Genomic DNA, 72,089 nt, shown 5'->3' with positions numbered 1-72,089 from the left:
ATGTAGAGATGTCCTCTTGGAGCTTGATTTCAGCAGAGCTTCTGCAGCACTTGCACAACTCGAGGATTGGCGAGCTTGAACTTACATAGATCCTTACACTGTATACAACTAGAGAGCACTTGCACAACTCAGAAGTTGGCTCCTTTGATCTTCTTGATTTCTCTTCTTCTCTCCTACACAATATGTGTAGGGCTCTCTTCTTGATGCTTGATTTTAGCAGAGCTTCCGTAGCACCTTGTGAGACTCGAACCGCCTTCTCTCCTCCTCTTGCATGTATGCAAAGTGATGCTTCCTTCATCTCCTCCACACCCAAGGAGAGCCTCCCTTTTATAGGCTCCAAGAGCGCTTCTCTTCTTAGAGAGAGACTTGAGTGCCAAGATTGGAAAGGTTGATCTTCATGCCAGATATGTCTGTTCCAAGACCTACTCAGCAGCACCAATTTTGGAATATCTCTCAGTGCATTGCTCGGATGGAAAAACATCCAACACAGAAGTTGTAGATCTCACCGTTTTTGATACCACATGGGCCATTTTTAGAGATCGGCTTTCTATCGCGAGATATTTTAAAAATTGATTCACCATGTCTATTTTAAGAAAAGAAACTTTTTAAACTCTATTCTTAACTTACGGTCCATGCAACCACCTTAAGCCATAGATTAGATTGCCTTGCGCCTCAACCTTAAGATTGACTTCCACACAAAAGCTTGTGTCATCTTAGACCTTAGAAAGAGAAAATCACTTCTCTTCTCACTTCCAAAGGATCATGCCTCTTGTCTTTCTTAGTGAGAGAATTACTTCTCTCCTTAATCCATTAAGAGAGAAAAGACCTTAAACCTTGACTTATAAGGAAGAGGATGACCCCAAATGAATGCACTGCTCATTATACACAAGTAAATGTTCCCAGGCGTCCCTGGATACACACATAAATACATACACTCTTACACTTGGTAGACACTTCCTTCCCCCTTCATAACTTGTACTGCTTGTACCAGATATCCCTGTCACAGTGCTCTGATCACCCCATTAAGTGATGCACTAGGAATACTGGTCTCTAAATGGTCTCATGACCATGCTAGATCATCATCAACACTTAAAGAAAAGTGAGCCATTAAGTTATTGACATAAATTTACTAAATAGAGAATATGTAATAAGCAATCAATTCAGTAACAATGTGTCAAAGCCCTTTATCCCAAAGGTACTTATCAGTGCTGTGTTTTACATAATTATGTATAAATGAGAGGCGAGGCGGTGCCTACAGACCAAGAAGATCCACACACAAATGGGGAGATTGCACTTAGGTGGAGGATAGTGAGCACATAGAGGGCCATGGGGTTGTGAATGAGAATGGCATTGTATCAAGACTTCATTCAAAAAGTTAGTGATGGAATTGTGGTCTTGATATGTGGGTTCGATTAGTAAGAATGAAATGTTACGTTTTTACAATCTTGCACATGCAATTAAATTTCACAAAACCTATTTTGTTTGACCAACAGGAGGACTAATGAGGATCATCCTTATCTGAGCAAGTGGACTGGTTTTTTGTTTTTCCCTTAGCTTTGTTGCATTTTTTAGAGTGGCAATTTTTTATTGTCATTGTTGATTCTTGTACTATGCATATGTAGATAGGTGCATGGTACAAACATACTTGTGAATCACTAATCTTACTAAAATGCCACTGTCAATTCTTGTCTCAAGAGATTCACCTGTACCTAAATTGAAAAAAAAACCCAGTGATGGATCTGCCATTGGCATAGATCTTGGAACCTTATCGTCCAATGATCCATGCCCAATGCCTCAAGATCTACGGATCACTTATTGATTCCACAAGCCTGAAGACCTTCAACTCAAAACTGAAGACCCTCTACTCAAAGACAAGGATTTTCAGCCAAGGCCACGGCTTTTCAAGGCAAACAGCGTTCGGGGGATTTCTCCAGAATAAATCTCTCCAATACCATCCTCCTAAGGATTGCTTATTGCTTCAAGCATTTCGGATACTCAAAAGACAACCGGCTACATAAGGGGCGCCATAACAGTGTGAAGGATGTCGAGTATCTTCATGAAGCCCAAAGCACGCCGGAATCTCTCCTAGTCATCGTCATCAAACTCCATCACCTCTCATTCACAAGTATCAGTGTCATCTACCCACCAGTTCCACCTAGCAATAGCATCATCTATCCCACTACTTCCCACCACAGTGCCACCAACCCCTGTTCCGACAGATGATTCTAAAGTTATTAATTTTTGAAGCAATTCCCATAAAATGGAACGGTTTTTTCATGTGAACGCGTCTTCATTGCTTCAAAACCCTGATCTGATGTTCCAGCCCTATCCTAATCCTTCCCCCTAACATTTTTCCTTTTTACTCCCTATCATTTCGATGCACGGTTGGTCCGTTATTAATTTTTGCGGGTTTTCGGGCACTTTTTCGTGCCAATTTTTCACAGTTTTCCATGTGAACCTGCCCTATTTTCACCGGAATTCCAGTTTAATTTGACCATCGTGTCCTGCCAGCCTTTCCCCCACCTTTTCCTTTTTTCTTCCCCCTCTTTCGACTGCTGGATTTTTAGTTATTAATTTTTCCAAGTGTTTTCAGGTGTGTTTTTTGTGTTTTTCCCATATGAACCCCTGCTAATTCCTTTCCAGCTGAGTTCTGATGTGCCAACCCTGTGAATCCTTTTCTTCCAGACATTTTTCCTTTTTACTATCCTCTATTCCGAAGCAAGGTTCTTCTCGTATTAATTTTCGAGTCCATTTTCGGGTCTATTTTTGGGATTTTTCCCATGTGAACGTGCCCTATCTTGATTGGAACTGTGTTTTTCCATGATAAAGTTGTTGGACACATTGTTCTGCACAATTTTCATTCTTTCCTCTCTTCATTCCGATGCGCAGATTTTCCGATATTAATACACGTATGTGTTTTCGAGCTTTTTTTTTCATTTTTTCCATGTGAACACCCTGTTTTGCCTCGGACCCGGTGTTACATTTTTCTATCATCTTCCTCTCGTTTCTTGGCACATTTTTCCTTCATACGGGTTTTTCGATCCGATCAAGGGTTTGGATTTTATTCATTTTTGCTGTGTGACCACGTTTCTCGTGTCGCGCATAAACGTGCATGTTTCTAATTTTACGCGCCTCGGGATGCCCCCGTGGCATCTATGGTTCGCGCATCGCCGTCCCTGCCCCATTTGATCCTGCCATTGCAAATTTTTTTACTCCCGCCCCGCACATACGCGCTGGACGGGGTGCGTTCTTTTGCACACCCATATTCAATTTATTTTTATTTATAAAAATAACAAATAAAAAAATCAAACACACAGCAAATCAAATATACAAAATTAAAAAAAGAATAATATTATTTTAAAAAAACAACTAACAAACAAAACCACAAAAACAAAAAAAAAACAACTAACAAACAAAACCACAGAAACAAAAAAAAACAACAGAAACAAACAAAAAAAAGGGAAAGAGAAAAAAAACAACAATAATAATAATAATAACCCACACCACAAAACATTAAACGACATGAAAGAAAAAAAACAACTAAATTTAAAATTTTAAAATTTTAAAAAGAAATATATTTAAAAAAAACCAACCTCTTACCTACTCCTCATCGTCGTCGCCTGAATCTCCTCTCTCCTCCACACGCTGTCCTCTGCGCCCCCTGCCGTCGCTATCCTCTGCGCTCTCCTCTGCCGACAGCCCTGCGCGCCTGCCCGTCGCCGCCCCGTCATCCTCCCACTCTTCCTCTTCCTCCTCCTCCTCGCTCCATTCTCCTGCTCCTCCTCCTCACTCCATCCTCCCCTCGCTCCTCCTTGCCCCGCCTCCACCAACCGCTGCCGATAACCGCCTTCTCCACCACGTTCCTCCCCTCGCTCCTCCTCGCCCCGGCTCCACCAACCGCCTCCTCCCACGCCCCCCTCCCCCCCCCCCCCTCCCTCCTCCTCCGGCCAACCTCCCTCTCTCCACCCTGGTTAGTTACCCTAAACTAACCATAGTTTACACTAACTAACCTTAGTTACCCTAAACTAACCTTAGTTTACACTTACTAACCTTAGCTTAATTCACTAATATTACTTACACTAACTAACATTACTTAACCTAATTAACATAACTTACATTACTTCAATAGACTAACCTGACTACAACTAATCTAACTTAACAAACTCCACTAACCTAACTAACTCAATTGCTTTAATACACTAACCTACCTTAATTGATTTTCCCAGACTAAGCTAACCAAATTAACTTAACCTACTCAGTCACCTAATTCACTTAGGTTACCCCCTTACAGCCCCCGTTTCTGCCCCTTCTCTTCCGTTGTTTTCCCGCTGTTGGCCGTTCTCGATGTACGGGTGTGCTAGCGGGCGTTCACGCACGCGGACACGCTTCCGATTTGTCCGTATGGTGGAGTGTTGCAGTCATCCATTCACACGCAGTCATCCTTCGCTATTCACATGCAGCTCGGGTAACGCCTTTTATTTTCAAACACGCAAAATACATAAAAATAAACATAAAACACATAAAAACTCTAAAAATTCATTAAAATTAATTTAAAATTTAAAAAAATTACCAAAAAATTCTTAAAAAATTTCAGTATTGCTGAAATCATTTGAAATATTTATTAAAGTGGAAATTTAAGAAAATAAATTATAGAAAATTCAAAATCTCAAAATTACTTCAAAAATATATGTAAAATGAGTAAAAATCATTAAAAATTGGTAAAAATTCAAAAATAAATCCAAAAAATTTCACAAATCCCCTTGCTCATTTTGCCAATAATTTCTCAAATGAAAATACTTCCATAAATGTCCAAAATATTATTTAAAGCTAAAACTTCTAAATTTAATACTTCACTTTATGAAAATTCATTTTAAATTCCAAAAATTAGTTGAAAAATCATGGATAAATTACAACACATTGTTGACACTTGTTGGATTGCTGAAATTCCACTCTTTCACTTCACAACATATTCATGTGTCCTATATCCCGTTTTAATCATTATTTTTTTAAAAAAAATATCACAAAGAAAAAAAATCAACACATTATACAAAATACAAACACACCTAAAATACAATTGAAAAAAACCAAATAAATAAATAAATAAATAATAGACACAAACACTAAGGTGCTTTATTTTTTCCAATCAGTGGTGTTTGTTTTTTTTTACTGGATTTCTTGCATTTATGGACTACTCCATGCACCTTCAGTCTATTGCATACACACCCTTACCAGGTATTTATTTTTCAAGCTTCATTCATTTTTATTATCTCTTAATCAGAATTAATTGCTAAAATGAACTATATTCACCTACTTTTCCACGCACATTCACGCTTAACACACAATTTTCTAATAATTAAAATCAACCAGTCGTTTACTTTGCACGCGCTACGTGTGCTTAAGAGCCACCTTAATTAATAATAAAAATGAATCAGGCGTCACAAGAAAAAGCACGCGTTGATAAAAAAATGCTCCACATCCCCATTAATTTCTAATTAATGAATTTGCATTTAGAGACTCCAATTTGGGAATTGCAATCCGGGTTTCGATAAAGCACCGTTTCACCCTAATAATTTGTAATTAACATTTTAAGAAGGAACCGCCGTTTTCTTAGTAAGGTTCATCACCTAATAAAATGTCACCTATTGTTAATAATTTCTTAAAATGAACCCTTCATTAAAACCATTTTCCCTCATTGCAATTTTTTTTCCCTTTTTTAATAAACACGCTTCGTGGGATGGATGCGTAAAGTCCTCTTAGTTGAAATTGTTGGTCAAGGTTATGGTCAGGTCCTGATTTAGATTTTTATGGTATTATGGTTTGCTTATGTGTTACGATTATGGGTACGGTTTGTAGTTTTTCTTTCTTTCTTGCTTGATGCAGGGTTTTGGGTGCCTACTTGTTGCATCGCACGAAGTTTTCGATCGCATATGTGTAGAGGTCAGAATTTTTTCTAGAATGTGGGTTGTTTGGGGTGGTAAATTGGTTAGTTATGTAAATGTGTGTGTATTTATTTTGATTGATTTCTTTTTGATAGCTCTTTGGTTGTTTTGCAAGCATTCTTTTTTATTGTCTATGTTGTGGTGTGTGTGTTTTCCATCTGAATGGCACCTCACGCTCCTCCTCCTATCCAGTATGCCCCGCTGATCAGTCGAGATTATTCTTCCCTACTTACTTTTGAGCCTATAGCGAAAGCAGGACTTGCGACTTTCGTGGCTGCTTCATTCCCATTGATTCTAGATGATCCATCCATGTGTGATGAGTTCCTTGCATCATACAGCAAGAAGTCGGGCCTAGTTCATGGTGCTTCCATGGTGTTGACACCCCGAGGGTTAGGGAAGGCTTTGTCTCTTCCCTACAAAGGAGAGCCCTTTGTTACAGCTAGACAATTATTCTCCAATGATGAGATTTTCAAGCTGTTATACAGAAGTAGACCAAGGAGACTCTGGATGTCAAGAAAATGATAAACACTTCAAGAGTATCTTTTTCCATGATCACTGATCCTCTTTGGAAGTTAATCTGCCAGTTTCTCCAAGACAGGTTTCTGCCTGCCAAAACACCATCCCATTATTTGTCCAAAGAACTCTTCATAGCTTCCAAGATGGTGTTAAAAGGGGTGGCCATTGATTGGAGTACTTACCTGCTTACAAAGATGAACCAACATTTTGTCAAAGTAACCAGAGGAACTGTCACAAATGTCACTTATGGTTTCTACCTATATGCTTTCTTGACATACTCAGGCCTTAAGAAGGGTATGCTACCGCCTCCTCCATCTGATCAAGTACCTCCCCCTCCACCTTCAGAAGAGTCCGAACCTATTGACATAGAGAATCTTGATTCCCCTCCTCCATTGGCCATTCAGCGGAAGCGCTTGAAGCATATGGTAGATAAAACTCCCTCAGTCCTTCCTTTAGTCACAATTCATGTTACATCTGGCAGTGACCTCCCTGCTTATCTCACATGTAACAATTTGTTCAAGGCGCATAGAGAGGGTTCTTTGGAAATATCAGTCCCTTCACTAAACAATTTAGTATCAAGAGATGCTATTCCATTCCTTTGTAATGACATCTAGAGTTCGATTGAGCTTTCAGTAACAGCTTGTGTTCAAAAGCTATATACTTCTTTCTATAAAGAACTGATGCAGTCCAAAGACCAGTTGCATAAGGCAACCTCAGAGTTAGCCTCTGCTAAAGATGCACTTGCAGATCTGTTTAAGCAGATGGAGCAGGAGACCCAAATGATTGAGACCCAGAGAGAAGAAATGTCTTCTTTGAAGATTCAGTTAACAGAAGCTCAGTCAGAGGTCACTAAAGTCTCAGAGGAGAAAGAGAGGATGTCTAAAGAAGCTCAAGAGTTTCAGACTCTTTTAGATGCAAAACTATTAGCCTTACAGATTGCTCATAACACAGTGGAATCACAAGCTTCCCAAATTAAGCAGTTGCAAGACCAATTGGCATAGTCACGGTCCGTTCCTCCAAGCTCCAATGTTCCTATTATTCCTTCTATCTCTTGGCAGGACTTGGCAGTTCTCCAAAGACAGGCCACATTGTGTCCATTGTTTCAAGATAAAGTGGAACGATTGCAGTCCAGGATGGATTTGTTATGGTCTACATTTGAGCACTTTCAGGAGTATGTTCCTTCAAACCATTCTTTCTTTGTCCACTATCAGTTGCAGAAGTTGGCCTTCTATATGAAGCTTTCAACAATGGATCTTCCTCTTCTAGAGGATGGTTGGAGTGGGGCTTGGTCTCCTGAGTCGCTGATGGACAGAAGTGGTCCGTATGGTGTTTGAAGATTCTGTGATGACGGATATCATGTTGTTATCTTACATGTATCTATGAGGTGATATGTTGATTTAAGATGATGTAGATATAGCTTGGTATGTGAGGGACGTGGTTTTGCAAGTTGTTTTGTATGTCAACTATTTGGAGTTGCAGATAGATGACATGTTCCAGTGTTATTCCTCAAAAGTGGCTACTTGTCCTGACAATTCATGGCATTCAATGATTGATTATGTGGTCCTGAATCAACGTCACAATACAATTTCTACTTATATGCAGAGCACTAACCAACTGAGGGTGGATCTCTTAGCTTATCTTTCCAAGAACCATCCATTTGATTCATCCTTTTTTTATGCCTACCAGAGAAGATCTGCTTTAGGTCCCTCTATTCCTAGCCTATTATACTATCAACAAATGGCTCATCGCTATGATACTTATCTTTCCCTTTATCAAACCAATTCAGCAGCTATCTTACATCTTCTTTTCCAACCTCAAGGTTTTCCTCAAATTCCTTTTACCTATTGTTCTTATATCAAAGATCAAGTTTTTTCCCCTTCTCCACCTTGCCCTTCACCATCTATCCATATATCTTCTACTTTTCCTGTTTATCAATTGACACCTTTTCTAAAACTGATTCACTTAAATTTTCAGCCACTCCTTCTTTATCTTATTCCTCCTTTTATGATTTTGCCTACCCATCTCTTCATCCTCTTTTACTTATTCCACTTCCATCTCCTGTCACTTCTATTTCTCAACACCCTCAATTGGTTAGTGAGTATGAAGGATTTGATCAACAGATTCCAAGAAAAAGAGGATGGAGCTCGACTGATTCTCTTACGGGACCACAGATAAATTGGCCAATAATTCCAAGGGACTGGACTACTGCTAGTCAAGCATACCAGAATTACCTCCATTTTGCTCACCAATATTCACAATCTCTAGATCCTTCAGTGAGATTAACAGCTCATCTTGCTTGGTATCTAGCATACATGCATAGGCATTCCCATAATGATCAAAAGGCCATTCCAAAGCTTTGTATGAATGTCAATGTGAACATTGATTCCCAACAATTGGATGTCCTCTATTTTCATGCCCTATGTCTACCTAGCAGATACCTTGTTTTGCTAGAAAGGATGTGCTGCTTGTAGTTCTTTCAAAATCCTCCAAAGACATTTGTAGATGAGTCCTTCTCCATGAATCGTTTTCGAAACCACCAAGCCTTCAAAAGGAATCACCTTCATTGATGCCTTTGCAATGTATTTTGGATGATTCTTAATGAAATATATATATATATATATATATATTTTTGGAGGTGTCATTCAGATGGTTGTGTTAGTGTTTTGTGTGTGTGTTGTAATAATTGTATGTGATGAGTTCGTGCTGATTGAGAATAATTTGTTCGAGAGCTCTTTTCAAACTATTGATGGTAATGGTGAATGGAAAGCTTATGGTGGAAAGATGAAGAAAAACCTCTTATATCCTTTACAAATTTGTTATGGCTTTTAAATGATTATCAGATGAGTTAATGAATAACGAAGTTTTCCATAAGTAATTTTTTCTAGAGATACAGGTAATAAGTTGGGGTCGTGGTTTGGCGAGATTATTGAAGATGCTACAGAAGATAAATTTGAGCTCTTTAGTGAACTTATATTCTTCTTTTCCTTAGGTCGCGAGGACGCTTTCTTTCTAAGTGTGGGGATATGTTGAGAGTGGAAAAAGACTGAAATTTTGACTGATTTTTGTTGTTTTTAAGGACTGAATGATTGATTTTTGATAGATTTAGAGTGATATATGATTGATAAAGGAAGTGTTTGAGAGTGTTTTGGATAATATTGACTATGTTTTGGAAGTTCATGATGATTCTTAGTAGAGATATGAAGCTCTGTGATAATCTGATAGGTTTTGTTGAGGTTCTAATTGGTTATGTGTACCTTCTGTATAGCTTCTGTTTTGTTCTGATTATCTTCTGTATGAAGCATGGATTGATGATTGATGAAGATTGAGATCTTTTGGAAGCTTATTGAATAGTTTTTGATAGTTTGGAATGGTTTTAGTATGAGTTATGAGGTTCTGATGACCTTCTGTAACCCTCTGGAAACCTTCTGTAGAGCCTCTGTCTCTACTCTGTCTTTGCTCTATCTTTGCTCTGTAACTGTTTTGTAGCTGCTCTGGTACTGTACTGTATTGTTCTGTAGACCTTCTGTAAGTGTTCTATAGAATGTATGTGTGACTTTGGGAAATTTTTCTAACTTTTGGAAAGGATGAATCTAAGTTCAAAAGAACTAAAACAAATGGAAGAAGCAGCTGCTGAATACTGAAGAGAAGATTGAGTGACAGTGACAGTAGTAAGCTGTGAAGAGACACTGTAGTGGCTCTGGTGCCTCTTCATATTAGACATACCTCTTGGGAGGTGCATCCATGACCTAAGAAGGATTATTGAGAGTTATTATGAGAGTATTGTAGTGAGGAGATGATGTACTATTGAGAGAGTGAGAGAGAGAGAGCCAGAGATAGTCAATTTTATCAAAACAATGTAACTGTATATGAGAGATTGAGAGAGAAAACTATGAAGATATTGAAGATGAATACTATGTGATTGATTTCCATTCAAAATTGGTGTATTGTTTTATTTTCATTGTTCTACTGATGGATTCTATGAAGATGTTGAAGATTATGGTTGATTCTATCAAATCCGTGGGAGATATCTACTATGTTGTTGTGTGAAGATTTGTTGTTTTCTTTGTTTTGGTCATCAAAAGAATAAAATAAAAGCTTATTGATGTTACAAGATAGATTTTCTTGCAATAGAATCCCTTTTTCCTTGGTTTCTCTCTTGGGGCTTCATGTTTTTAATAAGTACATTGTTACAAAATCACCAAAAAGAGATAGAGATATGAGGGGGCCACATCCACATCCACATCCATCATAAATAAATGGTATACACAAAAGTGTTACGTACATGCATTGGTAAAGGGTAGGAATACCCAAAATCAAAGGCCAAAGGTCTTATGATATCAAATGTATCAAAGTTTCAAAGAAGTAATAAAATACAAAGGGGTGTGCTTTTTGGGGAAGAGGTGGGGTGGAGTGCACGAATGGTTATGTGCCTCTTTCCCTTCCCTCTCTTGTCTGATCGCATATTCTCATTTTTGGTGGTGCAAAAAGTTGTTCTCTCTTCTCTCTCCTCTGTCTTTTGTGCAGAAATTCCTCTTTTCCCTTTTGTTCTTGCATAATGGTTGAAGCTATGGATGAAGATGATGAAGAGAACGAATTTGTTCATTATTAAGTGGAAGATTTATGGTTTCTTTTTAGTTTTTGAGATTAATGGTAGAGCCATACACATAGATTTTGTGTGCTTTGTCTCTGGTTTTGTGGTTGATTATGTTTGTGGGAGGGTTGCTATCACCTACCCCTCAATCCCCACTCTTTTACATTCCATCCTGACCCTGAAGGTTTTTGCCCTCAAAAACAAAAAGAGAACTTATTGGTGTGGCTCACAGGGGAAGGGGGGTTGCAGAGTACTACTTTGTTCAGCATTACAAAGGAGAATATATGTATGGGGAAGTACAATCTCATGTGGAATTGGGGCATGCAAATGTGTATATGATGCATACAACATGTGCAAGTTGATAGCGTATGAGTTTGGCCACCAAGTCTTGACAATTAGGGGCTGACAAACAGTGGACAACATGCTGTCCAGAATAGGCCCGTTGGAGAAAACTGGTCATAACTTCCTATGGGCAGCTCTGATTGAGGCGTGAGACATGTTAAAAAGAAGCTCATGAAGCATACTTTCAGTCCATATAGGCGACACTTAATTGTCATTAATGCAAGGTAAAAACTATTCTAAAATAGTGTGTTGTTTGCAAGTTGTCTGCAATGCAGACTATGGCAAGTTAGCTAATCCTCAGTCAAAATTGCACCCTTGAAGTAGAGGGAGAACTGCACTAGTGAAATGCTAATCAAGGTAGGGATTTTCAAAGACCATTCCATTCCCCAGGGTCAAATGGATAACCTACATAATAAGCATCAAGAGCATAAGGGTCATCCATACAAGCATGGGCTGTACTACCTCCGGGGTCAAAAGGATAATTTTGATCCAATGCATCTGCTATATCATAGAAGTAATTCATAGTGTGATCTTCAAGCACTTATGATGACACAAGATCCTCACCAACCCTAGGGTAGCATGCATTGACTTGTCCATAAACTCATTTGGGAACCACTGGGCCAAGTAGAAATGGAGTAGATGAGGTTGCAATCACTACATCAACCCTTTGGCATTTCATGTCCATGAGTCCCACATGCGTGGCTACTACTGGGCATTCAAAGTTAAGGGCCTTGGGCTGATGGGGCACCTGCTCATGAAGTTGCAGTGAGATGCTCTCATCATGGCATCATTCGTGAGAAGCATCATCTTACTCATAAGGATGTGCATGTTGCTCATAGTAATGATCAAATGGCTGATGATATCGAGCACTCCTTTGTTGATAGTGATGTTGCTTCCCATGTACATACTCGTATACATTTTCATGATGCTGCCCATGTACATAAGACTCTCTAGATGGTTGTCCATGTATATGACTAGAATGTAGGTCATAAGAACATGTATAGACATTAGATGCATACTGCTGCTCAAAATATTCAAAATCATCATATGCATGCTGACCATAAAAGTAGGTGCATGCAATTGCGTTTGCACATCGGACCCATGCCACCAGTGGTCATGGTACTCATAATGTCCATGAGAATGCCCATGCTGTTATTCATAATCATGATGAGTCGCTCTTTTAATTGCAGCCATTTGAGCAACTTCAGTCGTAAGGGCTATAAGTTTGCCATTGATGGCCTTGGTTTGCATGTTGGTAACTAAGATGGTTGAGATCACTCGGTCCATCTTGGACATGAATTGATTGTGTTGCTCAATTAGTTGGTTGTGGCTCGCAACTTGGAGAGCTTCTTATCGCTATAGAGTAGCATTCAATACATTCATTTGGGGATGCCAAGAGTGAGAAAAGGAACTGGAACTAGGAGCCATGACTGATTTGTTTTTACAAATAGTATTGTCTCTTTGTTGGTGCATTTTCTCCATCAAGTCCTTATGCCTTTCTACATCCCTTGCATGAATCCACCATGAAGTGTGGAGCAAAGCTCTACATTCTTGGTCACTAATCTTTCTTTTATCCTTGTCCCCTGCCATTAAAGGTGCAGTCCACACAGACCCCTAGTCACAAAATCTAAGATAACGTTGCCCAGGGAGATTTGATCAATGAACTTTTTGATTCAAAACGAAGGGGAGAGTATCCTCTACAAGGCTGTGTAAAAAATTTTATGACAGAAAATATTCAGAATTGGTTGTGAACAACTTTCTGTGGCCATACAGAAGGGGACTACAGTTGTCCCATAGGACCACTGCACACAAAAGTGGCTGTAACTCTTCAATGGGAGCTCCGATCGGGGAGCTTTCTAGCTCTACTCGAAGATATTGATCCCCTCTACAAAGGACTATAGGTATGTAATAACAAGACTTATATAGAAAATGTTGTAATAAGAAATGTGTGGCTGAAGTGTGCAGTCCAACACCCTATTTACAACAGTGAGAGGCCTGTTTTGAATAGTTGATACCCTATAGGGTCTAACCAACTTACCAAACTGAATGAGGACCTTTGGGAGACCTATGAGCACCCTGGGAGACTTGCAAATACTTTCCCAAACCACAAATACATTTGTAAACACCTGTAGAAGTCTACAATAGCATGCATAAGCCTATTATGAGCTAAAAGTTGTTCTATAAATCATTGTGGGTTGGAAGTTGCTTCCAATATGATCCAAACCATTACCACCATGGCCAAATGCATTTCTAACAAGAGCATAACCTTGTCAAACATGATCATCTCATGATCAACATAAGTATCACTACCAAACAGGGGCATATACTTGCCAACATAGACATGGGCATACCACTATGAGTACGATTGTCAAGTTCACTTATTGTTAACTCGAATTTGGTCATACCCTTTGGAGTCAACATTATAGAGGCTTCTTGGAATTATTTTGAATAACAACAGCTAAGATCCTTGTGTGCTCCTAGTATTGATGTCAGATCACAGTGACATAGCTTGACACAGATATTGAAAACAGGTTCAATCCCTTCCTTTCCATGACCAAAGCTACTGCAAGTTGCAAGCCAATGTAGCCATGTTTCCAATGATTGCTGACTTCACCCTAGGCATCTCCTCTCTTTGATCAATCTCCATGTTGTCATAGGAATAATCCCAATGTATGATATATATGTCTTGCATGTAATGCTAAGAATCCCCCGCATACATGGCTTTAGAACATAGATGCTAGGAATATCCTCAAGATGAAATCCAATCAAAGCTTGCCTTCTAGTTTAGGACCTACTTATTCCTCCACAAATTGGGATAAAAGGTCCCTAAAGACTTCAATGCACATACAAGCTCATAAGCTACGAGCATACTTTGTTCAACCAAGAAAGAAGCAAGCTATTGTGAGAGGTCGGATTCCTCTTGAAAAGCATATTTCTGTAGGTTATTCAAAGCTGAGATGCATTTTTCTAACAATGAATTTGCACAAAAAGAACTTCAATACATTTCTTCACTTTCTGCCCTCCTACAAGATCAGGCCCCATTGTCGTAAATGCAAGAACAACAAATGATGTTGGCCTCTCTCGCCCCCACCGATAGCAAGCTTGTGATTAACGTTTGGGAGGAATTTACTTCGAGAACTATAGGAGTGACCCAAATGCACCTGGATCTACACTAGTCCATGATTCTTACAGTCTTGGCTCACAGGAAAGGCATTCTCAACAAAATCTCAAGTTAGCACTTGGCCAAGTCAATGCTATAAAGGATTAAGAGGAATACATGTTTAGTGTTGTCACTTATGAAGGGTAGGTTGTACATCCACTTCTGTGTTGATTTCCTTGCGTGTGGATCACTTTTCCCAAACTAGTGCAAGAGTCTGGACCGTTATCTTGCCTAGCAACACAGTATTCAACACAGTGACCAACCAATCATACTAACTGAGTATTCTACTCTAAATAAGTTATTGGGACAAGAAGTCAGTAGCCCCTAGAGGCAGTATATTGTGGGTATATTGTTCATATAGCTTTTTATGGCCATTATAGCAGTAGATAGATTCGAATAGTTACTGATATCACTACTAGAGATGTAGAAGCATTTGGCAGGACTGGGGTGATCCAAACATCCGAAATCTGTGAAGACAAGTTCGGTACATCCGAGTCATTGTGTAGCAAGTCGTGGCAGCAAATGTTTTGGTCAACTGTGTTGCATCAATGCTTGAGGTACATCTGCCCCAAGGATAAGCCCATCCAATTTCAGGGCTTCACAGACCACTTTGACATCATTTACTTGTTGTGCAAATCTTATATGGTCCGTCCTAGTAAATCATAACCACCTTGGTTGTGATGGAGTTTAAGCACATCTTCTATAATTTTGGGCAAAAGGCTATTAGTACTACTAGACAAAAGGTTGTTAGTACCATCAACAAATCCCAATAAGACACTCTCAAGAGTCTTTGTGACTTCAATGCATCATACAAGCCTGCAATGATATTGTGGCCAACAAGAGATTGTCGCCCACAAAAAAAACCAACCCAACTCTGAGCTTTGGAGAGGATACTCTAGCTTTATAATCATGGGCACGTTGTCTCGGCTGTACATTAGGGGAAAAGATCTATTGATAGCCTGGGCATCGGAGGGGTCTGCACTTGTGGTTGGATATCTATGCACTAAAATGATGCATACTTCTCAAAGGCAATAGGTACCCATTCAGAATTGAAATCCATCTGTGATCACTACTAAGACCAAACCTATATCTTCTACTTTTGAGCCTTTATACCAGATGTTGTGTTGCATAGCAAAACCAAAATGCCCACAGAAGCTGCTCATTAAACTAGCTCCTTCGGATGGGATTCATCTCTCATGTTTGAGATTGCTTGTAGGAGGTTAGGGTCATTGTAGTAGTGAAAACTTTGCACGATCATCATAGCAAGCTACATAAAGCCATGTCCTCTTAATGCGTAGGCCAAAAATTGTCATGTCGAAAGCCCATGGGATTGACCATCCATCCAGGGTGGTTTAGGGCATGCCTCAAGGTGTAGAAAGACTTGGCACAGGATCTCTCACCGTTATTGTGTAGGAACCAAGTTCTTCGATAGTGGCCGCACCGAATCCTATGCAGGCTGACCTACCAGCAGCCACAGTGAGCAATCTTGAATGGCATGTAGTGAGTACAACACAAAGTGACTCACTTGGCCTGAACCTGAGGAAGCCACCTATGAAAGACCACATCATGAGTATCTTGTAGCTACCATATATGTTGGAGCTAACCTTGCAAGTCGGAGTCAAGAAAGCTAGCATGAATCTCTCTGAAGATGTCTCCCACGTGGTTGAACTGATCCACCTGAAGAGGTGCTTGAATGATAGAACAAGGCACAAGGAAGCTTTCCCCCAAGATGTTGCAGATGGTTTGGAGTAAGGAATGAGAGGTATAATCAAAGAGAGACCATGCCAGCCTAAAGCAAGCTTGAGGAAAGAAGAGAAAGAAGAGAAGGTCTTTCTTGAAAAGTAGCAGTAGTTTTACTCTTCTCTAACTCCTTTAAGCCAACTTCAATCATGAATCCCTAAATTTTTACCTCAAAAATTTTCATGAGCTATTAAATTTGACCTGAATGCTTCCAACTCAGCCATAGCTTTTTGAGATATTCAAGAAAGGCTGCCAGTCCCATGTGGTACTCCATCATTGCTTCTTATAGCTCCTATCCCTGTTGTACCTGTGTGACTAGTTTTTTTTTGGTAAAATATAGCTGCATATGAGGAAAGAGAAAGAAAAAGGGCATACCTAAGCTTTGATACCAACTGTAATGAAGGAGACCTAGGAGAGAGAAGGAGAGAAGGGAGAGACTGTAGAGAGGAGAGAAAGAGGAAGTAGATGAGAGAAGAAGAGAGAGCAAGACAAAAAAAGAGAGTAGAAAGAGAAGGGAAGCCATGAAAGCTAGAAGGAAGGGCAAAAGAGAGACTTGATTATTGATAATCGATGCCATAATTGGATCTCCCAACAACTTAAATACCCCGTCAATATAACTAGGTCTTCCCGTGCTAACCCATTTCCTACCCGTCAATCCCCACTCTTTTACATCCTCCACATTATGGAGTTCAATAATGGGAGGAGATTGCTACCCCACTTAGTTTTGATTCTCTAAGTGCTCCAGTGTTATGGGGGTAAGAGACTAGCATCACTTTTGAGAATCACCAAAATCTCCCCCAAAATTAACTATATTAAAAAATGGATGAACTTCCCTTTATCATCATGTTAAGGTACTTCCTATGAAGAATTCAAAATAATGTCTTTGTTACACTACGAGTTTTTAAAAAAATTCATACAAGTAGTATTATATTGCTTCAAAAGTAAGTATTTACATCACTATATAGGGTAGATCCTACCAAAATTCTCATGGCTATTTTGTAGGTCTGGCTAAATGCTTTAAGTACTCTAAACAAAGCCTTAACCTCCACTAAACATTTTGTAAATGCATCTCCTATGTCATCCATACAAAAGCATGGGGGACCATGCACTCTTTTATTTCTAAGAGTCCATATCTGGTTTATGAGTACTGCTCTAATCAACCACATTCTCCATGTGGTTTCAAGTGAATTCCCTCAGTCACCTACTAGCATCGTTTGTTTGCATCAAATAGAAGAATGGAAACCTACTTGATATATTACGTTCTCAAATTTCCTCCATAGAGCCCTTACTCGTGGAAACTCCAAAACAAATGGCACAACATCTTCATTCTTTTTCCCACAAGGGGTTGTAGCTCTTGAACTTCACTAGTTTCTCCTCAGTTGGTAATTTGTTAAAAGCACCCTCCATAAAAGCAATATCAACTTGCTTGAGGGAGTGGCTTTCCATACCTTCACACTCCCATGATTCCAAGTCTTAAGTGAGTCATGAGAGAAAAACCTTCTCCCATGTGTTTTGCAACATGAGTAATAACTTGTTTTCTAAGGCTTTGAAATAACTTCTCCTCTTCATTTGATTGAGATTGGGCTTCCCAAAATAGCATAGTTCATTTAAATGATTGTCATCTCTAAGATAATAGAAGTTGGCCAGTCTTTCTTTTTATTCTTGAACATAGAATGCAACCATTTGAGCTGCACCGTGGAGAGGTTCCACTCACCACATCCCATGATTTCCCTTGCAAATTGCAATGGTCCCAAATACTCCCACCTAATAAGCCCTTTGGCAAAAATTCTAGCCACTAGTTTAGGAGCCCCTGTCTTGCTGTTGTATAATCCCCATTGTAGGTGTGATGCTTAAGTTAGATAGATTGGCTCAATGATGAATCACCCCTACAATAGCCTTCCTAACTAGCCTTGTCTATAACATGCCTCCAAGAGGTAACAAGAGTTTGCACAACCTTTGAGTGGTAATAATTTTATTTTTGTGCACATAAGTAGGTTTGCCTAGTTTGCTTCCAATCTAAGTTTTAACCAAATTGCACACTTTCTATGAAGTACTTGACCAGTATAGTCCAATGTTGGGGTTCCATTACTCTCCTAAGCAGTTGGAAGAAGCTTTTAGCTTTCTCCATGGGTTTATCTAAACCAAATCCACCTTCAATTTTTGATGTTATTACGTGCTCCCAACTAACTACTACCCATTGTCTATTGCCTTCATAACTCCAAAGGCAATTTTTGAACAACATTTCTACCTTATTCTAGGAAGCCTTAGAGAAGGGGAAGATGGAGCTAACAAAAACACTATAGGATGTTAGCACACTTTGTAAAATGATGATGCACCATTGTGCCACACTCTTATCCTTTGTTTTAACTTGGAGAAGAGCCAATTAAACCTGTGAGGTGTTGTGATATCCAATTTGATTGGGCAACCAAGATGTCTCACTACTTTCCTCAAATTGATGACCTTGAAGCCTTTATTAGGCAGTCGATTAGGCATACCATCCCAAGCTAAGTGGAAAACTTCCTTTTAACGGCACTCATCAAAAAGCCTAAAGTAGTCTTCATAAACTTGAAGGAGAGCATTGACAGATCTATAACTAGCTTCAATTAAATTACTATTATCATTGACAAACATTTGAGTGACAAAATGTTGGCTAGTTGGGAGACAAAGTCTAGTTATTATCCCCTATTCAAACTTACCATACAGTGCCCTTAGCAAAGGCTCAATTGCTTTTGCAAACAATGGTGGTGCAAGTGGGCACCCTTGTCGCATAAACCACTTGAGTAGGAAGCCTAGAGAGAGGTCACCATTTAATTGACACCTTCATTATAGCATTACTAAACAAAGTGTGAACCAAATTGTAGAATCCAATCCCAAATCTTAGGACATCCAAGACTTCGATAAAAGGTAAGGAGAATATCAAAGTGCAGGAAAGTAGTGCATGGTAAGACAAACTCTCATAAGAAACTCATTAACATGATGGTAATACAAACTTTGTTAATAAACTCATTAACACGTTACATGATGTCTACACGCCAAGTGATCAACTCATACTTGAAAAAGAAAGGTCTTCTAGATGACAATTTCAAAGAGATCCTACTTTTCATTCGTTGCTTTATTTTAAATTTGATTTGTGCTATCATGTTACCTTAGTGTACATTTCTATGGTATTCACATATAATGACATTACACGTCTAGTGATAACAAAAATGGCATAAATGCGGACGATTGAAAGCTAAATACCGTTTTGAGATTCAGAGGATGACTAGTGCCATCAGCACGACAGCTGCGTCGCAGTCCACTTCACTGCAGCGACTCTGCCATGTGGAGAAGGTGCGAATTCTGGCTTGGACGCCTAAAATAAGATCATGAATTCAATGAATGAGCAAGAGAGAGGACGCTGGGTGATTAAGTCATTCTGCTCTTCCCGTGCTGCAGAAGATCGTGCATGCAGTGGAGCTGGCAGGCGGCGTGATGGAAGAGCTTGCAAGCACATCGTGGCCACGGACTGATGTTGTCGCAGCCCAATGCCTTGAGTTCATGCAATCTGTCAAGGTGAGTTTTATTTTAAAGAAAAGAGAAATCTCATTAATAAACCTCAGCCAAAAGAGATCACGGTAAAAATACAGTACACGTGCTGTATAGGACAATAATGATCCATCATAAGGTGACAAGAGATAATCCAATACAATAAGTACCTCGGTCAAAAGATATCAAGGTAGGAATACAGTTTCAGGCCCTGTATACAATGATCCATTGTAAGGTAACAAGAAAAGCTAATCTAATATAAGGGCTGTGTGAAGAGCCAGTTAGGAGGTCTATAATACTTGGCTATTATGCAAGATAGAAAAGAGCTTGTATACATTGAAGGAAGCTCCAAAAGCTTGGTATGGTAGAATAGATGACCATCTCAAAAGTGAAGGACTTCAAAAGAGTGATGTTGCCTATACTCTCTATTACAAGATTAAAGGAAATAGTAGATACAGGTCTAGATCGCAGGGAAGGTGATTAGCTCACAGACATGGCGATAACTCTTCTCTTAGAGTTATTGCTCTGATTTAGTGCATTTTATTCTGCCTTGATTGCTTCAGGGAGGGCTGATGCCCTTTAGTGGGAGGAGTTGGTTTTCAGCCAGCTGGTTGCTTTGAAGTTCAACATTGATAAAGAGTTTAAGGTAATATTTTTGCTATGCACTTTACCCGAAAGTTGAGACACTTTTAGGATAGCAATAAGTAACTCCAATACTATATTGTTATATTTAGATGTGGATAGCTTTTTACTCATGGAAGAGCTAAATAGGCAAAATAATTCAGCAAGCAAGTCTTCCAATGCATTGCATACTAGAGGCAGATCCTAGTAGAAGGGCAAGTTTGAAAACAAAGCACGCAACAAGTCTTGTGGAAAAAGAGTGCCATCATTGTGGCAAGAAAGGGCAGTTTAAGCGGGATTGCTTTAAGTGGAAAAAAGAGAAGGGCAAGGGCAAAAGCACTAATGATAGCAAAGATGAGAAAAAGGGCAACCAACATGCAAAGAAGAGCAATGTAAAGATAGAGGAAGTCGATGCAGTTAGTCATGAGAGTGATAGTGGCAGTGATGTACTCTTTGCTTCTTCTTTTAGTGCACAACCATTGATTGCAAATTCTAATGATGACATGCGCACTTGGATTTTTTATTCAAGTGCTTCATTCTATGTGACACCACACCGTAAGTGGCTTTCTGACTACATTGGTGGTAGACATGGTGTTGTTCACTTGGGGGATAACTATGCATGTGACATTGTAGAGATTGACAGTGTGCAGTTGGCATTTCAATATGGTTGAGTATTCACCTTGCATAATGTGAGGCATGTACCCTAGCTCAAGAAGAGCTTGATAAGTATAAGGCAGCTAGATTATGAAGGCTATCACACCACTTTTGGGGATGACAAATGGAAGATAAGGGATCTAGGATTGTTGCTAAAGACTCTAAGAATGACACTTCGTATCCATTACATGTATCCATACAATCTTGTCTCATATTGCATTACCCCATGGATTTTGGGTAGAGGTTGTTATGACAATCATACACTTGATAAATCGGTCACCGAATAGGTCTTTGGAAGGGAGAGTCCCTCAAGTAGTGTGGTTGGATAAGCCATCTTCGTATGTAGACTTGAGAGTTTTTGGCTGCGGAGCATTTGTGCATATACGCAAGGAACAATGTAACGAATTGAAGTCAAAGTCCTGTAAACGCATTTTCCTAGGATATGGTGACGAGGGTGAAATGGGGTATTGCTCACATAGGAGTATCGATGATTCATAGTAGGCATAGAAACATGAAACGGGGAACGGGGATGGGGACAGGGACGGGAACGCCAAACCTAGGGAACGGGGACGTGGGAACGGGAACGGCATTTAAAAAATCAAAATTCATGAAAAAAATTTAATATTTCACTTATAATCCATGTGGACTCTGGAGTGTTAAAACTTAAAACCAAGGTATATAATCCACAAGGACAAATCATTTTAAGTTTTAACTTTAAGATATCATGCATTATTCTAAAACTACTCATTAGAAATTGAATTACAACTTACAAGGCTCAAGAGGTAAGCTATTCAATTATAAATAATAAAATCCATAATACATATGCCAAAAAATCATAAATGATAAAACAATGGACAATGAACTAAACTTTAAAGTCTAAGCTAAAAGAACATGCCTATGGTACCATTGCCAAAAAACTTAAAAGATTACAAATATGAAATTGAAGTCTAATCTTTGAAAGAACATGCTCATTGCCCCAAAAAAGACTACAAATATAAAGTCTAATCTCTAGACTGAAGCAAAATGCGGCATGCCAAAATAGCCCAAAGGGCAACTGCAAGACTGCAAGACTCAAGTACAAATATAATATCGGCATGGCACAACTGTCAACAGCCCAAGTGTCACAGTGTCATCAATGATCATAATATCATATATAATGTAAATGTGTCATGACTCATGTATCATGAGACTCGTGATAAGTAAGCTAAATCAAAGATCATGATCATGATCTGAGGCTACTCTAGCCACTCCTGAAGTGCCAGCCTCATCATCATGTGTACCATGAATTGCTGCATCTCCCTCAACATCAGCATGTGTCTCCTCTTCTTGCTGCATCTCCCACTCTGTGAATGGATCAGGCTTTGTTGTCATACTGTTACATAACATCCTTAAATTAGCACTAATGAATACTAGATCGTTTGCCCTCTCCACACCAAGACAGTTCCTCTTCTTTGAAGCAATGTGAGCGTAGGTACTCCACAATTGCTCCAAATAAGAGGAGCTAACTGACTGACTCAAAATATGGATGGCTAGTTGCTGCAACTCAGGACCATCCGAACCATAGTCCTCCCACCATAAAGCTGCCCCAATCTTACAGCGATTCTCCTGTGCATCCCCACAACCAAAAGAACCCCGAAAGGTCCTATAACATGAAAGCTGATCTCTGATCTTTCGTCTAGTGCCATGATCAGGCACTAGACGAGACAATATAAGTCTCCATGCATCCATAACCTCAGTGTCATTCTCCTGACCCTTGCCCTGGAACTCAGGATCCACAACAAATGCAGCTGCATGCATGGGTGAGCTATAGGAGTTCCACCTCGTCACAACTAAATGGTGTATTTCCTCATACGCCTCATCATTTGGTGCCAACTCCTGCAACTTTTCATTCAGCCTATCCATAGCCTCATATACCTTGCCAATGCAAGGTTGCATAGCATCCATAACCCTCAATAAATGTACAATGGGTGATACCATAGCATCTATCCGGTTTACATCATCCCAAAAAGTGGAGTTATTTGCTTTCTCCAAGCATAAGATACCTGTAGGAGTATCTGCCAATGTTGATGAGGTAAACTCATCACTAAGAAATAACTGCCTCAAGGCACCACTGCATTTTCTTAACCTGCCTAGCATCAAAAAGTTAAAGGCAAATCTGGTATCAGAGTATTTTAAAAGTGTCTTCTTCGACCGCAAAGAGAAGTGATGACAAAGAAACTGGTGATTCAAAACAAAGCTAACCATTTGAGCTTGAAACTGTGATATGCGGATAATATCCCTGAATAATAGCACCTGCTGCCCTATTTGCAGGCTCTTCATTTGCAACAAATCCCACAACATGCTCTGGGCCAATAAGCTCAACACCTGTAACCCACTCTGCTGCAAGTACATCTGCTGACTTTCCTGTCCCCGATGCATCATGTGAAGATATGAAATACATTTCTCCACGAGAATAAGCAACCATACCATGAATGGATCGCTTGCGTGTATCACTCCAACCATCAGCAATCAAGGAAACTCCATTTTTAGCCCACATGCTCTTTCTAGTCATTGCTGCTTGCTCAACAAGGCGCTTTTCCTTGTCGAGCAAAGTGGTGCGTAAGGTCTCTGATGATGGAGGTACATACGAAGGGCCATACTCACCAATCTTCTTGCACATCAATTTAAAATACTCTGACCTGGCTGCACGAAATTGAATGTGGTCATGATAAAAAAAGCGTGCCACTGATGTATCCACCTCTTCCTTCTTTTTGGGATCCCAACTAGCATCAAGTGTGCTTTGTCTACGTGCAACATGTGGCGTTGTTGATGCCATGGCCGATGCAATGCCTGCAGTAGGTGTGGAGGTAGCACTTCCTGATACTGACCTTGCTCTAGATACATCTGATGGGGATGGTGTCACAAAAGTTGCAGGGTCAACTGCAACACGTCGTGGTCTAGATGCAAGATAAGCTTGTTGACCTACTACACGGTCACGAAGCTCCCTTTGCTTCTCCAAGGTCACATTTGGACAAAATTGCACCTCTGAATTTGGCTCATGTAGGAGATGAGCTCGGACCTGATTATGCATAAATATTAAAATGGAACAAGTGGCAATTGGTAGTCCATATTCTAATATTTAAGCAACTTGGAAAAAAATCAATAAAAATTTGAAATACAAATGCTCGGCTCAATGGATTACCTTGTTTGCTCCACTAGTTCGCTTGTATGGGCAAAGCTTGCAAGTCCATGGTCGAGATCCTCCACCACTCAAAGGGCGGTTAGCATTTACTTCTTCCCACCATGACCAATCATCAGACCTTCCTCGACTACCAACCCGACGAGCGGGGCGGGAAGATGAAGCCATTTATGATTTCAGGCTGAAAATTGAAGATTCAAGAGTCGAGAGAAGGAAAAATTGAAGGCTGGAAATTGAAGGCTCGAGAGAAGGGAGAAGGCTCAAGAGTCAAGACTCACTCAAGAGTCGAGAGAGAAGGGAAGACTCAAGAGAAGAGGAGAAGAAGGAAGAGAAGGAAGAAGGTTCAAGGAAGAAGGAAGAAGAGAAGGGAGAAGTGAAGAGAAGGTAGAAGGAAGAAGAGAAGGAAGAGAAAGAAGAGAAAGAAGAAGAAGGAAGAGAAGGAAGAGGTTGGAGGTGGGAGGAGAAAGAAGAGAAAGAAGAAGAAGGAAGAGAGGGAAGAGAAGGAAGAGAAGAAAGAAGAAGAAGGAAGAGAATGAAGGTGGCTGGGCCGCTGGCCGCTGGGGGCAGGATGCAGGCGGGTCCCGGGAGCAGGATGCAGGCGGGAGTAGAACGCGAAGAGCAGGATGCAGGCGGGAGTCTGGGCGCCGGGCGGGAGTAGAATGCGAAGCGCAGGCGGATGTAGAATGCGGGCGACCGGGCGCAGGTAAGTTTCGCCTACCACGTGGCGTTCACTGTCCCATTTCAGACAGGGAACGTAGCAGGGCGTTCCCTGTTTGAAACGGGACAGGGAATGTTCCATCATTTGGGAACGCGGTCCATGACGGATACATTCCGGGGACGGCGATTCCACATGCCGGGGGGCCGTTCCGGCCGTTTCCTGTCACTATGGTAGTAGGACACTGGGGCACTTTTTACTCTTCGTAAGAGAGGTTTTTTCCCCAGTTACATTATTCTCTATTTGTGTGTTTATGTTACACAGTTCGGTCACTTACCACACTTTTGGGTGTGAACGCACCTTAAGGCACTTACACAACCCTAAGATCTAAGGGTTACACTTTGTACTTGTTTTACACACTTTGAATCTAATCGTATGTCGAGCCGAGTCTACATTCTTATTCTCTCTCTATTGTCCACTCTGTGTACTGAGCTTGGAGTTGCTATCTCCATCTTAAACATTTGGTATCAGAGCTCAGGTTGCTGAGGCTAGGCTCACCAGCCTAGTTGGGCGATCTCTCTACTAGCTGCAGCACCAGCCTCTGCTGCCCCTGACTAGTTGCCTGCAGGTAGCGTAGCTAGTGCTGCCTGATTGCTCTGCTAGCACTGACAGCTCCAGCCGCCTTGTTCAGTCTTGCACCACCCTGTTCACTCCTCCACAACTCCTCCAGGCAGTGCCGCTTGTGCTGCCTGATTGGCCAGCAGTTGCTGCCAGCCCCACCAGTTCCTCCTTCAGTTGCCGTGAGCTGTCGCCAGCTCTTCCAGCTTGTCTAGGCTGCGACCTGCCAGCTTGGGCAGCCCTGTCCATACTTTCAGCATACATAGCTCAAGCTCGACTCATCTCAGCTTGTTTTCGGCGGTCACAAGTATATTTTATAATTTCATTCAAAAAATTAGAGCTACAACAAGGGGCTTCTACAAGGAAAGGTGCATTTTTGCTTCAGTGAGTGCTTTCGGGTACAAATTGCAGAAATTTCTTGGGATTCAGATAAAAAATTTAGGGCTTTTGCATGTTTGGCAGACATTGGCATATGTATTGAAGTTTTGTTAGGGGTAAAGGTGCATGTGCATAGCTGCTTGTGTATTAGTTACATTGACAATACTTGCATATCCACACACCTATACATTGCAAGTGGCGGGTGCCCATCACTGTCACTTCATTCTTTATTCTTTCAATAACATTTGAATAAAGGGAACACCAATCACACATTGTGATTGTTGGAGTTTTCACTTCTTGTGTGTCTCTCTCTCTTGCTCTTACTCCTTCCACCATAGCTCTTGCTTCCGCTCCGTGCTTCCAATTCAGGGCTCACTCCCTTCAACTAGTATGAGAGCTTTCTTCTCCGTGAGCTCTGACAGCTTCTATTCAAGCTACCTATAGCAGGGATTCACTATTGGCAGCCATTGCTTTATCTCTTGAGGTTCGTATTATCAAAAGATGGCGTACCAGTGAGATAGTAGGGTTTGCGGGGAGGAACACGGAGTGAACTTTGTAAACATGGAGAAGAGAGAAGAAACTTTGATGAATGGAATGACGAAGTTTTGAATCATGGAGTGAATATGATACAAGGGAACAATGGTGCCGTAGCACAAGGAAGATGATGAAGACAGCCGCAAACCACGAACCACAGTGTCCTCCTGAAGAGGTGTGAGGGTAGTGGAGAGGCTGGAGAGAAGAGGTGACGGACTGAATGAATCAACCGTAAGGAATGAATGAGAGAGTGGCCTATAAATAGGCACAGTCAGTCTAGGATGGCACCCCTTTTTGGGGCTGCAAACCCTAAATGCAAAACGCATAAACACAAAAAACGCAAACTGTGGGTGAAGGGTTTCTCAACATGTATCAGTTGTCTATTGCTCCAGTACTCATCATAACCTCTTCAGGCCTAATCTAGGACTGTAGTAGAGGTCATTCATCACTGTTTTCAACCCTATTGTGGGCAGCAAAGGCAGCAGCAACTCCACACCAGTTTGCACCAGTTTGCAGGCTGATTAGGACAGCAACACTCCTCCAACATTTCGTTCTCATTGGGCTGCTCACTGAGCACTTACAACTCCTCTTGGATGCTCATCATTGGCCTTGGCATTGGCTTTAACTCTGAGCATTGAGATTGGGCACCTCGTATTCAGTTCATTGATTGTGTATTCAGCATACAGTCTGTAATAACAGGTCAGGCCCTTGTCATTGATGCCTCTTACTCAGTGGCGATGCATAAATGATGTCCATTCATGCTTGGTTGATGCCCGTACATTTGGGGATACTTATCCATTGATTGGAGATTATTTCAGAGCTGATTTAAACACTGTTCTTGCTTAGTTTGACAGAGATTTAGCTGCTGTTTATAACAGGGCTGAAGCTTATTTTATCAGTGAAAGCATATGCCTATTGCTCTCGGGTGCTTACCGACTACTTGGGTTGATATATCAATGCTTATGGTTCATGTTACATGCCTTGTCATGTTTCTGACTTGCTTTTGAGCTGAGATTGGAGCTTTGAATCTTGATATTGACTATCATTCACTGTTATGTATGTCTGTTTGATGCTCCACTAAGAGCTTTCCAAGTTACTTGGGTTGGATGCTCCGAGATATATGCTACTTGGATGTTGGATGTATGGATGCCTTCCACAAAATGTTCTGAGCTTTGTTTGCTTGTCTAGCATTTGACTTTTGTTCCAGTGGGAGCCACTACTTGACACTTGGATATTACATTGAGCATTTGATTATGTAGTTGAGCTTGAGGGTCTTCTAGTGAGACCATGGGACTTGGTGACATATACATGCTTTATGTATGCAGTTCATGCTTAGTGGGTTAATCTAACATTCCTCTTGGGCCGGCACCTATCTCTGTCACAATATTGTCAATGATGTATGCATCTTGGTTGGTTATGTGTTGAGCTTCCATTACATTGCTCAGTTCGTTGTGCCTTTAGTTGGTCTCTTTTGTTACCCGTGAGACCCACTCTATGCATGATGGTTATGCCTATGGAATGTATCTCAGTTTGACACACTGACTCTTTGACAGTTCTTGGTGCCAGTCACATATTCACTCGCTGCTAGTTGGAGCTATTCCTTGGCAGTTGTAGTTTGTTTTATATTGGTGATTGCCCATCTTTTGCATTGATTTCTTACTTCTATACTTCATTTTCAACATGCTGTAATTGCAGTTTACTGCACTATTTATGCGGGCAGTCACCTCCATTTGATAGCTCTTTGCATTTGGATTGTGGATAGTTCATTACTTGGTCAATACCCATTGTTTTCAGCTTGATTTAGCAGTGGTTTTCGGGCTATTTTGCAGTAATTACAGCAGCTTGTTTTGACAGTTTGTGCACTTCTTTGCCTTCATTATGGCTGGTGGCTCGAGTGATAGTGCTATCTTTAATATTGACAAGATGGATGACACCAACTACAAGTATTGAAAAGCCCAAATCTGGTAAGTTTTAGTGCAAAAAATGCAGGTTAGGCCTTTGAAACACAAGGGTGTCAAGCTTGAACCTATTGATGTAGAGGATTGGGTTGAATTAGATGAGCTATGTAAGTCCACCATCATATTGTCCCTCTCTAAGCAGGTGCTCTATAATGTTCTCTCTTATGGGCAGCTCGCATGGGACTTACGGAAAAAGATTCGTAATGTCTATGACCAGGCTCCAGCAGAGCCCCGCTTCTTAGATGTATCGGCTGAAGCAACTCAAGGACCTTCTCATGAAGGAGGGCACTTCTATGTCATCTCACTTAATGAGTTTCATTCCATTATCGATCTTTTGTCTTTGCAGGGGATTAAATTCAAGGACACTCTACTCCCCTTGTTTCTCTTAGTTACACTGCTTGAATCATGGGATACATTTCGTACTGCTATGTGTGCTAACATACCTACTGATGGGGTACAGTCGCAAGATGTAGAGAGTACAATCTTGACGTAAGAGGTTAACAAAAATAATATAGATGCTTTTAGCATCTCTCATATTTTGACAATTAGAGGTAATAATGGTAGGGGTGGTAACGTTCGTTGTGGGAGAGACTCTCAATGCTCTCAATTACGTGGACAGTGTCGTAGTAAGTCCCATGGCCGTTAGTCCTCATTGACTTCTCATTATTGTGGGAAAGCAAAACATATTCGGCCGCAGTTCCATAAAATGCGCAAAGACAAGCGCAAGGAAAAGGGCAAGGATAAAGTACAGGACAACAATGATAATCGTAGCATTGTCTCTAGCAAGTTAGGTGTTAAGATTGAAGAGATTAATGTTGTACAGATTGATTTTGATGATGATTTCATAGTTGAAGCTTCTTCTCTTGATTCTTCACAGCTGGCTGATGCTTTGTTAGGATATACTCACAGACTGGTTTCACTCCTATTGCCATATGTCTTTGTTGATACTTTGGATGATATAGGTTATGTAGTTTCTTTTGGTGATTCCTTATGGAAGATTATCCGTGAGAATCTTGTCATTACACGTGGTGCTAAGTCCAATATTCTCTACCCCTTGCTTGTATCTGGGTTAGTTGACTATATTTTGACAATGAATGTAGTTTCACATGTATCTCCGTGGCATCGTCGCCTTGGGCACATGTCTTTGAAAGGAATGAAAATGGTTGCCTGTTTGCAGTATCTTTCGCCCCTTGACTATAAATGTTTCAAGTCTTGTGATCATTGTTTATATGGCAGATAGACACACAATACACATAAAAAGTTTGGTATGACACGTATGGGTGAGCCTTTGGCTCTTGTTCATTCGGATGTATATGGTCCCATCATGTGTCTCTCTCTCTCTTGCTCTTGCTCCTTCCACCATAGCTCTTGCTTTCACTTTGTGTTTCCACTTCAGGGCTCATTCCCTTCAAGTTTCAATCTGAAATTGACTGAAATTGTGGACATTGGACAATCAAATTTTGGGGCTTTTATGTTTCCAATGTTGTTGAGCACTGTTTTTGCATTGGGCAGTGTGCTACTTGCTGAAATCTGTAAAAATTTCAGCACATTGGGATAGTAGTGATCAAGTGTGACACAATTTTGTTAATTTCAACTCGACGTTTGCTGTAATTTCTGAATTTTTACAGATTTTCAGGTTAATCCAACTTTGGTTATTGCTCTTGTGCCTTTTGGAAGAGTGACATTTATCATGGCCAATCAAGGACAGAGTGATGTATTCACTTATGTATCTAAAGAGGATAGATTGGATGACAATAACTATTCTTTGTGGTTCTTCATGATGAATAATGTGCTCGTCGCTAAAAATCTTTGGGAGTATAATAGTGGTGAAGAAGTTTGTCCTGGAGTTGTGGTTCCTGCAACTCCTCCCCAAGGAGGACGTGGTTAGAGGCTAGCTCTAGCTCAGCCACTACCCCAAAGAACAACTGCATAGAAGACTTGGGACACTTGGATGCCCAAGCATTGTCACTTATTGCATTGGTAGTTCAACAGTCCATAATCTCGCATATATGGTTTGCTACTTCTTCACGAGTAGCATGGCTTGCACTTGAGCAAGTGTTTGCTGGAAAAAATGAGACACATTTCTTTCTTGAAAAGAAGCTTGAAAATGTGAAGTTGGACGAAGATGATGCTGTGTAAGATCATCTTTACAAAATTCAGGACTTGCATGAGCAGTTAATAAATGTAGATGAGTGTTATTGTGATGCACAGATGATCTCTACTACTTTGAATTCCTTGCCACCTTCTTATTTGGCCTTTCACACGGCATTGAATCTCACAATGAGAATTTCTCTGTAGCTACTCACCTTACTTCAGTTGGTTAGTTTGTTGTTGGAAGAAGAGCAAACAAAGAAGAACAATGGGGTGGATGTTGTAGCCTCAGAACAGGCTTTTATGGCAAGATAGAAGGGCAAGGGTGTGAAGAAAACTGCTAGGTTTTGCACTGAGGACACACAGTGTACGATCACGACAGAAACATAAAGAGACAGACACAGACACAGAGGGCAAAACTCAAATTCTAAACGCAAAACTCAAAACTTAAACACAAACAGAAAAAGGGAGGGAGAGAACATAACTTTGAAGTGAATGAATGCTGTAAATGAATGTAAGAGTGTACAGTGTGCTCAAGGCCAGAGCAATGTTAGAGTGTGATGTCCACCGGAGATGGATCCCAAGTTTGTGACCACCAGTTGAAGTGTAGGAGTGCTGAATAGTGAATGGCAGCAAGCTGATCACCAAAACTCAGCAGTATGGAGGCTAGAAACTAGTAAACGCAGCAGTGTACCGCCAATTGGAGGCTGACAACTGTGCATAGTTGCTGTAAACAGCAGGTTGAAATTGTGTCTGATGTGGTTGGCGATGACTAGATGATCAGATTGTAGTAGATGATGATGTCGCCAGTAGTTGACGTCAGCACGGATGAAGGTGCCAGCAACAGGAGCAAATACGGATGGAGTGGCAGCAGTCTCGAGGGCTGGACAGCCACATGGGAGGAGGCTGATGGCTGAAATCTGCATGTGGAGTGAGAAACCTGTACAGACGGAAGAAGGCTGAATGGGGATAGCTTGTCTATTTATAGATGTGGAAGGGCGCCCAAAAAATTAGGGTTTCCACTGAACTCTCTCGAACCGCTCCCCGTTTTAGGGTTATACTCTTAAAGAGCATTTTTAGTGTGTTTTGGGGCTGTTTAAGAGGCTAATCAGCAAGTAATGCATGTTTTAGCTCAACACCCCCTCTCAGGCCCAAAACTGAGCCGAAAGGTTAGGCCAACCACTGTGATGTTTATTGACCCTAAGGCGTCCCATCCCAAAGCAGCTAGGGCATCGGACAAAGGATGCACGAACCATGAAAGGAACGGTGCGCATCCCCACGTCTCTAGCCCAGGTAGGACCAAACCAATCTGCAAGTTAGTCCTACACTAAAAGACAAAACCCTGCAAAAGAGATGAGAATCTGCAAACATAGAGGTTAGTGGTGAGATGCTCCAAAGCAAAACATAACAGAAAGAAAATCTAACTCAAAGTAAATGCAATGATGTGGATGTGTGTAAGTAAATGTAGCGGAAGTCAAAAGAATGAAAAAGCTAAGGACAATGAATCCTATGGGCCCGACTCTAAAGTGCAAAAAATGAATGCTAGACTGACCTAGGGTATCTGAAAGGACCTAGAGACATGCTAGTCTAAGAAGGTGGCTACCATTGCGTACGTCCAGTAGCAGGCTTTGTTAAGGGAATGCCTGACAAGGTGGAGAGGAAGATGAGATGGATGCATAAAGTGCAACGGGATCAAAACCTGCAGACCAATCAGCCAGTCCCTCAGGGGTAGTGAAAGAGATGGGCTGCTGAGGCTGTACTCGAGCCACATGTCCAGCAGTAACAACAAGTGGTGAAGGAGCAGATGAAGCAGGAGTGGAAGGCGTAGCCCCACTGGACTGTGCAGTTGCAGCGGTCTGCTGAGGCTTTTTAGGTGGGAGACCTTGGGCCTTGGAGCGATACTCCTCGTCCATATGGCCTGCTCTCTTGCAGTGTGTGCAAAACCAGTTTTTCTTAGGGAGTTGCTGCCAGGTAGGTCTAGATTCTTGGGTTCCATCTCTGAGGAAGAGGAGTCACCCTTTGATTGGCTTGCCTTCACATCTTGTGAGTTCTTGCCACTAGTGGTTTTCCCTCCCGCCGAAGAAGAGGCAACCAATCCCCTCTGCTCTGAATAAGGCTGTGATGAGGATTTCTTGTGGACTTGATCATTCAGCCTTGTGTAACACAAGAACTGGCACTCAAACTCGTAGAAGGTTGGCAATCGAGGTTGGGAGATGATGTGTTGAATGAAATTGAAGTACTTTTCAGGCAACTTATTCAAGAAGAATGTAACCTGATCGACATCTGAGTTGGGAGAGCCAGTAGTGGCGAACTCAACAAGTAACGGCCTATATTCAGCTAGCTTGACTTTCAGATCATCCCCTTCCTTAATAGAGAACTCTTGAAGCTCAAAGTCGAGATTGATGCGCCGAGTACTATCACGAGTCGCATAGCGGTCAAGAAGGTGACTCCAACGCTTTGACACGAGCGAGAAGTGCTGCAGAGTGACACTCAGGAAGCAATCCCTGCATCAGCTCAACATTGGTTGTGGCATTGCGGGCTCTCCATTGACGGATGTAATCAGGGTGAGCTAGCCGGCATAGGCTCTTGACCAATGACGAGGTCCCAAAGACCTTGAGACTCAAGCACTTGTTGCATGAAATTAGACCAAGTGTGAAATTTGAGCCGTTAAAACATGCCTTATCCGTGAAGGCATTCTTGGCCGTTGCAACAGGAGTGGTAGTGCTCGGAGATGGATAGTGTGAAAAAGTGTAGTGTGGCTAGGATGGGGGAGTGGAGTACACTTGGAAATGGGCCCCAGAGTGCCCACCTGGTATGTGGGTAGTGTGCAAGGTGGATCCATAGGTAAGGATGGGCTGACTAGGCATGGGCATGGCAGCCACATGAGGAACCCAAGGAGATGGGATGGGAACACGGGAAGCAGAAGATGAGAATCCCTGTGGAGGTGTAACCCAAGGAGAGTGTGAAGACGCACCATAAGCTGAGGATAGGAACCCCTACGTATGAGTGGTCATGGGAGATGTGAAGCTGGGGATAGCGAGGGGGATGCCCATCACAGTCTACCAGGAGTTATGGGTGTGCTCATTTGCTGAAAGGTGAGAGGCACTGCATTAAAGGGTGGCATTTCCCCTAACGAAGTACCATGGTGCAAAGAGTTAGAGAATGGGGTGGAGAAGGAAAAGGTGCTAGGAGCGGAGATGGAAGATCCAACCCCTAGGGTGTGTGATGTAGATGTGGAGTGTAATCCAAGGTTTTGGAAAGATGATGAGAGGTGATCAAGGTGTGATATAGAAGAGGGTGGGATGGGAGGAAAGTGAGAAGTGTGTGATATGCTCAAATGAAACAGAAGCTGTAGATGTACCTGAATTCCGTCTGCTTCGTGAGCCCCCTCTATTGAAGTTTACATACGCAAAGCCATCCGGATCCTATACCTCAAAAGAAGAAACATGTGAGGGTTTTGATTCATGCAACACAAAAGAATTGTACAAACCTAACATTGGACCTAATTGAGATGATGAAGACGGATCGCCAGATGTTCCGAATGCCGTATGTCCTCCATGATCGGAGAGATGGCCAGCCTTACCAATTGGTCCGAATGAGGTAGCAAAACTGGTAGGAGGGGTGTAAACATCAGCGTACTTGTTGCGATAGTACTCCTCAAAGTCCTCCTTTGTCATGTTAGTGAAATTTGGTGCTTGTTGCGATAGTACTCCTCAAAGTTCTCCTTTGTCATGTGTGAATTTGGTGAAGGTGGAGTGTCATCCTCCTCATGGAGTCCATAATGCCGTCTCAGGGCCTCCAATGATGGAGAAGCCTGATAAGACATCATAGGAATTGGAGAAGAAGGTGTTTGGGACATTGTGATTCGGTTACGAGTTGTATTGTGTGCCTCACACGAAGACTAGATCTCCATAATATCCGCAAGATACTCTTTACAACAGCACCGGCTCTAATACCATGTGAAGAAAACTACTAGGGTTTGCACTGAGGACACATAGAGTGTACAACCACAAGAGAAACACAAAGAGCTAGACACAGACACAGAGGACAAAACTCAAACCCTAAACGCAAAACTCAAAACTCAAACACAGAAACTCAAACACAAACAGAAGAAGGGAGAGAGAGAACACAACTTTGAAGTGAATGAATGCTGTAAATGAATGTTAGAGTGTACGGTGTGCTCAAGGGCAGAGCAATGTTGGAGTGTGACGTCCACCGGAGACGGATCCCAAGTCTGTGACCACCAGTCGGAGTGTTGAATATGTCAGAGTGCAGCAATGCAGAAGCGTGGGACCAAGACTGAGAGAGAGAGTGAACGCAGAGAGGAGAGAGAGAAAGAGACAGTGGAAGATGAAGATCTGCTGTATAAAGTGTGCTGTATATAAAGATATGCAGATATGTACATGGGTGCAGTGCGCGGGACTGCGTGTCTCCACCTCGACGATGCAACCTGCTGTTCACCTCGAAGTACGCTGCAGTCTGCACGAATCTCCAGCCTGTAATCTGCAAACAGAACTGTGAAAGAATGTGCTGACTGCCGGCTATAAATAGCCAGAAATAATGCGATCAGAAATGGCAGGTCGGCTGCATTTACTGGTCAGTCCGACTGGACTGCCACATGGCTGGCCGACTGGTCAGTCCGACTAGACTGCCACGTGGCTTGGTGACGTGGCTGCCTGCCCGACAGGGATTGATAATCGCTAACACCCCCTCTCAGAGCTTGGACGGGGCAAAAGCCTGAGGGATTTGGCATGTCTCCGAAGTAGAGCCTGGGGAAGCGCCTTCGTAAACAAATCTGCAAGATTGTCCTCCATCTTGCAATACTCCACAGCTATGGTCGCATCCAGAAGCTTCTCCCTGATGAAGTGATACTGGATCTCTATGTGCTTCGTCCGGGCATGGAAAACAGGATTCCGGGCCAAGGCAATGCAACTCTCATTGTCGCATTGCAGCAAAGTAGGACGAGTCTGGGGGCAGCCAAGCTCCTCCAAAAATCTCTGAAGCCACACAACCTCACATGTGGTGGAAGATGCGGCCCGATACTCCGCCTCAGTAGACGAAAGGGCTACCGTGGGCTGCTTCTTGCTACTCCATGAGAAAACACCTGCACCCAAGGTAAAACAGTAGCTTGTAGTAGACTGCCTGTGGTCCACATCGCCAGCCCAATCCGAGTCGCTCCAACCGGCAAGTACAAGATCTGAACCACCTATGCCTGTTGAATAATGAAGCTCGAAGTCAGAGGTCCCCCTCAAATACCGAAGTATTCGCTGATGAGCAGCCTGCCAATGCACCGTTTGAGGTTCACTCATGAACTTGGCAAGAGACCTACAACAAAACAAAGATCAACACGAGTGTTGAGGAGCCAAATCAATGAGCCAATCAACTGACGATAGCGGGAAGCATCCGCCAAGGGAGAATCTGAATGTGAAGTGGCCTTCCAGTTCGGATCCATAGGAGTAGAAATCGTTCGACAATCCTCCATCGCAAAAGAAACCAAGAGCTCCTGTAAATATCTCTGCTGAGAGATGAAAATCCCCCTCTGAGACTGATAAATCTCATGGCCCAAGAAGAAGTGAAGGAGACCCAAGTCCGTCATCTCGAACGCCTGATGTAAAGCTGCCTTCGTCTCTTTGACCTTCTGTGCATGATCACATGTGACAATCAAATCGTCAACATACAACACAAAAAGCACACAACCAGCCTCGGAAGTGTGTACATAAAGCTGCGGATCGGCCTGGGAGCGCCGATATCCCAACTGTGATTGAAGGAACGAGTCAATCTTCTTGTTCCATGCACGCGGAGTCTGCTTGAGGCCATACAAGGCCTTCTTCAACCTGTAGACTTGCCCATCTGAAGATCCAAAGCCAGGAGGCTGCTCGACATAGATCTCCTCCTTTAAATCACCATTGAGGAAGGCTGACTTCACATCCAACTGGTAGACAGGCCATCGCCTATGGCCAGCTAAGGCAAGAACAGCTCGAATAGTCGCCATACGAGCAGTGGGGGCAAAAGTGTCATGACAATCAATCCCTGGGCGCTGTGCAAAACCTTTAGCAACAAGGCGAGCCTTGTGCTTGTTCAAAGAACCATCGCTAAGGTACTTGGTCTTGAAGACCCATTTGACGCCAATCACCTTCTTATGAGAGGGGCGAGGCACAAGATACCAAGTGCCATTCCTCTCAATAGCCTCCAACTCGGCTTCCATAGCTTTCTTCCATGATGCGGACTGTAAAGCCTCCTTCACGGAGGTGGGCTCTCGATCCTGCATAACACGGGTCATCAAACAATAGTTAGAGCAAACAAGCTCCGTAGAATGTGCCTAGTGCCTCCGTGACCGCCGCGGACCATCCTGCGGTCCCCACTCCTCAGGGACCCCCTCGATCCCTGAATCTCGGAGTGTGTCACGGGCCCAACGAGGAGGCCAAACCTCTCCTCGTCGCTCTCCATCAGCTGAAGACTCTGGGATATCCACTGGTGGTAACTCCTCGGGGGTGATCGGTGGAATAGTAGACTCTGTATCAGAAACAGAATCAGAATCAAAAGGCGCGGGCTCCAAAGGAACTGTCTCAGGAGCCCAACTCTCCCCTGGATCTCCAAGAACAGGATGCTCCTCACCCGCTGCTATGGCCGGAATCTCCACGAACCGCACATCTCGACTGATGTACACATTCCGCTTTATGGGATCATACAAACGATAGCCTTGGGACTGAGAGCTGTAGCCAACAAACACCTGTCTCCGGGAAGCCGCTTCAAATTTATCACGATGAGTCTTGGGAATGTGAATATAGGCATCACACCCAAAAACCCTGAAATAAGAAACATCGGGCTTAGTCCGAAAGTAAGCCTCAAAAGGTGTCTTCCCATCAACGGCCGAAGTGGGGGATCGGTTAAGGATGTGGATTGCAGTAGCCACAGCCTCGGCCCACAGAAACTGTCTGTCGGTGCTCCATCATGGTGCGCGCCATCTCGATCACACTTCGTTTTTTTCATTCAAGAATGCCATTTTCTTGAGGAGTGTTGGTGTTAGCAAACTCCTGGTGAATGCCTTTATCTGCACAAAAACGAGCAAACTCATTAGAAACAAATTCACCACCCTTGTCGGATCGCAAGGTCTTCAATCGCCGGCCCGATCAGTTCTCCTTAAAGAGAAGCCAATCCTTGAAGTGGAAGAAAGCCTCCGACTTCAACGCCAAGAAATAGGCCCAAGTCATCCTGCTGTAGTCATCTACGATCAACATGAAGTACGAGCTCCCTTTCAAGGACTCGTTCCTCATAGGGCCACAGATCCGTAGATACAAGCTCCATCGGTGAAGTAGACCGCTGCGAAGCTTTGTTGGGAATCGCATCCCTATGCTGCTTCCTACGAATGTAGGAGATGCAGGGCTGCTGGCTCACCACTATGTCCGGCAACCCTCGAACAAGCTGTCCACGTGATGCCCGCCGAAGATAATCATAGTTAAGGTGACCAAACCGAGCATGCCATAGCTCTGATTGTGTCTGAGTGGTAAGAAGAAGAGTAGGAAGAGCGGTAGAAGACGTTAATTTGCAGATGCCGTTCTCCTCATATCCTGATGAGAGAACCTTCCTTGACCCATGATCAAGGACTCGCACCGAATAACTGTCAAACTCCACCAAAAGTCCAAGTGAACAAATCTTATGAACCGAAAGTAGATGATACCCTAAACCTGGCACATGCAAGATCTCTGAGGTATGGGTACCACCACGTCCATCTGGAATAAGCTGCATCTCACCCCGTCCTGCAATAGACACCGAAGAGCTATCTCCGATGAGAATCTGCCCATGCGAAGGTCGCAACTGGGCAACACCAACTGATGAAGGAGTCATGTGCCGGGAGGCACCACTGTCAACGATCCACTATCGAGCCTGGGGGGCTGTCATCGCAGCATCAGAAGCCTCCGGTGTAGAGTCCTCAATGACTGCTAGATGAAGAAATGCAGCTGATGAGGGTGCAGCCACCGCTCCAGAATCCTTCGAGTCCTTCTTGTCTTTGTCGGGGCAATCCTTCTTCCAACGGCCGGTCTTACCACAAATATGGCATGTTGATTCTTTGTCCTTGTCCTTCTTTGACTTGTTGTCCTCCTTCTTCTTTTGGTCCTTCCCCTTCTTCTGAGAGGCTTGACCTGTCAAAGCTTCCGACTTGGAAGCATGCTGTCCCTTCAGTTGTTTCTCTTGGTCCAAGACCATAGGAACCAACTCTTCCTACCGAAGAGTAGACTCACGCCCCGAAGCAATAAGGGCGGAGTAAAAAGCACCGAATCGTAGCGGCAACTGGGACAGAAGTGTGATCGCCATGTCTTCGGAGGAAATCGGCTTCCCCGCATTCTGAACCTGCATCTGAAGCTGTCTAAGCTTGTTGATGTGCTCCTGCAACGAAGAAGACTTGCTCACGGGCAAGGTCCACATCTGCACCTCCGAAGAAACCCGCTTCATAAGGGTCATCCGGTTATACATCTGGTCAAGCTCCAGCCATATCTCTCGAGCCACCGTCAAGTGCTCAATGTGGGCTATCACGGCTGTAGTACAAGACAAAAAAAGAAAAGAACGAATCCGGGCATTCAGTTTGTCCCAGTGAGATTGTGCCTTGGCCAACTCCGCACGAGCATCGGAAGAGAGTTTGGACTCATCTCTCACCGAGGGCCGGTCGATCTCCTCCTGTACAAGCTTTGCCAAATCATAAGACTCAAGGATGGCCAACATCATCACGTGCCAGATGCGGTAATTGTCGCCATCGAGCTTTTGATTTGAGGGAAGAGCCGGTAAGACAGGCACCTTCCGATCCATGATCGCCTGGAACTCCAAGCCAATCTCTGTAGACATCTTCACCTGTAATGCCTGCAAAAACGCAAAAGCAGCCCCCTCTGACTATGAAAACGCAGCCTGCTAGGGCTCTTTCTTCCACGTCTCGAACCTTCTTCACCCGCCGGAGGCGATGAAAAGGTAAAACTTGCACTTGAAAGCTGAAAACACAGCCTTCCTCCTCTTCAAACAGCAGTAAACAGCAGCAAATCCACCAACTGGACTCCTTTCCCACGCGCCCACGCTCGGTTCAGCCTTGTTCCGATGCGCAGCCCTCCCGCTCGCCCTCGAACGCTGGAAACGCAGCCTTGTGTCGCGATGGAATCTCCTCTTCAAGAAGGTTCTTCACTCAATCAGCCCTTCTTCACTACTCTGATACCATGTCAGAGTGCAGCAATGCGGAAGCGTGGGACCAAGACTGAGAGAGAGAGTAAACGCAGAGAGAAGAGAGAGAGAGAAAGAGACAGTGGAAGATGAAGATCTGCTGTATAAAGTGTGCTGTATATAAAGATATGCAGATATGTACACGGGCGCAGTGCGCGGGACTGCGTGTCTCCACCTCGAAGATGCAACTTGCTGTTCACCTCGAAGTAAGCTGCAGTCTGCACGAATCTCCAGCCTGTAATCTGCAAACAGAACTGTGAAAGAATGTGCTGACTGCCGGCTATAAATAGCCAGAAATAATGCGATCAGAAATGGCAGGTCAGCTGCATTAAATGCAGCCGACTGGTCAGTCCGACTGGACTGCCACGTGGCTGGCCGACTCGTCAGTCCGACCAGACTACCACGTGGCCTGGTGACGTGGCTGCCTGCCCGACAGGGATTGATAATCGCTAACAGAATAGTGAATGGCAGCAGGCTGTTCACCAAAACTCAGCAGTTTGGAGGCCAGAAACTGGTAAATGCAGTAGTGTACCGCCGATTGGAGACTGGAAACTGTGCACAGTCTGCTGTAAACAGCAGGCTGAAACAGTGTCTGATGTGGTTGGCAATGACTGGATGATTAGATCTCAGCAGATGATGATGTCGTCAGCAGCTGACGTTAGCATGGATGAAGGCGCCAGCAGCAGGAGTAAACACGGATGGAGTGGCAGCAGTCTCGAGGGCTAGACAGCCACGTGGGAGGAGACTAATGGCTGAAATCTGCACGTGGAGTGAGAAACCTGCACAGACGGAAGAAGGTTGAATGGGGGCAGCCTATCTATTTACAGATGTGGAAGGGCGCTCTAAAAATTAGGGTTTCCACTGAACTCTCTCGAACCGCTCCCCGTTATAGGGTTTTACTCTAAAAGAGCATTTTTAGTGTGTTTTGGGGTTGTTTAAGAGGCTAATCAGCAAATAATGCATATTTTAGCTCAACAAAGGGCAAGCACTCTAGGAATGCTCCATAGAGTTTTGGAAGCTGAGGTACTTCACAGAACAACAAGAAGCAAGGGGGCATGCAAGCCAAGAAGGGCAAGTGTCATTATTGTAAAAAGCTAGGTCACTATAGCAGAGAATGGAAGAAATGCATTGCCAAAGAGTTTGGGATGTTTGTTTTTTATGCACCTTCTACTGCTATTGCTACAGAGTCCGCGTTGTTTGTTGTTGACAATGACTACAGTTTTTACTTTTGTAGTTATGATTCTTCTTAGACAGATAGAGCATTCAGTTCTACAGAGGATGGTAGCACTTGGTTCTTTGACAGTGGTGCTTCTAAGCACATTACATCCCGTAGGGATTTGTTTTATCTCTGTTGTTGCAGCTCCTATTGGTAAATCTGTGCAATGTGCCAACAATGTATCTTATCCTATTGGAGGTGTTGGAGAGATTGCCTTGAAAGCCATTGATGGCTTTACTCTCCATTTGCAGGATGCATTACATGTACCAGGAATAAAGAAAAATTTGTTGTTCATTTCTTCTTTAGCAAAATGTGGAACGCAAGTCACATTTGATGATGACAAGTGCATAGTCAGAGATAAAGAATTCTTGACTTTGGTACTGATTGGCACATTATGTCATGGACTCTATGAGTTAGATGCTCATTCGATTGATTAGTCAGTTTGTTTGGCTTGTACTATTACTCTTGCTATGTCATGGACAGAGTTATGGTATGCTCGCATGGGGCATATTAACTATGGCAGTTTGATGCTTATCCAACATACTTAGATGTTAGATGGTTCACCTCTAGACCTCCTGTACATATTTGTGAGAGATGCATTTTAGGAAAAATGCATTAGTTTTCTTTTCCTCGTGATGTTTCTTTTAAGGCAACGGCTAGGTTGCTGATTGTGCATTTGGATGTGTGTGGACCCATGCAGATAAAGTCATTGGGTGGATGCTATCATTTCATCACATTCATTGATGACTTTACTTATCTTTGTTGGATCTATTGATTGGTAAAAAAAGTTAAAAGTGTATGATGCATTTTTGGCTTTTATTATACTCATAGTTGTCAGGTACAAAAAGTACGGTACGATAAAATACGGTACTAAATGGTACCTTAAGGTTTTATAAGGTACGGTACGATATTAGTACGAAAAAAAAATTAACTTCATTATTTTGAACTATAGATGATAGAATAGATGTTTAAAGTCTAAATAGCAATGCTATTGGAGCATGTAAGATGAATACTTGAGGGTAATACGCCAAAACCTCTATGGCATATGCCGCATGCGCAACATGTGCTACAACTTACAAGTACATACATAGGAGTGGATACATCATACATGAATGATCATATAAATAAGAGGCATGTATGCTTGAGAGAGAGAGAAAGAGAGAGATGCTTTATTAACATCTACAAGAGGCCAAAATGACCTATGAGATCAACAGTTACCAAACAAACCACCAAAGGTTTTGGTAAAAGATTTATGAATTTTGTTATGGTTTTGTTTGGCATTGCTAAGGCTAAAGTAGCTACCGATGGTACATTCACTAATTCGTGCTCTTAGAAGGTACATTAGGCCAAGCTATCCTCTGGCCTAGTTTTATTAGCAATGTGCACCAATGCTTTGGGTTGGGTGGTGCAAAATGAGATGTGAACAAAGGTAAAATCAATAGGATTAAGCTACTTGATGATTCTCAAATGGTGCTGAATTATTTATTGATAGTAACATATTGTGAAAAATGATGGGACATCAATTAGAAACGTTTGGAATTGCTTGAATACCTTATGTATGGCCTTTGGCTCTAGGATAAATCATAACAAAACATGTATGAGGAGTCTAATCAAGCTTCCACCCCCTTTCTTGGTTGATTGATCAAGGCTACAAAATCACCACCACCACCACCACCACAACAACAGTCAACAACCCAAACCACCACCACCAACAACAACCACGCAAAAAAAAAAAAGAAAAAGAAAAAAAAAGAAAAAGAAAAAAAAGGAGCTTGTTTTTTGGTATAAATTTGTACGGTACAGTACCACGAACCGTATAGTACGAATCAGTTCGTACTATGTACGAGTGTAACTATGATTGCACTTGTGGAAAATTAACCTGGCTGCCAGATTAAGACTCTTTGTTCGGACTGAGGGGGAAAATACATGTCTTCTTTGCTGAATAAATTTTTGAAGCAAAGACATTGCACATCAGTATACTACTACATATACTCCACAGTAGAATGGGGTTGCAGAAAGGAAGAATCAGTCACTCATGGAGATGGCTAGATGTATGCTAAAAGCTAAAAACTTGCCATAGGGCTTTTGGATGGAAGCAGTTATGTGTGCTTGCCACGTTTTGAATAGGTGCCCTACTAAGGCATTGAAAAATGTTACGCCTTTTGAGGCTTGGAACAGCCATTAACCTTCAGTTGGTCACTTTTGTACTTTTGTGTGTCTTGCATATGCTCATATTTCCAAAGTATTGAGAAAAAAGTTGGACAATAAGGCTGTCAAGTACATATTTGTGGGGTATAGCAGTGAAAGCAAAGGGTACAGATTGTACAATCCTATTTCCAAGAAAGTCTTTGTCAGTAGGAATGCAATTTTTGTTGAAAAATTAGAATTGTCTCTTGTTGGTTTTGACATATATCAGGTTGCAAATGATGTGTTTAAAGGGATGCTGCCTTTCTTTTGGTGATACAGCTAGAGCTTCATTAAATGAACAAAATATTCAGCCAGCTGCTCCATTAAATAATCTAGAAATTCAGCCTATGGCTGATCTGAATATTCAGCAAGATGCTGAACATGAGGTTCATCAAGAGCATGTGCATAATCAGGAGGCTAGACAAATGCCTAGATGGTACTTGTAGACTTTAAAAGACTATATAGCATTTGGATGCTCCTCTTGCTGGTCGTACTTGAAGAAGACAAGCACGTTTGCATGATCATGTTAATACAATGGAGTTTGTTATGGCTGTCATGAGGACATGTATTTTTGAAACCTCACTTAACATGTTGATTAATTTTTAATCACATAATTAAGTAAATTTTGCACATGTGAGGTGCAACTGGGGTTAGAGTACATTTACGAGCCCAGGACCCAAGAAAATCACAGGATATCAAAGCCTAAAGTTGCTATAAGTTATGCCACACAAGTACTTGTGGTATTTGGAGCCAGTTGTTGGCCTAGGTCATTCATTTGGCCATAAGTATCAGTTTGGTGACACTAGAGAAGTGGCATTTAATGGTACCTAATGCCAATCTGATGGTCAAAGATGGCGCAGAGACACTCGCGAATGGAAGTTGCCTAGCCAATTTAATTATTGGCCTGTCAGATTATTTTTCAAGGCACCGAAATAATTATTAGATAAATTTTTAGTATTTAAATACTAAAAATTAATATTTAATTATGGCTAATGTTGGAAAAACCATTTGGGAAGGCTTTTACTTATAAAAAATGCCCATGCAAGACTGAAAAACGTATTTAGAGCCTGGAGAGAGACGTTTTTAGTATATTCAACTTGCAATAGAGAGGGAGGAGATGTTGGTGGTCTGATTTGCAGCTATTGGAGGACCTTCTAAGGCAGCCAGGGGCTGGAGAAGACCAATCAGCAGCAGGTGATAGAATCTGTAGGCTGTTGAGACAAGGCAGCAACAGTAAATGATTGATTTTCTTCAGTTCTTTGCGTCTACAAGCTGTTGTGGCAGGGCAGCAGCTGCATTTGACTGATTTTTAGTCATTCTTCATGACAAAACTCTGAATTTTCTCTCTCTACAGCTTTCTCTCTCATCTCCCAACCATTTCATAGTCTTGCTCCAAAGATCTCAGCATTTGGACCCTTGGAGGCTGAGAAATTGCAAATTTCTATGCTATAAACCCTAATTTACAGCAGAAATTAGGGTTTAGCAGCAGCCTTGGGAAGCGTGCCAGAAATTGGAAGATCCAAGACTTGGATTTTTCAGGGCTGAAGTTGAATTTCAGCTAAATTCAGGTGGAGGACTAGTGAGCCATTGAATTTGGGGCATTTCCATCGTCTATGAAGTGGATGAAGGCCAATTAAGTGCCCGAATCAAGGGCCAAATCAAATTGAAGACTTGCTGGTCACTTTGGACAGTAAGGGGAGTTTGGATTTCGAAGGGGATTGGGAGAATCCCATTGTAAATCAACTTTTTCTTCAATAAAGCTAAAGAAATACCGAAAGGGGCACCAATTTTGGGGCAAATCGGGTGTGCATTGTCCAAGATCGGCAGGTAAATTTGTATTTTTAGATTTACATTAATTGTTTGCTACTGTAATTAAGTTGTAATCAAGGATTTACCACGCATCCACGGAAAGGGGCGTCAATTTTGGGGCCAATCGGGTGTGCATTGTCCAAGATCAGTAGGTAAATTTATATTTTCAGATTTGCATTAATTGTTTGCTACTGTAGTTAAGTTGTAATCAGGGATTTACCACCCATCCACGGAAAGGGGCGCCAATTTTGGGGCCAATCGGGTGTGCATTGTCCAAGATCAGTAGGTAAATTTATATTTTCAGATTTGCATTAATTGTTTGCTACTGTAGTTAAGTTGTAATCAGGGATTTACCACCCATCCACGGAAGGAAGGCTGGTTACAATGGCAGCAAACACACTTGATGATGAGGAGCCTGATTCTTTTGAGGATGCATAACGGAGTGTGCATTGGATGGCAACAATGCAAGATGAATTTGATTTTATCATGAAGAATCAAACATGGGATTTAGTTACATTGCTTGTTGGAAAGAAGGCCATTAGTACTAAATGGATCTATAAGTTGAAAAGAAAAGTGGATGGATCAATTGATAAGTACAAAGCTAGGCTTGTGGCAAAAGGCTATACACAAAAGAACGGCATTGATTTTAAGGAGACATTTGCTCCTACATCCCATATGACCACCATTAGGTGTATGGTTGCTTTGGTTGTCCATTATGGTTGAATTGTGCACTAGCTTGATATTAAAACTGCATTTTATATGGGGAACTTCAGGAAGAAATGTATGTTTAGTAGCCCATGGGTTTTGCAGTTGAAGGATCCAAACTCTTGGTATGCAAGCTGAAAAAGGCTTTGTATGGTTTGAAGCAACCTCTACAAGCTTGGTATGCAAAAATTGATGCCTTTTTACTTAGCCAAGGGTTCCTTAACAACCCATGAGAATCTACTCTTTACATATGTAAAGAGGGGGATCTTTAGTGGTCATTTGTCTTTATATGGATGATCTTTTGCTCACAGGGACACATGCTGATCAGATTTCAGCATTTAAAAAAAATTTGCACAAGGAAAAGATAGTATATAAACTCAACAAAAGCTTGTATGGGTTGAAACAGACACCGTGTGAATGGTATCATAAGTTTGATACATTCATGCAATCTCAAGGATTCAAAAGGAGTCAAGTGGATCACTTGCTATATACGGAGAAGGCAGCAGATGGTAGCCTTATTATGTTGGTTTTGTATGTGGATAACATGTTGATTGCTAGTAGGAATGTTCATGCTTTGGACACATTGAAGCAAAACCTACACAACAATTTCGACATGAAGAATCTCGGTGATGCAAATCACATTCTTGGCATATGTCTGCTCAGGGACAAATTGAAAGGTCTTCTTTGTTAGCAGTCATGTTTGTCATGCCTTGTCATCTCTTGCCTGTGAGCCTCAGTCCGAGTCAGACGAGGACATTAGGAGCTCTGACATGTCTGTCATATGTTATGATGGGGGAGGCTAGTCACTCTCGACTGGCTGTCTTAGGATGTGTATTTCTTTTTGGCCTCTTTTAGTGGGCAGCCACTGGCTGCCCGGCCACTTTTTGGTCACTGTTGTGGGGCGCCCATTTTAGGGGATTTTTAGGGTTTGCGCCCATTTTAGGGTTAGGGTTAGGGTTTTCCCTTTTGCCTATTTATAGGCAGCCCCCCTCCCCACTTGATCACTTGTCTTCTTGCAGATTCCGACACTCCTTCTCCCCCGTGGTGGTGCTGCCATCATCATCAGCCTGATCTGGTGCCCTCACTGACGCTGTGGGCTGCGTGCAGGGACTGATCAGTCTCCTCCCACCTTCCCGTTTGTATTCAGCATTCATTTCAGTCAGTGCAGATTTCTCTTTCTTATTTTCTGCTTTCTCTCTCTCTCTCCCTCCATGTTCGTATTCCCTCTTCTGCAGCGCACTCTCACATGGTATCAGAGCCGAAAGAGAGTACACGGAGCTGAGATTTACGCAGGAGAACATCCACAACTTTGCGTTTGCTGCTGCCGTCTCTTTCCCAACAGCCAAGGCGGCCCCCTCCAGAGGCTGCCACGTCATCACAAACCACTTTCTGCTTGCGTTTTCAATCAGGAGTTGGGCGACATTCCTCCAGGCTGCGTTTTGCTGATCTGGCTGTCGTTCCATCTCCAGGCGGCTCTTCTCCTGTTGGCGACCTACTCTCGGGCTGCGTTTTGGTGCTGGCGGCTTCTGTCTTGGTGCTATTCATCACACAACCTTGCCTTTTGCAGCTCCAGGTGTCTGTAGGCCTCCCCAGCCGGCGTTTTGGTGATTGGTGATCAGACTGCTGGTCATTCTTCGGCATCGGCAAAGTTTTCTTTGGTGTTTGGTGTTTTGCAAATTGGAAGATGTCTCATCAGTTTACGGGCTTTGATGACTCAGATGACGAGCTTTTGTCTCGACACTCGTCTGAACGGAGGCGTGATTTCTATCACGAGGACCGTCGTCCGGAGTCTATTCCTCTTTCCCGTCCCCCTTCTATTCATGTATCTCGGCGAGCCTCTTCCAGTGGGCCGAAGATGCAGCCTTTGGTACCCCCTGTACAGGTACCCGTACTTCCTCAGCTGCGCAAAGAGGACCGGTTGGATGGCTCCAACTTTTCTCTATGGTCCTGCAAGGTGGAGTGTATCTTGGACTCCTTCGATCTTTGGGAGCTTGTTTCTGTTCCTATTCCCCGGCCTACGGTGGATCCCGTAGATGGGACATCTATGGATCGTGCAGCCTTATGGGATCGGCTCAATTCTCGAGCCAGATCTTTCCTCTTTCTGAGTTTGCAAGATTCTATCCTTGTTCATGTTCACAGGTTGAAGACTGCAGTAGACGTGTGGAGAAAGCTCGTGTCTCTCTATCAACAGAAGACGTTTGCCCACCGGATATCTCTCGAAAAGAAGTTGCGGATGCTCGCTATTGATGATAGTCCTTCCATGAAGGACCACATCAACAGATTACAGGATATGAGGGATGAGCTTGCATCCCTCGGTCGGACGATATCTTCTGAAGACATGGCTATGATTCTCTTGACTTAGCTGCCATCGCCTTGGTTTGATGTCTTCTACACCAGCCTTCTTATATCGAGGACCCGTGAGAAGCTTCTATGGGAGGAGCTATCCCCGCTTGTCTTGGAGCATGACGAGTGACTCAGAGAGGTCAGTGCTAGTGGATCCGACTCCACTAGAGCCTTTGTTGCAGGTTCGGGAGGACAGAAGAAGAAGAAGAAGTCAAAGGCTAAGAAGAAGGACAGTTCTTCAGGCTCTGACACAGATTCAGAGAGCTCGAAGTGCCCACACTGTGGGAAAGGGACACATCCCGAGGAGAAATGCTGGAAGAAGTACCCTCACCTTCGTCCGGGAGCGAAGGGTGGATCTACATCGGAGCCTTCTTCTACCTCTATACCAGCTGTTACCCATGAGTCAGTGTTCCTTCATATCCATGCTTTGGAGGAGGATCCTTCTTCCGTGGCTGCAGTGTCTTCTGTGCAGCCTTGGTTAGTGGACAGTGGTGCTTCGAGTCATATGACTCCCCGAGGTGATTTGTTACAGGATCTCCGTCCATCAGAGGGTTCAGTCCACTGTTGGTGACATTTTATCGGTGCCTATTAGTGGTGTTGGCACATTGCCTTTGTTTACCGACCGACCTGCGAGCTCCTTTTCACAGGCCCTACGTGTTCCGGATTTGGGCCTTCCCCTCCTCTCAGTTTATGGCCTTACGAGGCTTGGCACACGAGTGATCTTCACCGAGCATGCCGTTGTTATTGAGGATTTTTTTACAAGAGCTGTCTTATCTACAGGTTGGCAGGAGAGCGGGCTTTACAGGCTCCATTCCCCTTCTTTGATGCAGGGTCCTCCGCGGCAGTCTATTGCTACACCCGTTCCCGCTTGTGCACCTTCTATTCCACAGGTTCCTTCCCATCCCCCACCTTCTCCTCCGGTGGTTTCCTCGTAACCCCCATCCCTTTTAGCGGGGGACGATCTCGATGATGCGGTTGTGGATTCCTTAGCCCCTAGTGTTTTAGAGGGGGACTCCCAGGATCGTGAGGAGCTCCTTCAGCCGGCAGTCTACATCAACGGACTTCATCGACATTGGCATTCCCCTTGCCACCCCAGGATCTATTTCCTCTTCGGCCTTCAGCCACATCCAGGATCTGAGAGGGCGTGTTAGCAGTCATGTTTATCATGCCTTGTCATCTCCTGCCTGTGAGCCTCAGTCTGAGTCAGACGAGGACATTAGGAGCTCTGACATGTTTGTCATGTGTTATGATGGGGGAGGCTAGTTACTCTCGACTGGCTGTCTTAGGATGTGTATTTCTTTTTGGCCTCTTTTAGTGGGCAGCCACTGGGTGCCCGGCCACTTTTTGGTCACTGTTGTGGGGCGCCCATTTTAGGGTTAGGGTTAGGGTTTGTCCTTTTGCCTATTTATAGGCAGTCCCCCTTCCCACTTGATCACTTGTCTTCTTGCAGATTCCGACACTCCTTCTCCCCCGTGGTGGTGCTGCCATCATCATGAGCCTGATCTGGTGCCCTCACTAACGCTGTGGGTTGCGTGCAGGGACTGATCAGTCTCCTTCCGCCTTCCCGTTTGTATTCAGCATTCATTTCAGTCAATGCAGATTTCTCTTTCTTATTTTCTGCTTTCTCTTTCTCTCTCCCTCCATGTTCGTATTCCCTCTTCCGCAGCGCACTCACATTCTTTATCTGTCACAGCAGGAGTATGTATTTAAGATTTTGCAGCATTTCAATATGGAGGGGGGAAAAGCAATTGGCGCATTGCCTCTATATGTGAAACTTAGTGCAAAGAACAACCCTACATCTAATGATGAGAAGGTTGAAATGGCGAAGATTGCATATGCTTTAGCTGTGGGTAGTTTGATGTATGCTATGGTTGCTACACGTCCTAACATAGCGTTTGCAGTGGGAGTGGTTAGCAGGTATATGGCAGATCTTGGCCAAAAGCATTGGAAAGGAGTGAAAGGTATCATGAGATATCTTAAGGGCACAAAGGATTTGTGCATTTTCTTTGGAAAGTAGAACGCATTTGTTATTAGCTTTACGGATGCAGACTATACTTGTCATGTTGACTACAAAAAGTCTACTTCAGGGTATGTATTTACCTTCACAAGGGGAGCAATTTTCCGGATCTCTAGGCTACAGAAGTGTGTTGCATTGTCTACTATAGAGACAGAGTATGTGGCTACCACTGAGGCATGCAAGGATGCTTTATGGCTTTCATGTCTGGTGGGAGAGCTTGGCATTATTGAGATTCTTGTCCTCCATTGTGATAGTTAGAGTGCTATTATGCTAGCACGGAACCCTCTCTTTCATGCAAAGATGAAGCACATATAGGTGAAGTATCACTTTATTAGGGTTGTACTTGATAGCAAAAGCATTGAGCTTGTCAAGTTACATACAGATGATAACCCTGTAGATCTTCTCACAAAGGGTCTTCTAGCAAAGCGATTTGCTCATTGACGACAGATGATAGGAGTTGGATAGTATATGTATTTCAGCTTTGTACATACTTAGACTTAGCTAATTCTTTTCCTCAACCTTCAGACACGCTGTCTTTAGATGGGAGATTGTTGGGAATAAAGGGCCACTGTGCCTTTTATATGTGCATGGGTGTGAATGCACCCTTAGCACTTGTAATTTTATATATCTATCTCAAAAACCTAAAAGAGGTACATTCTATGGTACCCACACATCGTGCGTCTCTCTCTCTCTCTCTCTCTCTCTCTCTCTCTCTCTCTTTCTCTCTCTCTACTCTCTGTTGCTGCTCACATTTTTCTCTCTATCTACCATTTCTATCACTGACCATTGCATCTCCGCTGTCGCCTGCGTATCGTTCACTTCACATTAGACATTAGTAGCCTATTTTTGCCTATCCACCATTATCTCCTCCTTATTCACCACCACCATCACCATCTTATTCTCTACCCTATCACACCTATCCATCTTCATAAACACCTCATGGTTTTGGCTCCTTATCTACCAAGCATGCTTTTAATGACGACTCGTTTCAACGGGTCAAACTTGATGAGGCATGTCTTAGACTCTCAGAATCTATGGGATTCAGTGCAGGAGTTGGAATCCCAACTTAATCTCACACTTGTTCCATGTGAGGTCGTCTACTCATGGAAGTCTCGTAACGTCTGCTATTGTTGAGCTTATGTAGGGCTTATTGCATGAGTTGCATTCTCAATTTCAACATTTCGACTTAGCATCTGAGTGTTCGGCACACGTGATTAATCACCATGTGGCTTGGGATAGGATATGTCGTGTTTATTTGGATCATGAGCTCCAAAATTCTAAAATCACCGACGAGGATGACTTAAAAGTTCAGTTGGTTGAGTCTCGGCATCTCCTCGCTAAGTTCTCAACCATTGTGGCTTCTAAGTTCTTTCATGATCAAGTTACCTTGTTCCTTAATAAGCTGCTAAGAAAATATTTCCATTTTGTGTAGTAGGTAATTTTATAGTCTCAGTTTCCCATATTTTATGAGTTTGAGTGTCAGTTGTTGCGTTACATGTGGTGGCTCAATCAATTTCATAATATGTCCTTGATAGAGGGGGCTCTTGTTGCATCTTCTCAGAAAGGGCAATAGGGCAAGGGCAAACAAAATTCAAATCAAAATCTAAATTAAACCAAGGCTAGTGAATCCCAAGGAACCACACAATCAACTCTCAAACCTAGATGGTAGAATATACCTAAGAAGAATAGGTATTGTCAACATTGTTAGAAGGCTGGCCATTATGATGATGAGTGTCGATTCAAGGCAAGAGGAACATATTCAAAATCGAAGAATCAGATTTTCACATCCTAGTTGGATAATCCCTAGCGCAGGGAAAGTAGGGTGGTGGCAACTTGCAGTAGGGGCAATGGCGAGGTCAAACCCACACTACCATTGGTTAGCCATCATAGTCAGCAAACTACTCAAGTCCAGAGGGTTTGTTTGATTGGTCTGCAAAGGTCCACATTGTCTTTGTAGAGACATTGGATGCGAGTCTCGTTCACAACTGTGAGTTACCTCTCAACAAGGTGATTGCAGAGGCCCACTTGCCACAGTTGAGCACATAAGCATCTGCTGGGCTTGTGGACAGTGGAGCTACCCATCACATGACTTTTATAGAGGACATTTTCATTTCCTAAGCGCTATAGCCGGGAGAGATGTAGAGTATAGGAACCGGAAAGTCATGAATATGGCATGCTCTATGTTGCTCACAGTAGAGCTTCCTGAGCGCCTTTGGGTTGAGGTTGTTAACGCTTCAGTGTAAATCCTTAACCAATGTCTGACTACAAGTCTTATATGCACACTTTGGATGACAAGATAGGAAAGCTCACCCGTTGAGCTGATCTCTTAATCTTTGTGGGCTATTCTTTGAAGTGGAAGCCTACCGTTTGTTCGATCCTTGAATAAACCAGGTGATCGTTAAGAGGGATGTTATCTTTGATGAGAGGGACATAATGCAGTCTTTTGCATCGGACTCTACATCCTCACCTCCGCTCACATCATTTGAGATCATGCCTTTTGAATCGGGTCTACTGCTTGCTCCTAACCTTCATGCATACACTTTAGCTCCTCGACCTCCTCTGTGAGACCCGTTACCTTGTTGGTATTAGTAGACCATGTGGGATTTGGGGATCCTTTCACCCAGTTCCACTCTGGAGGGCCCTAAAAGGTTTGCTCGGCTCACCTCTCAGGCTTCATATGCATCGTTGTTTACAGCCGATTACATTGCACATTCCGAGATGGATAGTTGGTAGGAGGCTCTCCAAGACACTTTGTGGTATGAGGCCATGGAGAAGGAATTGGATAGTATCAATTGAAATGGGAACATAAATTGAAATGCACACTTTACCATAACATTCTTGGACATTGGACACCCTGTTGGCCTCAAAACTAATACCCCTTGCAATATTTCTTTAACTTGTGTTGCTATTGGATGGAGTACAAACTAGGATATCTTTATCTCCTCCACTGATTCAAAAGCCCCTTGCAGCCATAAATGATCAATAAGCCAACTGGCAAATTGCACCTTGATCATCACCCATGACTTGTACAAATTGGTCCACAAATTGGCCAAATGCTGCCTCGAATAAAGTGGAATGGGCTGGCATTTGAATTCCTTGACAATTCCTCGAATTTCAGCTGCTGATTTCAGCGTATGATGTCCCCATTTGCTGGCACGAGTCCCAAGGTGGTTGGTAAATCCTAATTTCTGCCGAGGATTAGGGTTTACACCAGAAATATCATTGCGTTCACCAAATCTAGTTGAGAACACCTTCAATTGGCTAGAAATGCAGAGATACTCAAAGAATGAATTGGAGAAGGTGAGGGATTGTTGAGGAGAGAAAAAATTCAGAGTTTCCACATAGGAAAACCTGTGATTCTGATTGTTGCCCTGTCTGATCAGCAATGAATGTTGTTGCCTGCTGCTTGATGCCACAAATATGCTGTCACCTACATTAAATCCTGTTGCCAGCCCTTGATGTGCCCCAATCTGCTGTCACCTGATCACAAATCGCTCCTAGCAGCTGTTCCTTGCTGCAAATGGCTGATTCCAGCCCCTGAAACTGATCAACAACACCTCCTCTCTCTCCCTCATAGTTTGAATGCATTGAATGAGTCTCCAAATAGCCTTCTCTCCCATTGCATGGGCATTTTCGCCAAGCGGCAGCCTTCTAATCCCATTCTGTAGCAATTTTCAACCAATTAATTAATTAAAAAAATAAATTTAGCCCTTCAGACCCTGCCCAAAATTAGTTGTGTCCATCTACAATTTCATTGGCTAGGCCATTTGCAACCCCAAGTGGTCTCCAACCTTAATTGACCCTTGGATAGACACAAATTGATTAATTAGTGCCTAGTCCCTAGTGTCACTATTGTCACTTATTGGCCAATGCCCTAGGGCCAAACTGACACTTGAAACCCAACTAGCATAACTTGTCACACCTTTGCCTTTGACACCCACTACTTCGGGGTCCTTGGCTTGTTACCATAAAATAATTGCCATGTTCATCACATGTGCCTTACAACATTACACATTTGATTAGTAAATTAATAAAATGTTACTAGCAAGAGCAAAGCATCTTAAAAATCTCACGTCCCTGTGATAGATCCCAAGTGTAGTAACCACTAGTCGGAGCTGAGGTTGATGAAGAAAGTGCTGAAAACACAAAAACGACCTAATGTAGATGAGGGGAGCTAATCATTGGCACTAGTGCGAGATTGGGTGGCAACTATAGATTGCATTCGGTACATTGGTTGTTGCATACCATAAGGATTTGTACCATACATTGCCATATGCGGTCATTAACCAGCCTTAGTATGGAATATTATACCACTACCAAAGTGTGTTGGATTCCCCATATTTGCATGCATGCCTTGTTGTCCAACATCCATTCAATGGGCACTACTAAGATGGCCTTGCATGTGTGTGTCTTGCTCCACTGGCACTAATTGCTTTTGCCCATTACTAACTTCAAGTGCATCTTGATGAACACACACGTGGTTTTCCTCCCTCTCTTGCCAATGTTTGTGGCTGCAAAAGTGGGCAGCATACATGCTAGGTGGGCAGATCCCATCCTCATTTGATTCAGACTGAGGCTCACATCTAGGAGATGGACATAAGAAGAGACAGGAAATGACACAACTGCTAACACTATGCCCGTGTGTATACTTGTGCTATTTGCACTAAGCAGCTTAGTGGCCAATGTTTTGGGTGCCCCATCTAGATCTTTGAGAATGTAGCATCCTGAGTGTTCAATTGAAATATATTGCAATGATCAATCTTTAAGCCATACACAAACTGGAATACCATTCTTGCATATACAGGTTGAAGAGATGATTTGTTAGAATGAGCAAAATATTCTGCACAAACCATCCTTTTAAGCTGTTTAAAAAAAGAATGTGACCAGTTCAGTCTTTCCTCTTAGGACTGTATTAGAGATGATTAAAACTACAAATAATATTTGAAAGAAGAATAGATTTTGTTTTATGTCACCTTGCTTTATGGGAGAAGGCATATGCTCTATGGACAATGCATAGTGATTTTACTCATTATCAATTCATATTGTTCATAATTCTGCTATGTGAACAATGCTGCTTGTCTCCAATATGCTCATAATGTAAGGTATATCTTCTTGAACAATGTTTGAGCCTTATCATCTATCACAGGATATTCAAGTTACATTGCGAGAAGAAATCAAGGGCATGTGTGATTATCGGGCTTTTGAGAATTGTGATTACGTTGCACGCACTGCAGCTGAAATCAGTACAAGAAAGCTAGATTGTGTGCTTGGACAAATAGAAAGCATGCTGGAAGCCATCAACCATACTGGCGAATGAAGTTTGTCTGCCTTACTGCTGACAACAGATCTAACGTATTGATCCATGCAAGTCAGGTTGCTCACTTGCGAATTCAGAAAGAGTTTTACTTGAAGTCCAAAACAGTTCGATATAAACAGAAAGGAAGAAGTGCTAAGTTTCTTACTCTTAGGGACATTATTTTAGCACTAGGCTACTCTATAAAAGTGGGAAATTAAGGTTTTTATGACTCGTGGAGGTTGTTACTTCTGATCTGTGTAGTGACAAAATATTAGAACTTAATTTGGACACCAGTTGCTCAAGCTATGTAGGGCGTCAATGTAGTACATTTTCCCTCGGTGATTCAAGTTTTGAGGTGGACAGTTTCAGTTATCGCCGTAACATTCTATCTGGATTCTGGCTGCAGAATTTTGACGTGAATCATTTCAGTTGATGTTTTCATTCAAGGGGCGACATTGACTTGTTCTTCGGTTTCCTTGAGTACTTACATCATCTTGGATTGTTCCTCTCATTTTTTGTCTTATATACACGTTAATATGGTGCTTGAGTTTGCCCCTCTTTTAAAAAAAGGATGGTGGAAGATATTAGGAACTATGCATAGCGTCTGCATGTTGATGGACTAGAAGAGATTCCAGAGAGCTCATTATTAAAATAACGGGGCGTGATGTTATGTTGGAATCCTCATTGAAAGAGGAACAGCAGACCTTGCAAATGATCTCTAGGTAGGCATACACCACTAACCCATTCAGACTACTATCAAACCAGTGCTGAAAATTATCATTGTGAAGATGAGTACTTAACTCTTGGTTTGGTTGAAAGGATCAACTTGTGTTTTTTCCTTGCTTATCTAGTTTTGATCAGGATAGGGTTTCCAAACTCTCACATATTAGGAAGCATGTTATCCTTTTTCTTGTGTGTGGAGCTCGATATCTCAACAGGCCACTACCACTGGAAAAGAAAAGAAGCCTGATGATGCGGATCTTGCTGTCACTTGGCAAAAGAATGATGATAAGTCTTAGGCCATTATCAAACTGAAGCTAGATGACAGCTATATCCACCATGTGGATAACTGTGAGACCTCATAGGATACATGGAAAAGACTTGACACCTTGTTCGGTGCACAGTCTAAATAATCAAAGTATGGTCTCTTAATTGAGTTTTTCAGCCTTGAAATGAAGTCCAGCACATCACTTGCCACACATCTAAATTACATGGAAGGACTTCTAACCCAACTTGCAAGAATCAACATTAAAATGGAAGAAGATGTTTGCATCGGTGTTCTACTTAAGAGTTTTCCTCCTGAATATAATAATGTATCAACAAGTTTAATCAACATGCCAAATCCTGAACTTGTTGATATCCAGGAATTACTATTAGAGGAGAAAAATAAGCTTAAAACTTTAACTTTGAAAGGTTCCACAAAGGATGTATCCAACAGTTGAAGTCATGCACACGCACACATGCACATTCTCAAGCCACTAATACACAATCTTGGTGGTTATCTTGCCAATGAAGCTCAAATCTCAGAAAGCCAAAATCAGCACAAGCAAGTACATTGCGTACGAGCTTAAAAACAATGCATTAGTGCACACAATAAGAGTTGATAGTTGAAGCTCAAATTTTGGGTACCATCTTGGCTGTCGAAGCTTAAGCCTTGACAAAATACAATCAAACACCAAGTACAAGAAGAGCTAGTACTAATGGTTGATTTGCTAGTAGCAAGGGAATGAAGGATTGCCAACAACACCAATATCATTTAAAAGATTATAACATAGTTCTCTTATGTTATGGGCATGACTAACTCATAGTTATTGAATTGTATTGGTGTACAAATAAAAGTCTTGGCTAGCTCATAACATCCAATACTATTGGTTTTACTTTTTAAAAATGGATATATGTTGAATTGTGAACTATGGTAACTATCCCAATCATAGGAAACATGGAAATGCATCCTATGGAGTCCATCCTCTATATTAATTCTCTAAAAAAACAACACTAGCAGAAAAGAAGATAATGACGCCCTTGGTTATTGGCGAGAGTTTCCATCATTTCATGTGACATAGAGGCATAATATGTGTGGGTTTGAGTGGAGTTGTCATCAACACGGTACAAGTATATTGCACTATGCTACTTCCCTCGAAGTTATCCATATTCATTGGGGAAAGGGGGAGGGGAGAACACGGAGATGGATAGAAACAAGAGATAGTAGAGGAAGAGAGGATGTCATAGTCACCATGCATTGACCTTTCAAAGGAAATCATACACTTCTTGAGTCTTGGGGGGGGGGAGGGGGGGGTGAGGGGGGGTGCGGTTCTCTTGCTAGGAGAGTTCAATGCCCATTAGTGCGAGGTGTGTGATTTCAAGGGTTAGAGCTACTTCTTTCACTAGATCCAATAGGGATTGTGATGAAGAGGACAATGGAGGATTGGGGCAGATATAGTATAGGGTATGGATGAGATTTGTTTGAGTTGGGAGCACAACACCACCTCCTTATCTATAATAGGGTAGAGAAGTGACCTTCATGAGGAATATTGACATGCTTCGAGGCCATAGAATCCAAGGTGGACTAGATGGTGGGATCCATCTCTTTCGTGGACATGGTTTCTTTCTTTCCACATATTGGCATGGCACATAGGAAGCAAATCACAGCTACCTCACCATTACACTAGTTTCCACCTACACACGAGATTCATAAACCCCACCAAAGCCGTCCCACACCACCTTCTACTTCACACTTGAGCTTGCTAATGTCTACACACCATGTATATGAGAGATTACTACAATTGGACCCATCAACATCACTAGCTACACTCATCTTAGAGCTCACTTAAATCATTCGCTTAGCAACCACCATGAGCTTCCCTCACCAATGGTCCAAACACAACACATGACTAAGGGTTAGATCCTAGAACACTTGGTATGATGAGGAGTGTCAGGCATTGTAACGATAGCTTATGGCACATATTGCACTAGGATAGATCATAGAGAGGGAGGCCCGAAGAGAGCAACACCACTTCACTCATCAAAGATTGTGACACTACAAGGAGACACACTACTAGGACCTTCCCCTACTCTTCCAAGGTAGAGATGTTGCTACGGCATGGTGGAGCTTCAATAGCCTAGATGATAAATGCCCATTGAGGATCCAAGGACATGGCATGCTTATGTAGAATGTCTACATGATGTGCCACACTAGCATCCTATACTGTAGCCAGTGGAACCACATCCCACATCCTCAACTTTTTCATGACTAGCATGGTGAAATGAGCTATTTGGAGGTAGATCATGGATGGTTGTCGGATCACACTGATACCCAATAGGAGCATTTCGTATATGTAGTGGAGGTTCTTGCACCATTCCTTGCTTTCATGTTCAATAGGACCTTGGCAGAAGGGATCCTAAGCAAATGGACTCTTCATACTATTGTGCCTATCCATACCCCTTTGATAAAGGGAACTATTGGACTATCATGATCGGCCAAGATATATGGAGCAGTGTTGGAGGTAGAGCTGAGTGCCTTTGCTGAGTGAAAGTCCATGTGGGTAGCATGGACTTTCACTCAGTGTTGGAGGTAGAGCTGAGTGCCTTTGCTGAGTGAAAGTCCATGTGGGTAGCATGACAGGTAGGATTTAGACAAGGCTTCTCCATAGTGGATCACATTTTCACTATGCAATGTATAATGGAGTAGACTAGGACTAGGAGATAGAGATTGTACTATTGCTTTGTGGATTTCTGTAAAGCATTTGACATGATGCTATGGTACAAACTACTACAATGCCTTTAATGCTAAGAGTGCCACTAGATATGACATGGTGGGACATATATGCGCTATATGAGTGAATAGTGGGATGAGTCAAATGGGGTGGAGGACTGTCTGAAGAGATTGCTAGCACCATTGGTGTTAAGCAACACTACCCATTATCACCTATATTATTTGGGCTATATATTGATGACATCACTTATTCCATCATTGGAGGAGAGGGGGTTGGATTGGACTTAATAGGTATTCATGTCCACATTATGTTATATGTTTATGATATTGTTTTGGTTTCAGAGGCACATGAGGGATCTTTAAAGACACTTGGAGGCCGTGCACAACTTTTGCCTAGACAGACGATTGATAGTGAACCTTGGGAAAGCCAAGGTTCTCATTTTCCACACATTGGCTCAGATCCATAAGAGATCATCTTTCACTCTGTACGGGTAATTAGTAGAGGTGATGAGCTCATATGTTTACTTGGGAGTCACTTTACTGCGGCATCAAGTCACAAGTGACATTGGACCAACTCACTAGGGGATACACATCATTGGTGCTTTGGGAGACAGAGTGTCACCACACATACCTATAGGAGTTGTATACCCGGTAGTGGCAATTTGATACCATGGACACTCCATCTCTTATGTGCTTAGAAACAGTTTGGACCCTAGGCCTAGCCACATCAATTTGGACACAAATAGATAGGCTCTGAATTATTTTGTTGTCATAGATGATGTACAACAAACCCTCAGTGCCGCATGACATTCTTAGAGCAAAGTTTGTTGCACCAGCCATGGAGATAGAGGATCTCTTTCATATCGTCACTTTTACATAGAAAGAGTAGAGCATGACATCTAATAGGTTACCTTGGAGAGTACTCGCAACTTCTTGACAAATGGCCCATAAACAATGCAGATTTAGTGCATATGCCCAAACATGAGAGAGATATAACACATTGTTCCACAAGCTATATATTGGACATCTACATAGTTAGAGCCTCCTTATTAATGGCAAGTGTATGGAACAGAGTATGATAGAAAGCCTTGATAGAGTTTTATTAGTTTGGGGACATATAGACATAGTGACTATGAGGACGAGAGGGGTATCCCTACAAAGGGCACAAGAGATCAAAGTCACATGATGACCCAATGCCTTTAGCCGAAGGTGGCCCTACTCACACCAAAGAGAGGCCACCTAGATTTGACATCAGCATGAGATGTACTTGGCCCATCAAGCCAACTCTTGTATCCAAGAGATACTTAGGAGCTTGTTTTAGGAGTCCCCTAGCTATCTCATCTAACATTCCCCCATCCTCATTGGATGGAGTTAGATTTGCATGGCATTGTCGTACCTCACACATATAGTCTCATGTCCCCAGATGCACATACTTGTATATACTGCTAGCTTGCCTAGATGATGGGGCACACACTCATTGCACATTAGATAGGATTTTTTACTTTGCACTTTCTTGATATGATGAGGATATTCTCTTGTACATGGATATGTCTCATAGGTTAATCGTGTGTGTGTGTGTGTGTGTGTGTGTGTGTGTGTGTGTGTGTGTGTGTGTGTGTGTGTGTGTGTGTGTTCTCAACTTCTCTATTCTTTGTATTTACCCTCCTTGACCTTTAGAAACCTCCTACCTAAATGTTATTTTACCTCTAAACATCTATATTTTTGGCTTAGGGAAAGCCCTTTAGCTTACATATTGGGACACATGATATGTGTTATCTTTTTCCTAAGGGTGACGGGTGGAGCATAGTCATGTATGGATTCTTTTTTCTTTTGTAATTACCTTTTTGGTGACATAGGTAACAATTTTTGTTCCTAGTTGAAGCCCATAACACCTACCTCTCTTGATTTGCAACCCCCTTGAGAACTTGAAGTCAGCTATCCTATTTTTCAAAGTGTTAAAAACAATAATGGCTTGATTTTTACTAGAAAAGAATATGTATCATAAGATAAGGTGGAAAATATTAGCTAAGAAAAACCATAATAGAATTTCCATCTACAAATATCCTCCCCTTATAGTTCTCTCTTCAATTTCTTGATTTTATGAATATCAAGATTAGTGCAATCTATTATCCGTCGAAAAGCCTTCCTACAATTCATAATCACATATACCAAACTTAGTGTTGAATACAAGTTTGATACCACTATTAGTGATGATGTTGCTAATTCTCACAAAGTATTGAAGGAGATGTAATGGAAATAACCCTAAATAAGTGCTTTTGTAAAAAGCATAAAAGGTTGCTAATTTTTTTAATTTTCACTTTCCTTATTAGGACCATGCATACATGGAAACTTGGGTGGACCACACTAGGGACTAGTTGAAAAAGAAGAGAGAAAGCTCTCAATAGGAGAGAGTAGGTGGGATAAAGGAGCCAAAGTCAATCCTAAAAGGATACAACATCATTTCCTTAGTGGCATCAAGGAAGCACCCCCTTTTCAAGGAGTATTTTGTTTACTTCATGACTCTTCCTTATACGTAGAGCCAAAGAAGACGTGATATTGTCTTGTGCAATTATCAATTGTTTTTTTCTTCATTATCATCTTGTAGATCCATGAGCTTCATGTTGCTCTTCTACTATTTCTTGAGTTCTTATGCTTTCCTCTTGCCATTATTCCAACAATTGTTATCATAGAGCCATTGCCCCATCCCCTCTTTGCAATCTTCTCCCTCATAGGTGCAATGAACATCAAATTGATGTGCATTTTTAGGTAGAATTAACTCTTGTTTTGAGGGTATTTTGGGATTTGCAAGCACATTTTGGACCTTTTTTGCAACCCCATAATCAATTAGCAAATTTAGCAAACTCATTCTTGTTATTGTGTGCAACATATTTTCTATACTCAATATCCTTTTCCTATTTGGAATAAAGGTATAATAGACACAATAGCCATGTGCTATGGGATTATTACTACAAGAATTTAGTCACAACATGTGCCTTGGGTGGAGCTCACATTATTTCATTTGAAGGTGTAGTGGAGGATGAGATAGGTCCTAGTACTAGTAAAGCTACACCTCCAACTATGCCAAATGCATTTCCCATTCCATGATAGTCTAAATAGGATGTAGAGCTTGCTTGTTTTGTAATCTCTACATTATCAACTCTATCTAGAAAAATAACAAGTATACCCCTCATTTGCTCATGTAGACTGCCAAGCATGCTTGAGATACACTTGTTATTATTCATCATTTCTATTTCGAACAAGAGTATTTATAACCCACATTCACCACACAATTTGCCAATAGTCGTAGATATATTTGCTAATCTTTATCACATGCATAAGATGCATGAGTAGCCTACATGTCTAAATAATTACTTTGGATTTTGAGATTTTAATAAGGATGATCTAGTAGATGCTAATGAATATAATTTGAGAATTATTAAAAAAAAAACAAGAGTCGTAACCCAACATTTTTTTCAAATTGACAAGGATTGTAGCCACCCATTACGAAATTTAAAACACTTCAAATGGAGACATGCCAATGCTCATATGATGAGTGTTATTATAATAGAATTCAATAAGATGTAACCAATGATACCACAAAGCTTGAGTATCATGGCAAAAATGACGAGCATAGACTTCCAACCATTTATTGACATGCTCCGTTTGGCCATCGGTTTGGGGATGATATGCCATGCTAGAAGTCAAAATTGTTCCCATAGAAGTGAACAAACTCCTCCAAAAACTTCCCATGAATTTAGTGTCACGATCGAATACTATTTTCAATGGCATACCATGAAGCTTAAAAATACATCCCATGAACTGTTCAGCCACTTTTTGCAAAAATTAAGGCCACATTATCAAGGGCTTTTAGAAGTTGCAAGCCAAGGTTAATCAAAAGAAAGAGTAGGCTCTATTAGTAGTTTATTAGATTTTGCTTTTAAGAAGAAGGATTTTGCAAGTTATGTTTAGGAAGACTAGATATTCACCACACAATGGAACAACGATCCTTCTATACATGATAGTCTTTGATTGGCCACATCTATAAGCTCTAGAAAAACATGTATTCTAGGGTTCTATTCTTGGTCAAATGTATTGTGCTCCATTTACTAAAGATGGTTCAGTTAGAGCCACCAAGAAATGTTTGTGGTCTTATAAGGACACCTTTGATTTGCAGGCAGCTATACTTGTGACATTGGTTTTTATGATATTAGCATATTTACATGGTTTGTCGTCTAGTATATTTGAGGTCATGAGTGTAGCCTAGTTGCTTAGAGCTCATGACTATGAGTGTGGATAATGTGCATTTGAATCTAGCCTTCATCAAGAGGATTGCCCTCGTCTAAAGTCCTCCCATAGTTAAAAAAACTAAAGTGAGAGGTGCTCAGTATTTGTCTATGATTGAAAATAAAACAAGTCATCCTCTTGAAATATTCCACATAGACCATAGGGGAAAGTACATGTTCAAATAGTTTCATGCATTATGACTGATCGATGTACGTTGCATTATACTTTATATTAGTAAGGGGTGGCTAAGAGGCAAAATGGATTAGTAATGGAGGTGGTACAACACATGGTGAAAGCACAAAATTTTCCACTAACATCTAGGTGGAATATATGTGTGATTACAAGTGTTCAATTAAGGTTTTACACATAATTAAACTTGTGAGAGTTGGAATAAAAGAAAGCGTTTTGTTCCATAGTTCCATATTTTTGTATGCTTGGCTTATGCTCTTGTGCTTGAAAAACAATACATAAACTTGGAACCAATATCATACATGTTACTCTTCTAGCAAATACAAATGGAAGTAAAGTGCATGGGCTTTATAAACTTGCACTCAAGAAATAGATTGTTAGTAAAGATATGTGTTTGTTGTTGAAACCTTAGGGGGTACACCTTATAGAATATGTAAAATACCATGTGAGTTCAAAAGAAAGGGTATTTTAATTAGTAATTTTTTAAGGATTATATTTACAAAAGTGTTTTTTAAATTACAATTTGAAAAAAATATAAGTTAAGTAAAGTAAAAGGGATCATTTTATGGCTTTATAGCATGTAAAGAAAGGGTATTTCTTAATATCATTTGAACTCACATTATATAGATTATTTCTTATATGTGCACCCCTCAAGTTGAAGGTTGAAACTTCCATTTATCTCTTTCTCTCATATAAAAGGAAACAAAGTATATTCACAAATCCATATTGATAATCCTTCTTGTTTTGGCTTTGGACAACTTATGGATATTTGAGTTAAGACCCACAAAAGTTGATAAATTGATGATCAAAATTGTAAGCTCAACGTACTTAATATTTGCAAATATTAGTACCTCATTCCAAAGGTTATTTGAGAAAGCCAATTGGAAGAAGATTATGGCTCATTTTTGGAAGGCATGCCATATTCCTCAAATACTAAAAGACTAGTCCAAATAAATTTCCCATGGAAAACCTAGCTTTCAAAGTCATCTTATGTAATATCGAAATATATACCTTTTAATTTTACATGCTACATAATTTTTAATGCAATATTTAACCAAATAAAATGTGATCAAATAATATTTACACTTCAGTTTGAGTGATTGAATGACAATATTTGGAACTTGAATAAAAGTTATGACACTTTTGAATTGCTAAACCAAAAACTTTTACTAGAGCAAATATCCTTGGGAAAGCACCAATATACATCAAGAGCTAATCATTGCATGCAAATTCTATCCATGTTAGACATATTATCTCAAGATTTTACGATACAAAGAAGTAAAGAGGTTGCAAGGTTGTGGACTAATATATCCATCCTTATGATTCGTTTATAATATAATTTCATAGACAATACATAACTTATGGGATTAAAGAGAACATTATGTAATATAAAAATATTTGGAAACATATATTTATATTTATATTCATTTTTCTTAGAGAAATATGTGAAGTAAGAGGAATAATAACCATTATCTTGGGGATTTTAGCTTGGTGAATGACCATACTCATATATTTTGGTGGAGAGATCTACATGCTCCTGGTGGTAGTTCTTTGCTAGTTGATAGAATGGACTTGACTAAAGCTACACTTGATGAGTGAGCAATGATTGATGAATCAAAATAATTGCACATATGGGATTTGTAGACTATCAAGGATAGTAAAGTGCTACACATATACTTCTTTGTATGCTTCACTTATTGATGATTATCCTCTTGTTGCTTCTACTTATAATGAAGACATTTGTTTTTTTAAAGAAGAAAAAGAAAGTATTGATTGGATATATACTATGCATATAAGTACAATTCCATACTCAAGAATGACACAAGGGATTTGGTAAATTTACTTGAAGTTAAGAAGGCCATTGATAGATGGGTGTAGGTTGATTTTTAGGCTTCTCTTCAATATCTAATGAGACATGGATTGCTCTCTTATTAATCCAAGAGATGATCATAGTTTATGATTTTCTCCCTCTCATTTAGGTGCTCCTCATCCTCTCTTCCTTTCCTTGGTAAGAAATCACACATTATGTTTACTACATGAGCTGCTTAGTAATCTTAAATCTCATGAGAGAGTTCTGAACTTATTGAATCAATGACACTGATCATTGTATTCAAGATTATGGGTGAAATTATTGAATCCATGGCTCCCACCACTGTATTCAAGATTATGAGTGGCCTCAATGGTTTGTGATCCAAGGGTAGATTCCCTCCAATATTTGCTCAAATGGTCATTGCCTCTCCCTTCCTTAATAAGAAAACTTCAATATTTGCTCAAATGGTCATTGCCTCTCCCTTCCTTCCTCAACAAGAAAACTTCAATATTTGATTGTTGCAACCAAGCTCTCTAATCTCTAAGATCTCCATGAACAAGAGGAGAAGAAGAAGACAAGAAGGACAAGTGAATGAAGGCACACACATATGTACTCTGAAGGAAGAAGCCTTGAGTGGAAGCAAGAGCTATGGTGTTGAATGCTGAAATGATTGTAAATTTTAGCTACTTTTGTTGGATTTTGGGTGGTTTTTGTTTGATTTTCTAGTTGATTGATTGGGTTTTGGATGGTTTGGAAGGGTTTTAGAGTGTGTTGGAATGGGTTGAGTAGGTTTGAGAAGCTCATGATAGTTTTCGATTGAGTTATGATGTGTTGTTTGGTTCTTTGGTGTGTTTATTTGGTTTTGATGGGTATGTTTTTCTTCCATTTTGATATGTTTTATTTCTATTTGAAAGGTTATGATTGTGAATGAGTGGTTTGAAGAAATATTCGAAGTGATTTGGATGGTTTGGATTGGTTTTAGTTTAAGTTGAATGGTTTTTTGTACTTCGTGTTGACCTTCTGTTGAGCTTTTGTGGATCTTTTATTGTCTTTTGTATGCTTCTGTGATGAGTATTCTGTTTGATGGATGTTTAGCTCAAAATATTTTGAAGAAGTAAAGAAAGTAATTATTGAAGACTTGAAGTGAAGACTGAAGTGATAGTGACAGTAGTGAGCCTTGAGATGTCACCGTAGTGTCTTTAGTGTCTCTTCATATCATACATACCTTGGGAGGTGTATCCACGAACAAGAGAGAATTATTGAGTGTGATTTTTTGTTATTCTCATGTACTATTTAGAGAGAGAATATGAAAGAGAGATAGTGTATGAGAGATAGCCAATTTCTATAAAATAACATTGTATCTACATAAGAGAGATTGAGAGAAAGACTATGAAGATGATGAAATATAATGTGATAAATTCCATTTAAAACTGAGCATTTCTTTGTGTTATTTTTTATTCTGTGATGGTTTCTATAAAGAATATATTGAAGTTTTGTTGTGATAAATCCATGAGAGATTCATTATATGATGTTGTGTACAAAGTTCATATGTACTTGGTGTTCTATTTCCTTCATGTGGTTTTTAGAGCATAAAGAACATGCTTGTTGGTGAGACAATATATATTTTCTTACATTAATTTTTCTATTTTCTTGGTTTTCCTCTTGTTGGAGCTCCATGTTTTTGATGCACCGCCGAGAAATATTGCCATCAACAAGCACCAACAAAGGTTGAAAATGGAAGTAGTGGCACTATTGAAGAGGAAGACAAGTAATGGAAGAGTGTAGATTCCCTAGCACCCTTTAAGAATTAGATATTTTCATTGCCAAAGCCACTTTCTATAATAAGTGCATTCCTTGATGATGAAAACATGTCACTATCTTAATGCAAGCTCTATGTGATAGGCTGATCCCACTACCTTTTGAAGCTATAAAAAGTTGTATCAGTATAGCCAATTGTTTTCCACAAAACTGAAGAGCAAAATAGACAAAATGAGTATCAATGGAAGATTTGGCTCTCATTGAAGAATTTCCAACATCATCAAGTGGGAGATTGTGAAGAATGGTCAATGGAGATTCACAAGAATAAGAAGGAAAATAGCTAGGACTCATTTGTGGATGCACAATAGCAAGATACATGGAATGCTTAGTGCATAGATAATATTCAATTGGCCCGAATTGGAAACCCATTGAAACTTGGCAGATAGAGTGCTCTTTACAATATACAACATAGAGAACCTCTGAAGTTGGTATTATTAAGGCAATGGCATTATGGCGATCCTTAGAAGAATGAAATTTGATACCTTTAGAACTAAATATCTTCCCCTCTATATAGTGGCATAAAAGTGAAATTTAGAGACGTTGAAAAGAAAGAAGTAGAAGAACTATTGGCAAGAGAGTCCTCTGGAGATTGAAGGCTCTCTAATTCCCTTCTGTTGAGCATAGACAATTGGGTGAAGCCAACTCCTTGATGAATGACACTATAAAGAGGCAAGCACCAGAACAAATCCAAAGGTACGTGAGAAAAGAGAAGGAAAAAACCAAAGCTGAGAATAAGATAGTAGAGCAGAAGCTTCCTTTGATGCCCTTACGGAACTCTTCACAAAAGTCTGAATGGTGAATCAAAGTTGCTCTCCCAACAAGATCTATCCTAGAGATGTTGATGATAGGCCAGCAAATGTAGTCCTGTTACCAATCTTAAGGGACAATACAATGAAGACCCTGATCTTCATGTAGCTGAGTTTATGCTGGTGTGTGTGGCCAACAATGCCAAAAGCCTAGAGCATTGATTGTCAATATTTCTTCTCACTTTCAAAGGCATAGTGTTTCAATGGTATGAGAGACAAGTAATAGAAACTTTCGGCACATGGAATGAATTGAAGGTGGTCTTTCTCATCACACAAAGGTTTTGAAGAGCGAATGCAGGAGGAGTTAATAAATTTAAGTTAGTCCTCTAGAGAAGGGTTGAAGCATATATATCTAGAATGGAATCCATACTAAAGAGATGGACTAACCATAACTTGGATAAAGGCATCTAGAAGGGAGTTTCTCTTAGGGGTCCACAACTAGAAGTTTGTAAGTTTGTGAAGCTAAGAAGACTAGTCAACTTACAAGTAGTAGTGGAAGGTGCAAGACTATATGATAAAGTTGAAGCAAGGCTATCTATGATCTCAAGAAGAGGAGTCCCACCTCCTCCAATGCCAGGAATAGTACTCCCACCAAATGTAATCCTAGGGATTGTTTTCTAACCCTACCCTCTGATGTAAATAGTACCACAATATAGTGCATTGAATCCATAGTGGTTGCAAATAGTAGTGCCTCAAATGATGGTTCAACCACAACAATAGTGGCCTCAAATAGTTTTCGTCAATGAAAAATCAACAATAAAAGTGGAACCCTACCAATTGGAACGAGTAACCAACAATCCCAATGGGATCTCTAAATCAGAGTCAAAATAGAGGACTCTCTATTTTGACTTTGATTATAGAGACACCTCAAAATTCTTCTCCAAGTACTCTAGGACGAGATGTTAGTCAGGAGATCACTTGGGTTCATTCTGCTCTAGCATGAAGTTCTTCTTCTATCAGGATCCTATCTAAGTATGGATTCAACATGACATTGTCTTCTATTTGCTACTTTGTGTCATGGCCAATACTTGAAACGAAGTTGGGGCCATGTAGGTGGAGTCATATTCAGAATTTTTGATGGCACATTGTTGCTTGACATTGGTCATTATTTGACAACCCTCTTGTTCCCATTGGATGCGAAGAGAGTACCATTTCCATAGGGAATTGGATTCGGATTCAACTAGCTTTTTTAGCTCATCAAAAGTTCATCGGGTAACATATCTATTGCATCTCACCTGCATTCCTTGGTTTGCCATTTGACCATTGATGCTAAGCTCTTAGTGATTATAGGTACATAAAGTACATCCCCAAGAATTTTCAACTCCATCTCTAGTGACAAGTGGCACACTACCAATATGAGTAATTTTATGCAAAGTGACATCCCCGGTAGCCACATATTCTTCTTGAAGGATGTGATTAGCCATTGGCTTAAGGCTTTTGCTCGGGAAATTTTAGTGGCAATCAACTCCTCTACGATTGTGGAAGTTTTTGTGAATATGAATTTACATTCCTCCCAAGAATAAGGCAAAGAGCATACAAGCAGGCCTAGGTCCAAGTGTTCGTAGCTTCTAGCAAATAGTGTGAAAGTTGAGTCCTATCATTTGATACAAGTTGACTCTTTTTTCCTTCAGATGTTGCATCTAAGTTGCTAGGTCTAGGTAATGAGATACCGGCCTACTTCATTTGAGCTTGAGTCATAACATTGAGTGGGATTGGTGTGGCTTCCATTGATAAACATGGTAGAGACTACTCTCTCATTGGGTGGCTCCATCACTGGGATCCTCTTGTAGAGACTTCTCACGTGAGTAATGTAGTCTCAAATTTTCTCCTTGTCTTTTTTGCTGATATTCATCAACCTAATGATGAGGTTGTCTAAGTATCCTTACTTGAAAAATATTTTAATGAAAAGATCCTTCAGGTTATTGAAGTTGTTGTGCTCAGCGTTATCTAGGCTAGTTAACCAAGTTCGTCCCTTGTCTCCTATGCAAAGTCCAAAAAGGTTGAGCATGTTGAGCAGGGTCCATGAGGTTGTTTTCCTCGCACACCTACTCAAACAGCTCAACGAATCTATAAGGATTGTTACATGTTTGATACTTCTCAAGTTGCTTTGCAACTATGGGTATCTTGGTATGACTTCTAGTATTTGGGGTGATTCCCAGTCCAGCTAGCAACAAAGTTGCTAGGAATGCTCCACTTTGCTTTGTGATAGTGTTATCTAATAGTCACTTTGTGTGAGAAGCTTTCTCAATGTAAGATTAGCCTCTAACACTCTCTCCCTATCGAATTTTCTTGCGGCTCTATTTTTGCCTGCCATGCCTAGGACTCATTGGATCTCATTGAGCTCTATCTCATGGCGTAGCCATTGAGCATGTTGCTCCTAGTTGTAGCTAGCTAAGCATTGTAGGGGAACTCTTCCTAGCCTCCTCTCTTCCTCAAGATCAGCTATGATTTCATCTATGGATCTCTTGTGGTGTAGTATTTTCAATTGATAGTCATATCGTGATATGAGTTACTATATGTCAATTGAAAAATCTCCTAGATCAATGTCTTGATTGCCTGTGTTCGTGTTAGTCCTTGCCATGTTAGCGGTCTCTTGAATTACTAAGGTGTCAATGAGGGTCATTAGGTTGGCTAAGGACATGCCTCTTATTATGATTCATCCCTTTCTTCGCTCAATTTATCAAGGTTTTTAAGGATGCTTACCTCTTAGTGTTGGATGTCTTGGTTTGTCCCTGTGGTTCACAAGATGTTGCAAGTCCTACAGGTTGGTTCATTTCTTAGCTTAATTTCCCTTTAATGTGTTCCTTGTTCATGAAATTGCTTCTCAATTTTATGCTTACTCACGCACTCAGATGGTATAATACTAGGTGAGATGTGCACAATCAGGCTTTCCACTTTTCTCAAGAACATAAGTGCCTACTATGCAATGTGCAACCTTCAATGAAACCATTCACATATACACCAAGAAGTCAAATAGAGTCTCTACTAGGAAGTAAACTATAAGTGATTAGTTGATTTGGTCAATTCTTGGGCCTGTTAGGGTGAATTCCGGTGTTGGTCAACTCTATGGTCACACTTGCGCATCTTGGATCTAGCTAGGTCACTCGATAACTAGTTCATAGCCTTTGGTATATTTGGGGGGTCTGGATGGTCCTTAAGAACATGTTCTGGTGCAGATAGTCTTCCAAATCTAATGTTCAAGTGTAGATCTATGTCCGTTCGAGTCCCAAATTTGATTGTTCGACTAGTGCATTTGGCTTGTGTGAATGGTTGGGTCCAGACAAGGATGCCCATCCGAGTTCAAAAAGATGTATTGGAGAGGACAATTCAATGGCCTGAGGCCGCCATCTTGAGCGGGTTTTCCAAGTGGACTTGTTGCTATCTTGGACCAAAGTAGCTTGTCATCTGAGTTTGAGTGAGATTGTGTGAGTTTGAGTGAGACTGTCCGAATTCGAATGGGACTGTCCGAGTTCGAGTGGGACTATCGAAGTGGAATTAAGTATTTTTTCCATTCAAGGGCTAGTTAAAACTCTATCATTTGAGTCCCAGCCATCCGAGCAATAGAAAAAACATGCCGAATGATAAAAATCGATGACAATGAATCACTTAATCACATGCGCTTCCAATTATGATCCTGTCCTTATTGTTCAATCAACAAGGAGGGTTCTGAGGATACCTGGAATCACTGAAAGAGATGCCACAATGAATTTCTGTTGCTCTCTCTCTCTCTCAATCTTTCACAAGCTCAAATGAGCTCTTTCCCCCCTTTTATTTCCTTTTAATCTCTCTCTTTCTTCCCTTACTCTATGTTTTCCTTCCAAGATATTCAAAATCTCTTTTCCTCTCTTTACTTGCTTCCCTGTTTCTCCTAGTTATTACAAAGATTTATATTTTCTTTCTTTTTCATTATTTCCCAAACCTTAATGCATCCTACTAATGAAAAACAACATATCACTGATCTAACTAACGTTTCTAAATCTTCCAACACCCAAACTTTCAAGCAAAGGAGATCGAACACCCTCTAGCTTCCTCACTTCCTACCTAAACCAAGCACCGTTTCAAAGAAAAATTCCTACTCCCTCACTTGATTTGGAGCATGCCAGCACTCAAGCTTGAAACCATTAGTCTTGGCAATGGAACAAAAATGTCATCCCTATCACTAGCAACCACTGAGACCCTATGGATTGCTTATCAAG

At 41.5% G+C, this 72,089-nt stretch overlaps 2 protein-coding genes across 2 annotated transcripts; one reads left to right on the top strand and one right to left on the bottom strand.

Moving 5' to 3' along the window:
- Positions 1–19,463: 19,463 nt before the first annotated feature.
- On the top strand, positions 19,464–55,748 carry LOC148020588 (mediator of RNA polymerase II transcription subunit 11). Its single transcript, XM_087698373.1, has 3 exons — positions 19,464–19,618; positions 19,724–19,840; positions 55,125–55,748. The coding sequence occupies exons 1-3, from the start codon at positions 19,547–19,549 to the stop codon at positions 55,293–55,295; spliced, it is 360 nt and encodes a 119-aa protein (XP_087554499.1). The 5' UTR covers positions 19,464–19,546; the 3' UTR covers positions 55,296–55,748.
- On the bottom strand, positions 22,298–23,224 carry LOC148020589 (uncharacterized). The gene has a single exon (XM_087699361.1). It carries the CDS (start codon positions 23,222–23,224, stop codon positions 22,298–22,300), a length of 927 nt encoding a protein of 308 aa, XP_087555487.1.
- Positions 55,749–72,089: the final 16,341 nt, after the last annotated feature.

The sequence above is a fragment of the Lygodium microphyllum genome, chromosome 18 (genome assembly GCF_053477565.2).
Source record: "Lygodium microphyllum isolate KBCC chromosome 18, Lygodium_microphyllum_v1.1.10, whole genome shotgun sequence".
Lineage (NCBI taxonomy): Eukaryota > Viridiplantae > Streptophyta > Polypodiopsida > Schizaeales > Lygodiaceae > Lygodium > Lygodium microphyllum.
The sequence above is the reverse complement of the archived record's forward strand: the minus strand, read 5'-3'. Positions and strand labels throughout refer to the sequence as shown.

What these genes read in the sequence shown, in the direction of transcription:
- LOC148020588 (XM_087698373.1), top strand. Translation starts at nt 19,547, where the DNA reads ATGACTAGTGCCATCAGCACGACAGCTGCGTCGCAGTCCACTTCACTG. An exon ending in GACTCTGCCATGTGGAGAAG is followed by an intron (nt 19,619 to 19,723) that starts GTGCGAATTCTG and finishes CCCGTGCTGCAG; the next exon opens with AAGATCGTGCATGCAGTGGA. An exon ending in AGTTCATGCAATCTGTCAAG is followed by an intron (nt 19,841 to 55,124) that starts GTGAGTTTTATT and finishes CATCTATCACAG; the next exon opens with GATATTCAAGTTACATTGCG.
- LOC148020589 (XM_087699361.1), bottom strand. Translation starts at nt 23,224, where the DNA reads ATGCTAGGCAGGTTAAGAAAATGCAGTGGTGCCTTGAGGCAGTTATTT.